Genomic DNA, 60,948 nt, shown 5'->3' with positions numbered 1-60,948 from the left:
TTAAAAGGAGAATAGGGGTGTCAGGGGCTTTATTTTTTCGGGACTACAACATCAAATGAGCCCTTGATAAAGTTACTAATAGGTCCCCAAAAGGAGGAATTTTTATTTTTAGTAGATACAGGGGATGAAAAATCAACAGTTCAAAAACTTCCAAAAGGGGTAGAAAAAGGGATAAATCATATGACAGTAATTGGCGTGAAGGGGGAGCCTTTTAAAGTACCTATTTTAGGAGACGTAGAAATAGAATCAGAAAAAGAAATTTGTCTGAATGGTTTGCTTTTGCTCCCCGAGGCAGAATATAATTTATTAGGAACGGATTTGATTCTTAAACAAAATTTAAATATTCATAGTCAAGGGAACAAATTACAAATCAAATTATACACCTTGACGCAAGCAGATGAAGAAATTATTAATCCATCAGTATGGTATAAGGAAGGTAAAATGTTCCTCAGAGCTGAGCAGTGTCCTTGGCTCCGCATACCAGTCTCTGGCTGTAACTATAAACATCGAGTGTTATCAGTCCTAGAAGCAGACACTGTCTTGAGAAACTTGCTGTTAATTTTACCTTTTTTTTCCTTATAAGTATGCTTAAACATACACCCCAAAACAACGGGATACAACATGCTACCTTAACAAACAGCCCAAGGAAACATTATTAAATTGAACGATACACTCAACAAAACAATAAATTACAATTTTAAACCCTTATTTTTCACAATTGTTATTGCTATTAATTCCAGTGTATAATCAACATTTCCTCCTTCTGAATTAATTGTTAAAATTCTGTTAATGTCAATGCTTTTCCTTTCTTTCAGTACATGTTATAAATGTCTCCACGTGGGAGAAATGCTTTGAAAAGCCTGTATTCTATTCACATTAAGTTGTTAATATGTAACCCTGCAAATAGGTTTTCTCTGCTACTTCTAAACTTTACATTTCTGTAACCCCCAATAAAAGGATAGATACATTGTTTGGAGAGAACTTAAACCAAGACAGATGCTTGTGAAATGGACACAAAAATATACCGAAAACACACTCCCCTGGCCTCAAAACACACGGGGTGAGATGTGGAATGTGTGGTAAAACAGATTGGTTTTGGTTTTCTCCCCCCCTTAAATTTATTGACTTTTGAGACAGGAAAGAACCTGCCGGTTCCGCTGGCATAGTTTGCTCTGTTTAAAATGTATCAAACTTAATTCCATCGGCAAAATATCATTAACAGACCCCCCTCCTTTTTCAGGACTAAGAAGATAAAATGCTAATAATACTGGCTGCCAGACATCTAACGCAAATTGGTAGCAAATGCAAGAATTCAGGGAAAACCTGAATGCAAAGGGAAGAGCCACAGCTACCAATTTGCAACCTCTGGCAATAATTAATGAAAAGAAGGAACTTTTTACAGTATAAAAAGTCAGAGGAAAAAGGGGAAAATCAGAAACGAGAAAAGAAGCAAAGAGGAGTAAAGTGACAGGCCCCCAGGGAGGAAAAGAGGCACTGGCAGCTCCCATGGACTTTTCTTTGGAGGTTGAAAAAGCTTAATCGTTCTCTTTCTTTCCTTAATAGCCCTTTTTGCCCAGGGTGATTAATATGTTTAAAAACCTTCTCTCCCTGTTTCTCTCCCACTATTAACTCCTTCTTAAGACTCCTTTCAAAAGTGGTGTCATTTTTTTCCCAAAATAAATCATTGTAATTCATTCAAACCATAAACTTGTTACTTTTCAATTTGTAGGACATGCATGTGCAGTGGCTAATATTTCCTCACAAACAAAATATAAAATATTAATAGTTACAGACCATGACATAGGGAAATTGATTACTTTCATCAAATGATCTCTCCAATACCAAACCGGGAAGTAACTGTTCAGGGATCTCCTGGCCAAAGTACCATGGGATAAAGCCCTAGAGGGAAGGGGGGCCCAGGAGATCTGGTTAGTATTCAAGGATACCCTTCTCCGTGTCCAGGAGCAAAGTACACCAACAAAGAGGAAAGAATGCTAGGAGACCTGCCTGGATGAACAAGGAGCTCCTGGACACGCTGTCACACAAAAAAAAACTCTACAAAGAATGGAAGAAAGGACAGCTAGAATGGGGGGCATATAAGGTGTAGAAAATCCGCGGAGGCTTAAGGACAACATGTAGTCACCAATATGGTTAAAGTGAAGTCGTTTGTTAACAATTTGCACTCGCTTTATATTGAACCCTTGTTTATATAATGATATCTTGCAGGTGGCTATATCTTGGCCACAAATTCTGTTCTCACAGAACTTCTGATGGCTACCTCATTACTTTGCTATTCTACTTTTTCTGCTGCCAGCTCCCTTATCTTTCTCCCATAGCTCATCTTTCAGTAACCTTGCAACTGGACCTCAAGGCCCTTAGCTTACTCTAGCTAAAGGTAAATAGTCAGGATTGATCACATGTCTGTTTTCTTCCAGACAGTTTCCCAACAATAAGGAATCTGTCTGAGCAGCAAGAGACCTGGTTAGAAATGACAAAGCTCAGTTAGAACTAAATCTAGCCAGGGAGATCAAGGGGAATAGCAAGAATTTCTCTAGGTATATTAACAGCAAAAGGAAGACTAGGGAGTGTGTGGGCCTCCTCAGAAAGGAAACAGGAGACCTAGTGACAAGTGACATGGAGAAGTCTGAGGTTCTCAATGACTTCTTAAACTCAGTCTTCACTGGAAAGGGCTCCAGCCACACTCCTGAAGTCACAGAAGACAATGGCAAGGGTTGGAAGGAAAAACTGCCTAAGTGAAGATTAGGTTCATGACCATCTGAAGAACCTGAAAGTGTACAAGTCCATGGGACCTGAGGTGGTACGCCCATGGGTACTGAGGGAACTGTTGTATGCAGTTGCTAAACCACTGTCTATTATATTCCAAAAGTCATGGCAGTCCGGTGAAGTCCCCACTGACTAGAAAAGGGGACACATAACCCCCATTTTCAAAAAGGAAAAGAAGGAAGATCCAGGGAACTATAGTCCAGTCAGTCTCACCTCTGTGCCTGGTAAGATCAGGGAGCAGATTCTCCAAGCACTGCTGGAGCAGAAGAATAATGAAGAGGTGACTGGGTATAATCAATATGGCTTCACCAAGGGCAAATCATGCCTGATAAACTTTGTGGCCTTCTATGAAAAGGTCACAACATCAATAGACAAGGGAAGAGCAACCATCATTTACCTGGACCAGGGCAAAGCCTTTGAAACAGTCCTGTACAACATCCTGGTCTCCAAGCTGGTAAAAAATGGGTTTGATGGATGGACCACTCAGTGGATTAAGAACTGGCTTGATGGCCGCACACCAAGAGTGACTGTCAATGGGTCTGTGTCCAAGTGGAGGCCAGTGAGGAGTCCATCATGGATCAGTATTGGGACGGGTCTTGTTTAACATCTTTGTCAGCAACATGGACGGTGGCATTGAATGCACCCTCAGCAAGTTTGCTGATGACACCAAGTTGTGTGGTGCAGCTGACACACTGGAGGGAAAGGATGCCATCCAGAGGGACCTTGACAGGCTGGAGAGGTGGGCCCATGCCAACTGCATGAAGTTCAACAAGACCAAGTGCAAGGTCCTGCATCTGGGTTGAGGCAATCCCAAGCACCAATATAGTCTAGGCAGTGACTGGCTTGAGAGCAGTCCTGAGGAAAAGTGGTGGATGACAAGTTCAACATGAGCCATCAGTGTACACTTGCAGCCCAGAAAGCTAACCATAGCCTTGGCTGCATCAAGAGAAGCGTGGCTAGCAGGTTGAGGGAGGTGATTCTCCCCCTTTACCCTGCTCTCATGAGACCCCACCTGGAGTACTGCATCCAGTTCTGGAGCCCCTATTACAAGAAAGACATGCATGTGCTGGAGCGTTTCCAGAGAAGGGCCTCAAGTATGATCAGAAGTCTGGAGCACCTCTCCTGTGAAGACAGACTGAGAGAGCTGGGTTATTAAGTTTGGAGAGTAGAAGGCTCCAAGGAGACCTTATTGTAGCATTCCAGTATCTTAAAGGGGGACTACCAGAAAGCTGGCGAGGGACTTTTTAGGATGTCAGGTTGTGACAGAACTAGGAGGAATGGATTCAAACTAGAGGAGGGTGGATTTAGATGAGATGTTATGATGTTCTTCACCATGAGGGTGGTGAGACATTGGAGCAGGTTTCCCAGAGAAGTGGTGGAAGCCCCATCCCTGGAAGTTTTTAAGGCCAGGCTGGACGGGGCTCTGAGCAACCTGATCTAGTGGGAGGTGTCCCTGCCCATGGCAGGGGAGTTGGAACTAGATGATCTTAAAGGTCCCTTCCAACCCTGAAAATTCTATGATTCTATAATTCTGTGATTCTATAAGATTATTGTCTCTAGGCATATCAAGAATAAAGGTGTCATTAGGAGCACTCAACATGGTTTTACTAAAGGAAAGTCATGTTTAACTAACCTCATAGCCTTTTATGAGGACATAACCAGGTGGATAGGTGATGGTAGTGAAGTGGATGTGTTCTATCTAGATTTCAGTAAAGCATTTGACATCACCTCCCACAGCATCCTCGCAGCTAAACTGAGGAAATATGGTCTGGATGATCAGGTAGTGAGGTGGATTTTAAAGTGGTTAAAGGAAAGAAGTCAGAGAGTTGTGGGCAGTGAGAAAGAGGCTAGTTGGAAGCCTGTATCTAGTGGAGTCCCTCGGGGGTTGGTATTGGAACCAGTACTATTCAATGTATTCATCAGTGACTTGGATGAGGGATTGGAGTGTACTCTCAGCAAGTTTGCTGATGACACAAAAGTGGGAGGAGTGGTTGACACTGTGCTGCCTTTCATCAAGACTTAGACAGGCTAGAGAGTTGGGCAGGGAGAAATTTTGTGAAAAATAACAAGGGCAAGTGTAGAGTTTTGCATCTGGGAAAGAATAGCCCCAGGTACCAGCATAGGTTGGAGACTGACCTGTTAGAGAACAGTGTAAAGCAAAGGAACCTGGGGGGTCCTAGTGGATGGAAGAATGACCATGATCCAGAAATGTGCCCTTGTGGCCAAGAAGGCCAATGGCATCCTGGGGTGTATTAGAAGGGGTGTGGTTAGTAGGTTGAGAGGTACTCCTCCCCCCTACTCTGCCCTGGTGAGACCATATCTGGAACAGTGTCCATTTCTGGGCCCCTTGGTTCCAGAATGACTGGGAACTGTTTGAAAGAATCTAGCACAGACCCACCAAGATGATTAAGGGAATGAAACAGTTCCCTTATGAGGAAAGGGTGAGGGAGATGGGTCTCTTTAGCTTTGAAGAAACTGATGGGCAACCTCATTAATGTTGTTAAATATATATGTAAAGGGTGAGTGTCAGGAGGATGGAGCTAGGCTCTTCTCAGTGATGTCCAATGATAGGACAAGGGGCAATGGATGCAAGCTGAAACACAGGAGGTTCTGCGTAAGTATAAGGAAAAGCTTTTTTACTGTCAGGACACCAGAACACTGGCACAGGATGCCCAGTGAGGTTGTGGAGTCTCTTTCTCTGGAGACATTCAAAACCCACCTGGATGCGTTTCTGTGTGACCTACACTAGGTGATCCTGCCCTGGCAGGGGGGTTGGACTCAGTCCAGGTCCCTTCTAACCCCTAACATTCTGTGATTCTGTGATTTTTATCTCAGCTTAACCAGTGGATATACACCTATTCCTGGGGAGGACGTGTCAAACAGTTAAAAAAAATAATTAGGAATATACAAATACACCTTGAGAAACTTCTTTTAAAAGAAGTGTAAATACCTGTTCTTTGTATTTGGTTTTGGTGGTGGTGGGGAGGGTTTGTGTGTGGGTTTTTTGTTGGATTTTTTTTTTTTTTTTGATAGGAGTGCATTCTAACAATTTTGAGAAAGTTTAGTAATTTAAGGAAATAAAGTGTCTGACTGATAATTGTTACTAGTTTCAAAATGTTTTATTTCTACATGAACAAATTGACAAAACAGTTCAAGACACTGTTTTTTCCTACTTCGGATTACAGATTATATTTAACAGTTAAGCACTTTGTAGGTCACAAGTTAATTAAGGACTATCTATTAGATAAAGATTTCTATAAAACTAATACGATTCAAGAAAATTGTCTCCAAGTCTAAGACCTAAGTTTTACATTCAAACAAAATTAAAATTGAGAGTTCATGGAAAGTGACGAGTCTCGCCATCACTTTAAAAACAAAACCAAAAATAAACACATACTTGGCTAACCAGAAAATAAAGATGGCAAGGACCAGTAAATGCAAGCCAAGTTTAGACTAACTTTTTCTTTTTTCCTTCTTTTAAACATATAAAGCATGTTACATCACTTTTCACCTTGGTAGTTACCAGGAGCTTGATAGTCAAAATAATTTCAACCTGTAAAAACATAAGATGGACTCTTCAGAGTATGATGCACAAGAGTAATAATTCCAAAGTCATGTTCAAGACATCTGACTGTACTTCTTTCATTGAGTCATCTCTAATCACTGAAGAAGGTCAAAGACATAAGCACTCTCACACAAGTCCAGTGATCTCTCATTTTATCTTCAACAGGTATTATTTAGTTGAAGGTGATTTTTATTTTAAAATTCACAGATTCTTTCTCTTCCCCCCCATGCACCTGGTCAGTTGCAAGAACAATTCTTAATTTCAAAGCTGCTTTAGTATTCAAGCTGACTTCTTAGTGCAGGTTCCTCTAAGATCTTTTAGTTTTATTTTTGATTTAAGAAAAAAAGTAAGATAACTACATTAAATATTAAAATTATAAAGTTATTATATGCTACAATTATTTGTGTCATTGTTATTGAATATTGTAGTTGGAAGAAGGGAAGAACTACAGAGACGGTATGATTTTTTCAGTTTCTTACCTGTTATGAATCATGTGGCTTTTAACTAGGTACCCAGCTGCAAGAGCTGCCACTAGTGATAATTATCCTGCCATCACTGTAGCACATACAACTTTAGCCAGCTGACGGGCAGCTGACGCCACTAGGGCTCATCGCCTCTAGGGTGAGGCTCTCTGTGGAGTCTCGAACCCGGGGCCTTCGGTATTGCAGTACTGGGTCTTAACCAGCTGCACCACGAGAGCCTCACCTTAGAGGCGATGAGCCCTAGTGGCACAATGAAGGTAATACAGTGCTCGGAGAGCTACCAGTCTCTCTCTTGTCTAACCCAAGAGTGGGCTAGTCTGTGGGCGTGAGTTTCACCTTTTATTGGCCCCCTGGTCTTGCACATGCTCAATAGGGGGCCTGCCCTGATTGGGCACAGGTGGATTTGATACTGGCTCACACCCACTTCTCGGTAATCAGAGGTGTCTGATTGCTTTGTTCCACTACAGAAACCAAATAAATGGTAGTGACTTATGTGTTGTCCCTCCTTCTACATCAGTTTTGACTAATCTCATTGTTAATTTGTATACATCATTTCAATCAGATATTTCATAGATTTGGAAAATAGTTTTACAGTGAGTTTTGATTGTATGCCTTTTACTTACCGATGAATAATTGTAATTCCTATAAGGAAGATTTTGCAAAGATGAAGGTTCAAGGAGTTTCTTAGATAACATCTGTCTGTGAATGGATGCACCTCATTCCTGAGTTTCCATCATGATTTTCAGCTCGTGTACAGGAATATGCTTAGTATTAACTAAGCTGATGACCTCACCATCAGTAAGGAAACTTGCTCCATTCTGGAAATGTAAAGGGTGGGGAGAAAAAGTATAGATTGTCTTGGTGTAAATCCTTTTAAATATTTCCAAATAAAAGAGAGTTATAGCTTTAATTTGACAGTATTAGAGAATATCTCAAGTTATCGATTGCCAGGTTTTATAGTAGGATATGATATAATAAAAAAAATTTTACTAAGACACCAACTTTTAATAAAGTTTTTAATAAAGTTTTTTTTTTTTTTAAAAAAGATTATTTCTTTACAACTTAAAAAACATACACCTACACCTATCTGATATTCTCATCTGTACTGAAAAAAAAAATAAATCAAAGGAAACTGTCTGGAACAGAACTGGCTTAGGAAAGGGTGCCATTTTATTTGTTATCATCCCCCCCCCCTTGTTTTGGTCTCTCCCTACCCTCCCAAGTTAAAGCCATATAATTTTCTGAAAACTTAGTTTGATTATCATCAATAGGATCATTTAAAAGATGGAAAATTAATTGTAAGAACTGTTAAATCAGATGTTGCAGTAGAAGTTAAAAAAAAAGGTTTTTTCCATACTTCTGCATTTCCAAGTATGCAAACACATTCTGCAACAGAACATAGTTCTTTAGGTAACTCAAATTCTTCCTCTTCTCCATTAAGAAATGGTGCTTCCATAGGGTTGCAACTGCCAACTATAAATGTAGCCTTGGTTGATGACTCTACTAATACAGGTTTTACGACTGCAGCTGCATAAAAACAATTTAAAATGAACTTGGGTTTACAAAAATCTTAAAATTTTATTCCAAATACAACATGCTAAAACAGATTGCACTATTTGTTCAAAACATTCAGGAATAGGTTCAGACTTTAAAATGCCAAAAAATGCCGTTTCCATCTTTGGGAATTAAAGCTTCTTCTACTGTGTTAAATATCTACTTCCTGCAAAAGTTCTCTGGGACCTTTTCCTGGACTGTTGCTGGAGATGTTATGGGATTCTTCAGTGAGAGTGTAGATTCAGTCTCTGCTTGTTCAAAGAAAATATATTTCAAAGCAAGGAGAAGAGCTAATCCAAGAGTGATTACTTGATCAGTATCCATACTGGCCATTCTAAAAAAAACAAATCAAGAAGTAAACATCTGGTATACACATTTTGTTTGTTTATAAAAATATTCTGACATCTCTTTGATTTAAAAAGGATAATAGTTTGGTCATTTATACAGTTACTGAAATTCTTATCAAAAGACATTTCTAGCAGGACATTCAAGTATTCTAGGTTAGAGTAGGGCAGAAAAATCACTTTGTATTAAGATTTTTTATTTCCTTAACTATTTTATAAATCTTAATTAAAAAACAGTCCCAGTAAGATAAATGACTGGAAAATATTCACTATTGAACAGCTAACAGCAAACTGATTTAACATCTATCTCCCAAAAATAAAGTAGAAAGTTTCAATTATCATCTTCTTCCAATAATGGCTACTATGATGGAAGCTGAACTGCTGGGAGGGGGAATCTAGGAGACAGTTTTCAGTTTTCAGAACTAACGTGGAAGCACAGCTGCCGCTAACTTCAATTAAGTAGAAGGAAAAGCAATACTGAAATGACTTCTGTGCTTGTATGTGTTTGGTCAGAAGCTCTGCATAAATAATTACTCTAGTGAAGTAAAAAAAAATATTTTCCAGTGTGCTCTGAAAGGTGTCAGTGCTAGTGGGAAAAGATAGCATTATGATGCAAACAATACAGCTTGCTCCTGATCACATTCTTATTAGTTCAAGGAGACTGAACAAACAGCATAATATTGAAATGTTTCTTGTGAAATGTCATCTCTGGATCCAAGAAAATCCTACTGCAAGTTTACAGATGCTATACCTTGTTGGGAGAGGTTTTGGAAGAAAACGGGCATGTGAGCAACCCTGACTATTTAGCTTTAACCAGAGTGAGCTAAGGGCCTTGAGGCCCAGCTGCAAGGTTATTAAAAGATCAGCTGTGGGCAAAAGATAAGGGAGTTGGCAGCAGAAAAGAAGAATAATAGGATGGGAAAGCATCACATAGACAGCACATAAACAATGGTATTTAACCAGTTAGATAGCACCCTGTGGCATATGAAGAATGTGTTGTACCAATCAGCAATATGTTATATATATCATGTTATCAGCCTGACTGTGTATAAAAGGGCTACTGCTACTCTCAATAAACGGCAATACTTTGATTATATTAATCTTCATGTTGTCCACTGCACTCTTCCGGGCAATACCCTAAGAACATAGCTTGGCAGCACTGGAAAAGAGATCCTAATAAAGGATATACACTTCTCTTTTCTGAAGTAGCCTACCGATAAACGTACAACTGCCACAATTAAGAATTAACTTCAATTCTTTTTGGTGCGTCATCCATTTCCACTGCATTTTCTACAGTCCTGTTTTGTGCAGCTGGTTCTGCTATCCATTGACTGTGGGCATGAACAAGAACCTGACCCAGCGACTATATTAAAACCAGAAAAAAACCACTAATTTTTCAACTCTAACTAGGTATCTAACCTACCAAGATTAAACTCTTAGGGTTTTGTTTGTTTGTTTGCTTCCCATACATCAAAAATCTAAAGCCAGAGGCTGATTTTCTACATGTCTCATCAACATAATTTTTGACCTATTTTTGACACTATTTTTGACCTATTTTTGACACTAAGCTTTGAATCTGTCCCACCACATGCTTCCTCTTGGATCAAGTAATAGGCAGAAGAAGCTGAGGGTACTGTAGGGGTAAGAGGGAAAAATTAGTACACATGAAAAAGCCGTGAGAGTTCTGCACAGAAATGGCATATGCAGGAAGACTTTTGTCCTGGTTTGGGCCAGGATAAAGGTGATTTTCTGTCTTGCACTTTTGCTTTTAGCTAAGTCTCTTGTAAGAAGTTGCACTTGCTGAAAGTAACAGCAAGTTTCTCAGGCAGTGTGTGCTTCTAGGATGTTTATAGTTACTGCTAGAGACTGGTATGCAGAGCCAAGGACACTGCTCAGCTCTGAGGAGAACATTTTACCGTCCAGGAGGATAAAGAGGTCCCACCTGAAGCCCTCCTTTGGGGAGGAACGGACAAGATAGATGCCAGAATTGACCAAACAGAGTATTCCATCCCATACACGTCATACTCAGTATAAATTTGAGGCATCACGAGGGCCAAGCCAGATTTCCTGCTTCCAGCTTCCGGCTGCCTGCCCTTCCTGCTTTTCCTGCTTCCCTTTCTTCACCCGGCATCCTGGAAGGATTCCGTCCGTTCATCTGCCTGTGGTCCTGATCCATGCCAGCCCATATCTGTGTGTTCCTGCCTCCAGTTCCCAACTGCTCCCAACTCTAGGAGTCCAGCCTGGACTTTCCCAGGGCTGCCCTGCAGCCTCGGTGGTGACGTGAGAGTTATTGGGGGAAAAGGGGGGGAGGAATGTGGTTTACATTTTCCTGTAAATTGGTAGATATTTGGTAATTTTTCCTATTTATCATTACTGTTTCATTAAAGTTGTGTAGTTTAGTTTCCAACCCATAAGTCTCTCTCCCTTATTCTCTCTCCTTTCTTTATCAAGGAGGAGAGAGAGTTTAAAAGAGAGCATCTGTTACTCAGTTTAATTGCCTGGCCAGTGTTAAACCATGACAGATTTATTGGCGCCCAACATGGGGCCCAAGCTAATTGATTCGAGTCCAGTTTAAATTTTGACTAATTTGCCTGAATGGTTTGGATTCCAACTCCAGTGAAAGAATGGCTTTTCTGAGCTGGAATCAGACCTTGTTCTTTGGAAATTTCACAGGGTTGGAGATTAAACCAATCATGCCGTACCTTTGGTATTTAGGGTATGTGATGTGTATTTTTGCAGCTAGAATGAGTGTTACTATGTGGGTCTTTTTTCGTAAGAGCTGCTTAAGAACCATCGTTGCAATATGGTCCTCAATACTGATGTATATCATGGTGCATGGTGCAGTAGTGTTTCATACATAGATAAAAAACTTGGTTGGTAATTACACTCCCAGTTTTAATTTGGGAAATTATACCATTCCATCGTATTTTGGGCTGACTCCACCAGACTTTAGTAGCAATAGCATTTCATTTCTCAATCTTCTGGTGGGTGTTGTTAATTTCTCTCATGTATTGGTGAGGAGTAACACAAAAACCACAGTAATGAGATTGAGCATGCCTTTTCAGAGGCCGAGAGTTGCTGTTCAGAGAGTGAGAGCTGCTCCTCGTACACAGAGCACCCCCACTCCTGCCTCCACAGCCGCTTCTCGCCCCCCCTCACGCAAGGGCACAACTCAGATAAGGCTGGCCAGCATTGCCAGTGTTTCTGCTACAGCTGCAGCTGCTGTCTCCACCCCCACAGACACTGCTGCTGCTCAGAAAGCAAGCCCTGCTGCTGCTACTGCTGCAGAAACCTCAGCCTCTCCCCCTCAGCCCACACAGTTACTTGTTGACCCTGTAACTAGGAGAAAAGCAAAACAATGGAAATCAGAAATGAGCCTTAACCCTTCAAAGTCTGAACAAGATGACCAGGTGATAGAGGAAATAGAGGATACTACCTCTCCTCGTAGAGCAGCTAGAGAAGACTCTAAAGCAGAGTCAGCTGAGGACTCAGACTCAGAATCTGCTCAGTCCTATTCCATGAGGGACTTGCGTACTCTTGAGAAAAGACTACAGCCGTTTTTCAGGTGAACCACTCCTCTCTTGGTTACTCCGATGCTGGAATGATGGAGCTGCTACCATAACATTAACTCAGATGGAAGCCAGGCAGTTGGGATCCCTGGCCAAAGATGCAGGTATTGATTGGGCATTTGGGGAAAAGGCTGGAAATACCAGCCTATTGAAATGACTCTTGTCAGCTGTAAGGGAGAGATATCCCTGTAAAGAGGAAATAGATTGCCCACAGGTCAAAGCAGCCAGACTTGAAAAAGCTATCAGGTATCTGGAATAATTGGCTGTATGAGACGTGATCTATAATGATAATGACATGGAAGATCCTTATCACGTACCGTGTCGTAGACCTATGATGCAAAGGTTTGTGCATGCTGCACCACCACCTTTTAACCATACACTATCAGTAATGCTATGGGTTCCTGCAGATGTGGATGCAACTGTGGGTGATGTGACTAAAAGAGTATGATAGTGTGAAGATGCTGTCACAGCCCCTCGTCGGGCCTGGGTCTCAGCTATAAAGAGAACATATGAGAAACTGCATTCAGCCCTTTTTCCTCAGACAGAAGGAGGACGCCGCATTGCAGCCATGAAGAGGAAACACCCTCCAATGAGACATAATCGAGAGAAACAGAATTTAATAAGAGGAATCCTATGGACACTCCTGAGTGAGTGTGGAGAGGACATGAAAAAGTGGGACCAGAAGCCTACTGCTGTTCTACAGGACTGAGTATGTAAGTTGCTGATTAAGGCAAATGCAAAAGGAGGTCCTTCTACAGAATCACAGAATCACAGAATTAGCCGGGTTGGAAGGGACCTCAGAGATCATCTAGTCCAACCCTTGACCCACCGGAGCAGTTGCTAGACCATGGCACTGAGTGCCACATCCAGTCTTTTTTTAAATGTCTCCAGGGACGGAGAATCTACCACCTCACCGGACAGTCCATTCCATAGCCTAATCACCCTCTCCGTGAAGAAATTCTTTCTAATATCTAACCTAAACCTCCCCTGGCACAACTTAAGACTGTGTCCTCTTGTCTTGTTGAAGGTCGTCTGTGAAAAGAGTCCAGTTCCCACCTCGCTACAGCCTCCTTTCAGGTAGTTGTAGACAGCAATGAGGTCTCCCCTGAGCCTCCTCTTCTTCAGGCTGAACAGCCCCAGCTCTCTCAGCCTCTCCTCATAGGGCCTGTGCTCGAGTCCCTTCACCAGCCTGGTTGCCCTCCTTTGGACCTGTTCCAGGACCTCTACATCCTTCCTGAACTGAGGGGCCCAGAACTGGACACACTACTCAAGGTGTGGCCTAACCAGCGCTGAGTACAGGGGAAGAATCACCTCCCTGGACCTGCTGGTGACGCTGTTTTTGATACAGGCCAGGATGCCATTGGCCTTCTTGGCCACCTGGGCACACTGCTGGCTCATGTTCAGTTTCTTGTCAATGCAGACTCCCAGGTCCCTTTCTGCCTGGCTGCTCTCCAGCCACTCTGTCCCCAGCCTGTAGCGCTGCATGGGGTTGTTGTGGCCAAAGTGCAGGACCCGGCACTTGGCCTTGTTGAACCTCATCCCGTTGGAATCAGCCCAACTCTCTAGTCTGTCCAGGTCCCTCTGCAGAGCCCTCCTGCCTTCGAGTTGGTCCACACTTCCTCCCAGCTTGGTGTCATCTGCGAATTTGCTGATGATGGACTCAATCCCTTCGTCTAAGTCGTCGATAAAGATATTAAACAGAACTGGGCCCAACACTGATCCCTGGGGGACACCACTAGTGACCGGCCGCCAACTGGATGCAGCCCCGTTCACCACCACTCTCTGGGCCCGGCCCTCCAGCCAGTTCCTAACCCAGCACAGGGTGCTCCTGTCCAAGCTGTGGGCTGACAGCTTTTTCAGGAGAATGCTATGGGGGACGGTGTCAAAGGCTTTGCTGAAATCCAGGTAGACCACATCCACTGCCTTCCCCTCATCCACCAGACGGGTCACCTGATCATAAAAGGAGATCAGGTTGGTCAGGCAGGACCTGCCCTTCCTAAACCCATGCTGGCTGGGTCTGATCCCTTGCCCATCCTGCAGGTGCTGTGTGATTGCCCCCAGGATGATCTGCTCCATAACCCTGCCAGGCACTGAGGTCAGGCTGACAGGCCTGTAGTTTCCCGGGTCTTCCTTCCGGCCCTTCTTGTGGATTGGCGTGACATTCGCCAACTTCCAGTCATCTGGGATGTCCCCCGTGAGCCAGGACTGTTGGTAGATGATAGAGAGAGGCTTGGCGAGCTCTTCTGCCAGCTCCCTCATCACTCTTGGGTGGATCCCATCCGGTCCCATAGACTTGTGGGGGTCCAAGCAGCTCAAGAGGTCACTGACTGTGTCCTTCAATATTACAGGGGGGCTGTTTAGATTTTTATCACCTTCTATAGGCTCCAGAAGCCTGCTGTCAACAGGATAACCTGTCTTTCTGTTGAAAACTGAGGTAAAGAAGGTGTTAAATACCTCAGCCTTTTCCTCATCTTTGATAACTATATTCCCACCCATGTCCAGTACAGAATGAATGTTTTCCTTGCCTCTTCTTTTGCTATTGATATATCTGTAGAAGCATTTCTTATTGTCCTTCACAGAAGTAGCAAGATTCAGTTCATGTTGTGCTTTTGTCTGTCTGATTTTCTTTCTACATGATCTGACTATATTCCTAAATTCCTCTTGAGAAGTTAGCCCTTTTTTCCATAATTGATAGGCCCTCTTCTTAATCCTAATTTCTTTCAGAGTCTCCCAGTTCAGCCAGACTGGTTGCCTTCCCCGCCGGCTCGCCTTCCGGGACTCTGGGACAGCCTGTTCCTGTGCTTTCAGAATATGCTCTTTGAAGTATGTCCATCCCTCCTGGACCCCTCTGTTTTCAAGGGCTGTTTCCCAGGGTATACTCTGAACTAGTCTTTTGAATAGTCCAAAATCTGCTCTCCGGAAGTCCAACACAGAGGTTTTACTGACAACCCTCCTTGTATCCCTGAGTATTGAAAACTCTATTATTTCATGGTCACTAAGTCCCAGTCGTCCATCAACCACCACATCTCCCACCAGCCCCTCTCTGTTTGTGAAAAGAAGGTCAAGTGGGGCTCCGTCCCTGGTGGGCTCATTTACTAGTTGGAGCAGGAAATTGTCTTCAATACACTCTAGGAATCTCCTAGACTGCCTCCTCTCTGCGGTGTGGAGTTCCCAGCAGATGTCTGGCAAGTTGAAGTCACCTACGAGAATAAGGGATGATGATTTTGAAACATCCTCCAGTTGCTTGTAGAATATTTCGTCGACCTCATCATCCTGACTGGGCGGTCTGTAACAGACTCCCATCACGATATCGGCCTTGATGACCTTCCCACTGATTCTAACCCACAGGCATTCTGCCCTATTATTGGTGGTCTCAACTTCTACAGTGTTGAGAGATTCTCTAACATATAGGGCTACCCCTCCACCTCTCCTACCCTGCCTGTCCCTTCTGAAGAGCCTGTATCCACCCATGGCAGCACTCCAGTCATGGGAGTCATCCCACCACATTTCCGTGATAGCGACTACATCATAGCTTTCCTGCCGCACGATGGCTTCCAGCTCCTCTTGTTTGTTGCCCATGCTGCGTGCATTGGTATACATGCACTTCAGCTGGGCTGCTGATTTGTCATTTATCTCGGGTAGTCCACCTTTAGGTTCCTCTCTGGAGAGCTCAGTTTCAACCCTCTCCCCCTTCAAACCTAGTTTAAAGCCCTCCTTATCAGCCCCTTCAACCTATGACCTAGAGTCCTTTTCCCCCTGTTAGTTAGATGAAGTCCATCAGATCTAATGACACAAGGCAGTTTGGGATTTGCCCCATGGTCGAAGAACCCGAAGTTCCGCCGGTGGCACCAGTCCCTTAGCCACCTATTAATGAGATGGGTTTTCCTAGTCCTCTCCTCATTCAAGCCTTCTACTGCAGGAACTGAGGCGAAGACTACCTGTGCTCCTGACCCATCGACTAACAGACCCAGGGCCTTGAAGTCCTTTTTAATCCCTCTTGTACTTCTTCCAATAATGTCATCACTGCCAGCCTGAACTACCAACAGTGGGTAATAGTCCGAGGACTGAATTAGCTGAGGGAGTCTCTTACTAATATCCCTCACCCGGGCGCCAGGAAGGCAGCAGACCTCTCTATGGGATGGGTCAGGTCGACATATAGGGCCCTCAGTTCCCCTCAGAAGAGAGTCACCAACTACGACTACCCTTCTTCATTTCTTTGTAGGTGAAGTTTTAATCCGTCTGCTAGACAGGGGGTGAACGGGAGGCCTTATGGACAGATCGTCCTCTTGTCTGTACTCTTCTTGATTCTCTGAGTCCAGGGCCTCATATCTGTTCTCTATGGGCACCTGGGGGAGTGGTGGGGGTTGGGAGAGAATTCTTTTGCCTTTTCGGTGGGGGACCTGTTTCCATTCTCCCCTAAATTCTCCTCCATTCTAAAAAGATGGCTGCTCAAGTCTCCAGTGTGGATTTACCTGATCCAAATATTCTGGTGACTCAAGATCCCTGTACATCAGGTGTGAGTAATTCGGATGCAAACGCCAGTAATGCACGTACTGACAGTGTTGTATGTGCTCAAGCTTAGAGGTGCCCTGCCTCCAGCAGGTGGAGGAGAGGGACAACTGAATCTATTGGATTGAGTGGATTTGATGGCCTGGCACATTAGAGCCACAAAAGTATAAAGCCTTGGTGGACACTGGTACACAGTGCACCCTAATGCCATCGAATCAGAAAGGGACAGACTCTGTCACTATTTCTGGAGTGATGGGGGGATCTAAAGAACTGACTATTGAGAAGGCTGATGTGAGCCTCACTGGAATAAAGTGGCATAAACACCCAATAGTGACTGGTCCAGATGCTCCTTGCATCCTTGGCGTAGATTACCTCAAGGGAGGTGATTTCAAGGACCCGAAAGAGTACCAGTGGTCTTTTGGTACTGCAGCTATTAAGACTGAGAATGCAGAATGGCTGCATGCTTTGTTTGGCCTTTCAGATAAATCCTTTGTAGTGGGGTTGATGAAAACCCTAAAGAAGAGGGTGCCAACTGCTACTTCAGTAGTGCATCAACGACAATAATTGCACCAAAAGAGATGCTGTGATCCCCATTCACAAGCTGATCCGGCAACTAGAGAGCCAAGGAGTAATCAGCAAGACTCACTCACCCTTCAACAGTCCTGTATGGCCAGTGAAAAAGCCTAATGGAGAGTGGAGGCTGACAGTGGACTATCGTGCCCTGAATGAGGTTACACCACCACTAAGTGCTGCTGTGCCGGACATACTAGAACTTCAGTATGAGCTGGAGTCAAAGGCAGCCAGGTAGTATGCTACTACTGACATTGCTAATGCCTTTTTTGCTATTCCTATATCACCAGAATGCAGAGCACAGTTTGCTTTCGCCTGGAAAGGTGTCCGGTACACTTGGAATCGACTGCCCCAAGGGTGAAAACACAGTCCTACCATCTGCCATGGACTAATCCATTATACCTTGGAAAAGGGTGGAGCTCCAGAACATCTACAGTACATCGATGACAACATTGTGTGGGGTGACATAGCAAAAGAAGTCTATGAGAAAGGTAAGAAGATGATTGAAATCCTCCTAGAGGCTGGTTTTGCTATTAAAAGGAGCAAGGTCAAGGGACCTGCGCAAGAGATACAGTTTCTGGGAGTTACGTGGCAAAATGGACGTCGCCACATCCCAATGGACGTGATTAACAAAATAACAGCTATGGCCCCACCAACTACCAAAAAGGGAACTCAGTCCTTCTTAGGACCTGTTTGTTTCTGGAGAATGCATATTCCTTTTTATAATCAGATTGTGAAACCTCTCTATGAGGTTACCCGGAAGAAGAAAGACTTTAAATGGGGCTCAGAACAACAAGCTGCTTTTGAGAGTATTAAACAGGAGATTGACCAATTCAAACAGGGCCACACATCAAAAATTTTCTTTACACCGGAGATGGCGGTGATGGTCCTACATGGAGCCTCTGGCAGAAAGCTCCAGGAGAGACTCGAGGCCGACCTCTAGGATTTTGGGGTCGAAACTACAAAGGCTCCGAAGCCAACTACACAGCCACTGAAAAAGAGATACTGGCTGCATACAAAGGCCTTAGAGCTGCTTCAGAAATGATTGGTACTGAAGCACAGCTCCTCCTAGTGCCACGATTACCTGTACTGGGTTTTATGTACACAGGTAGAGAATCTTCCCATCATGCTACCGATGCTACCTGGAGTAAATGGATTGCTTTACTCTCACAGAGAGCTAGGATAGGAAGACTCAATCGTCCAGGAATTGTAGAAGCAATAACACATTGGCCAGAAGGCAAACACTTTGGAATGCCACCAGAAAAAGTGGTGAAACCGGCTGAAGAAGCCCCACCATGCGACCAACTACCAGAGAATGAGAAAAAATATGCTCTTTTCACTGATGGATCCTGTCTTGTAGGAGGCCATTGAAGGTGGAAAGCTGCCGTATGGAATCCTACACGACTAGTTGCAAAAACAGATGAAGGAGATGGTGAATCAAGTCAATTTGCAGTGGTCAAAGCCATCCAATTGGCTTTGGACATTGCTGAACAAGAAAAGTGGCCTAGACTTTATCTCTATACTGACTCATGGATGGTAGCAAATGCCTTATGGGGTTGGTTAAAGCAGTGGAAGCAAAACAACTGGCAACGTAGAGATAAACCTATCTGGGCTGCTGAACTCTGGAAAGACATTGCTGCTAGGTTAGAGAAACTTGATGTAATAGTGCGTCATGTAGATGCCCATGTACCTTCATATCGAGCTACCGAGGAACATCGAAACAACCAACGAGCAGATGAGGCTGCTCAAGTGTTCCAAATAGATCTGGACAGGGACCATAAAGGTGAACTGTTTTTAGCTAAATGGGCCCACACAGCTTTAGGTCATCAAGGCAGGGATGGAACATATTGATGGGCTCGTGACCGACCGACCGAGGGGTGGATTTATCTTTGGACTCTATTGCGCAGGTTATCCATGATTGTGACATATGTGCTGCAATTAAGCAAGATAAAAGGTGGAAACCTTTGTGGTATGAAGGGAGATGGTTAAAATATAGGTATGGGGAGGCCTGGCAAGTCGACTACATCACACTGCCTCAAACCCGCCAGGGTAAGCGCTATGTGCTTACAATAGTGGAGGCAAGTACAGGATGGCTGTGCCTCATGCCACAGCCCGGAATAGTATCTTGGGCCTAGAGAAACAAGTCTTGAGGAGACATGGAACACCAGAGAGAATTGAGTCAGATAATGTAACTCATTTCAAAAATAGTCTCATAAATAACTGGGCCAAAGAACATGGTATTGAGTGGATATACCATATCCCCTATCATGCACCAGCCTCAGGTAAAATTGAAAGGTACAATGGACTGTTAAAAACAGGCTTGAGTGGCGCAGCTGGCTAACATGCTGTTATACAGACAACCTGAGCAATGCTGTAGGCCGCGGGTTCGAGACTCCTCAGAAGCCTTACCCTGACAGCGATGAGCTCTAGTGGAGCCATGAAGGTAGTGCAGTGCTGAAAGAAGCAGTTAAAGCCAAGCATGCCAAGATTGTGAATTCCAGTGGGAGCTGAGTTTGTGTATCAGGCCTTACCTTTTATTGGCCCCCTAATCTTGCTCATGCGCAGTGGGGGCCCACCCTAATTAGGCATAGGTGGGCTTAACACAAGCTCATGGCACTCCCTGGGAATTAGTGGCACCTGGTTGCCTCATTTCACTACAACAGTGTTCTCTGAGTTTTTTTCAGGATGATTTTGTGATGATGAAATCAGAACTAGGTTCATCGGCTAGCATCCAGTAACTTCCTTGAAGTTACCATCTGCAACCTGCAACTTCTGGACCATGGACATGAAATGTGAAAATTGCTCCTTCTTTTGAGAATCTGCTACAATAGATGAACATCTGCAATCATAGACTGAATTACTTCGTGAATTTTAGCACAGAGAGATAGTAATTTGTGTATAGATACGTTTAGGGATAAGAGATAGTAATCACTGGAGCATGACGCAAATGGTATGGAATAAGGGGTGGAAAGAGGGGGAAAAAGGTGTCACGGTTTAACACTGGCCCGGCAATTAAACCGAGTAACAGACGCTCTCTATTAATCTCTCTCTCCTCCCTGATAAAGAAAGGAGAGAGAATAAGGGAGGGAGACTTATGGGTTGGCAACTAAACTACACAACTTTAATGAAACAGTAATGATAAATAGGAAAAATTACCAAATATATACCAATTTACAGGAAAATGGAAACCACATTCCTCCCCCCCTTTCCCCCAATAACTCTCACATAACCACCGAGGCTGCAGGGCAGCCCTGAGAAAGTCCAGGCTGGACTCCTGGAGTCGGCAGCAGTCGGGAACTGGAGGCAGGAACACACAGATATGGGCTGGCACGGATCAGGACCACAGGCAGACGAACGGATGGAATCCTTCCAGGATGCCGGGTGAAGGAAGTGAAGCAGGAAAAGCAGGAAGGACAGGCAGCCAGAAGCTGGAAGCAGGAAATCTGGCTTGGCCCTCGTGATTCCTCAAATTTATACTGAGTATGACGTATATGGGATGGAATACTCTGTTTGGTCAATTCTGGCATCTATCTTGTCTGTTCCTCCCCAAAGGAGGGCTGCAGGTGGGACCTCTTTCTTCTTTCTGGAGGGTAAAAGTTCTCCTCAGAGCTGAGCAGTGTCCTTGGCTCTGCATACCAGTCTCTAGCAGTAACTATAAACATCAAGTTTTATCAATCCTAGAAGCACACACTGCCTGAGAAACTTGCTGTTAATTTCAGCAAGTGCAACTTCTTACAAGAGACTTAGCTAAAAGCAAAAGTACAAGACAGAAAATCACTTTTATCCTGGCCCAAGCCTGGACAACTTTAGGCTTAGATACAGGGGACATTATTAAAATTTATCTCAGTAAACTAGACTAATGGGATGCAGAACAGAAGTCTAAAGAAAACAAAAGCATTTTTCATTGCACCAGGACATCTTACTGGTTGAATAACTGCAGGTGAAAAAAGCCACAAATTATAATAATTTTGACCCTCTATGTTACAGGATTTGGTTTGTTTTCTTCTTCCAGAACACGTACAAAATAACTAAGCAGCCATATAGGACACCCTTCACAACTCTCTCTTGAAAGCTGAAGAAATAACAAAATTTAAAAATAGATCCTATTTAGTATGTTATGTAAACACCTTGAATTGAAAATACAAAATATGTCTCTCGAATCACTTTTTTTTCTTCTCTGGTTGCAACATGCTGTCAAATAACATATGTTTACCTCACTGTATGCCTGACAGACACCTAAAAGATAAGATTGCTTATCAAGTCGCCTCCTGATGCATGGTGAAGACAAAAGACAATAGCAGTAGCAGGAATCTCCAAAAGACTGAAAGATAAGGGTGACTCATCTCCGGGAAGTCGGTATATCTGTGTCATGCCAAAAAACAGACCCCTCTGCTTTTTGTTATAAAAACCCTAGGAGAAAGGAAAAGGTAGCAGCTTTCTTCTAGACCCCCCCCTTCTCTCGGCACTTCGGTTTCCAGCCACAAGGCAGACAGCGGAGGATCGAAAAGCGGAGAACCCAGAAGCAACTCCAGCCTGAGGCCATGGCCAGCTCAGACAGTGATAAAACCTCTTTGTTCTTTTCTTTTACCTTAATGCCTCTCTCTCCAAGGTGACTAATTTGTGCAAAGACTTTCTGCGGGCACACCTGTTTTCCCTGTTTGAAGGTGGTGTTATCATTTCCTCCCCTAAATAAATCCTTGTAACTTGTTTAAATCATAAAGCCTTGTTATTTTTGTAAATTCACGTGTCGTCTATAAGTAGTGGCTGAATTTTCCTCGCAATCAAAATATAAATAATAACTCGGATTGTAACAGTATGTATTAGAAGAACAAACAAGTGAGCTTCAAAATTGTATTCAAAGAGTTAGCCTACAGTCTACTGTTTAGCCTATTGTTACGATCCAAGCTATTATTTTATATTTTGATTGTGAGGAAAAATCAGCCACTACTTGTAGAGAAATAAGATAAACCAGGTGCCTCGAATTGCCAGTGAGTGGGTGTGAGTCCACCTGTGTCTGATTAGGACAGGCCCCTATTGGGCATGAGCAAGATCAGAGGACGAATAAAGGTGGGACACACACCCACAGAGGAAAGCTCAGCTCACTCTGGTGTGAGGTATGGAGAGGCCAGCAGCTCGTCGAGCCTCTGGAGCAAGAAGGGCTCTTCCTGCTACACTTCTACCCTGGGAGCGCTGTGTGGTGGCTGGAGTCCTGGAAGAGACCAGCAGCTCTTCGAGCTTCAGGAGCAAGAATGGCTCCTCCCACTACATTTGGTGGAGAATGCAGGTGACATACAGACATCTAAAGAAGCAGCAGTGTGAGGAGCTGGCAACAGGAACATTACCCCTGATTTGAAAAAATGCCTGGGCTAACACTCTCCCTGAAAGGTATGACCAGCAAGCTTTTTGGACTGGAAACCCCTGAACAGAGGGAAGCCAAGATAAGGATTCTCTTTTTGGAAACCCCTGAGCAGAGGGAAGCCAGGAGGATGGAATCCCACGGAGGAAAAAAAAAAAATAAAAAAGAGTAAAAATAAAAGTATGGAGTCCCACAGAGGAACCAGAAACCCATGAGGAACCAGAAATCTCTTTGGAAACCCCTGAGCAAAGGGAAGCCAAGATAAGGATTCTCTCTTTGGAAGCCCCTGAGCAGAGAGAAGCCAAGAGAAGAGCAGATACAGGAGGGAGAAGAACAACTAAAGTGCCTGGGCTGACATTGAACGGTTGCCTGAGAAGCTAGGGCTAACTCCCGTAAGTTATAAGTATGTTTCTAAATCCTGTAAAAAATCTTGTGTGTAAAAATCCCGTACTCGGCGCCCCCTCGATGCTCTTAGCTGAGTGTCCCGCGGGGCCCGAAGAAAAATCCTGTATGTCTGTATTCTGTAATCAGTGTTAAAATATTTGTAAGCTAGGGCAAACCGGGAAAGCTTTGCTGTAAGAAAAAAAAAAAAATAAGGGGGGGGAAATGTAGAGAAATAAGATAAACCAGGTGCCTCGAATTGCCAGTGAGTGGGTGTGAGTCCACCTGTGTCTGATTAGGACAGGCCCCTATTGGGCATGAGCAAGATCAGAGGATGAATAAAGGTGGGACACACACCCACAGAGGAAAGCTCAGCTCACTCTGGTGCGAGGCATGGAGAGGCCAGCAGCTTGTCGAGCCTCTGGAGCAAGAAAGGCTCTTCCCACTACACTTCTACCCTGGAAGCGCTGTGTGGTGGCTGGAGTCCTGGAAGAGACCAGCAGCTCGTCGAGCTTCAGGAGCAAGAATGGTTCCTCCCGCTACAACTACTCATAGACGTCACATGAATTTACAAAAATAATGGGCTTTATGATTTAAGCAAATTACAAAGATTTATTTCAGTGAAAGGAGACAATAACACCACCTTTAAAAGAAAAAAATGAGATTATAAGAGGAGAGATTTTACATAAATTAGTCACTTTGGGGAGAGAGTTAAGAAATGGAAAGAAAAAACAAGAGAGCAATCAAGTTTTATCACCATCCACCGGACCTGGTCTCTGGCTGGAGGGGAGGTGGTGTAGGACCCGCCGTTCCTGCCTGGCTGCTCTTCTCCACTTTTTTTCTCCGCTTTTTTTTCCTCTGCTGATGCTGTACCGTAGCTGAAGCCGAAGTGACGAGAGAAGAAGGGGGGGCGAAGAGAGAGCCAGCATCTTCGCTTTTTCTCTTTGAGTTTTTATACAGCAAAAAGGGGTTCTCTCTTTTCATAAATCACTGACACAGACTGGCAAAGATTTGCCATCCTGACAACTTCTCTTTAAATTACTGTAATCCTTCAGTCCTTGTTACCTTGCTAAATTTATTATCTTTGTCTTGACAGTGTACCAGGAGACCTTCTGATTAGTGGTCTTATCTTTAGGTCCCTGTGAGGCATGATACAAAACAGAAGCTGGTTAAGTTTGGGGTAAAAATCTGTTAATTGAGAATATGTTTGATATATTTTTAAGAGTAGAAAAAATGCTTATTCGAGAGACATATTTCATATTTTCGAAGTGTTTACATCACCTATGATAGACTTTAATTAGTGAAAACCATGGACAGCCCTTAATTTAAATTAGAAGTTGTTTACTTGCTTTAGATCAGAACTCATAATATTGAGCGTGACACATTTACAGTGGCATTAACAAGTTGTTGTCCATCAGCTAAGACACTATAACTCTTTTTGTACATTCCTTCTGTTGACCTTGAAAGGAAAACAAACATGCTGGTATATACCTGTCCTGGTTTGGACCAGGATAAAGGTGGTTTTCTGTTTCTGTACTTTTGCTTTTAGCTAAGTCCCTTGTAAGTAGCTGCACTTGCTGAAACTAACAGCAAGTTTCTCAGTGTCTGTGTCTAGGATTGATAACACTTGATGTTTATAGTTACTGCTAGAGACTGGTATGCAGAGCCAAGGACACTCAGCTCTGAGGAAAACATTTTACCATCCAGGAGGACACAGAGGCCCCACCTGAGCCCTCCTTTAGGGAGGAACGGACAAGATAGATGCCAGAATTGACCAAACAGAGTATTCCATCCCATATATGTCACACTCAGTATAAATTTGAGGCATCACGTGGGCCGAGCCAGATCTTTTCCTGATTTCCTGCTTCCCTTCCTTCACCCGGCATCCTGGAAGGATCCTGTCTGTTCATCTGCCTGTGGTCCTGATCCGTGCCAGCCCATATCTGTGTGTTCCTGCCTCCAGTTCCCGATTGCTGCCGACTCCAGGAGTCCAGCCTGGACTTTCCCAGGGCTGCCCTACAGCCTCGGTGGTGACGTGAGAGTTATTGGGGGAGAGGGGGGAGGAATGTGGTTTCCATTTTCCTGTATATTTGTATATATTTAGTAATTTTACCTATTTATCATTACTGTTTCATTAAAGTTGTGTAGTTTAGTTTCCAACCCATAAGTCTCTCTCCCTTATTCTCTCTCCTTTCTCTATCAAGGATAGAGAGACATTAATAGAGAGCGTCTGTTACTCGGTTTAATTGCCGGGCCAGTGTTAAACCGTGACAGATTTATTTGGTGCCCGACGTGGGGCTTGAGCTAATTGGCTCGAGTCCAGTTTAAATCTTGACCAATTTGCCTGAATAGTCTGAATTCCAACTCCAGTGGGAGAATGGCTTTGCTGAGTGGGAATCAGACTTTTTCCTTTGGAAATCTCACAGGGTTGGAAATTAAACCAATCATGCCGTACCTTTGGAATTTAGGGAATGTGATGTGTATTTTTGCAGCTGGAATGAGTGCTAATATGTGGCTTTCCTATCGTAAGAGACGCTTAAGGACCATCGTTGCAATATGGTCCTCAATATTGATGTATATCATGGTGTATGGTGCAGTGATGTTTCATAGAAGGATTAAGAACTTTGTTCGTAATTATGTTTTCAGAGTTCTTTTGAGGAAACATACCACCCTTGGGCTGAGTTCAGTGGATTCTTGTCCAAATGGCATTTTGATTGTTATAGTTTTGTGCCTCCTGATTTTTGGTGTTCAGGTGTTCATGTGCTACCATATGTTGGTGAGGAATAAGACAATTACAACTAGGGGAACGAGCACACCTCGTAAAGAGAGCACCCCCACTCCTGCCTCTGCAGCCGCTTCTCGCCCCCCCTCACGCAAGGGCACAACTCAGATAAGGCCGGCGAGCATTGCCAGCTTATCGGCTACAGCTCCAGTTGCTGTCTCTACTCCCACAGACAGTGCTGCTGCTCAGAAAGCAAGCCCTGCTGCTGCTACTGCTGCAGATACTACAGCCTCTCCCCCTCAGCCCACACAGTTACTTGTTGACCCTGTAACTAGGAGAAAAGGAAAACAATGGAAATCAGAAGTGAGCCTTAACCCTTCCAAGTCTGAACAAGATGACCAGGTGATAGAGGAAATAGAGGATAATGGCTCTCCTCCTAGACCAGCTAGAGCAGAGTCAGATGAGGACTCAGACTCAGAATCTGCTCAGCCCTATTCCATGAGAGACTTGCGTACTCTGAGAAAAGACTACAGCCGTTTTACAGGTGAACCACTCCTCTCTTGGTTATTCCGATGCTGGAATGATGGGGCTGCTACCATAACATTAACTCAGAAGGAAGCTAGGCAGTTGGGCCCTGTAGCCAAAGATGCAGCTATTGATCGGGCATTTGGGGAAAAGGCTGGAACTACTAGCCTGTGGAAACAACTCTTGTCAGCTGTCAGGGAGAGATATCCCTATAAAGAGGCAATAGATTGCCCACAGGTCAAAGCAGCCACACTTGGAAAAGCTATCAGGTATCTGGAAGAATTGGCTGTACGAGAAGTGATCTATAATGATGATGGCATTGAAGACCCTTATCACGTACCATGTCCTAAACCTATGTTGCAAAGGTTTGTGCATGCTGCACCATCACCTTTTAACCATACTCTATCAGTACTGCTATGGGTTCCTGTAGAAGTGGATACAGCTGTGGGTGATGTGATTAAAACTGCACGAGAGTGTGAAGAGGCTGTCACAGCCCCTCATCGGGCCTGGGTCTCAGCTATCAAGAGAGCATCTGAGAAACTGCATTCAGCCCTTTTTCCTCAGACAGACGGAGGATGCCCCATTGCCACCATTAAGAGGAGATGCCCTCCTATGAGACAGAATCGAGGGAAACAGAATTTCGCAAGAGGAATTCTATGGGCACTCCTGTGTGAGTGTGGAGAGGACATGACAAAGTGGGACAAGAAACCTACTGCTGACCTACAGGACCGAGTGATTAAGTTGATGAGTAAGCCGAAGGCAAAAGGAGGTCCTTCTAAAAAGATGGCTGCTCAAATCTCCAGTGTGGAGCTACCCAATCCAAATATGCTGGTGACTCAAGATCCCTGCACATCAGGTGTGAGTACTGGGGATGCAAGCTCCAGTAATGCACATACTGACAATGCTGTATGTGCTCAAGCTTAGAGGTGCCCTGCCTCCAGCCAGGTGGAGGAGAGGGACAACCGAATCTATTGGATTGTGTGGATTCGATGGCCTGGCACATTAGAGCCACAAAAGTATAAAGCCTTGGTGGACACTGGTGCGCAGTGCACCCTAATGCCATTGAATCAGTGACGGAGTCTGTGCCTTTCTATTTCTGGAGTGACGGGGGGATCTAAAGAACTGACTATTGTGAAGGCTGATGTGAGCCTCACTGGAATAAAGTGGCATAAACACCCAATAGTGACTAGTCCAGATGCTCCGTGCATCCTTGGCATAGACTACCTCAAGGGAGGTGACTTCGAGGACCCGAAAGGGTACCGCTGGTCCTTTGGTACTGCAGCTATTAAGACTGAGTATGGAGAATGGCTGCATGCTTTGTTTGGCCTTTCAGATAAGTCCTTTGTAGTGGGATTGCTAAGAACTATAAACCAGCGGTTGCCAAATGCTACTTCAGTAGTGCATCGTAGACAGTATTGTGTCAACAGAGATGCTGTGATCCCCATTCACAAGCTGATCCGGCAACTAGAGAGCCAAGGAGTGATCAGCAAGACTCACTCACCCTTCAACAGTCCTATATGGCCAGTGAAAAAGCCTAATGGAGAGTGGAGGCTGACAGTGGACTATCGTGCCCTGAATGAGGTTACACCACCACTAAGTGCTGCTGTGCCGGACATACTAGAACTTCAGTATGAGCTGGAGTCAAAGGCAGCCAAGTGGTATGCTACCATTGACATTGCTAATGCATTTTTTTCTATCCCTATAGCACCAGAATGCAGAGCACAATTTGCCTTCACCTGGAGAGGTGTCCAGTACACTTGGAATCGACTGCCCCAGGGGTGGAAACACAGTCCTACCATCTGCCATGGACTGATCCATGACACCTTGGAAAAGGGGGGAGCTCCAGAACATTTACAGTACATCGATGACGTTATTGTGTGGGGTGACACAGCAAAGGAAGTCTATGAGAAAGGCAAGAAGATAATTGAAATCCTTCTAGAGGCTGGTTTTGCTATTAAAAGAAGCAAGGTCAAGGGACCTGCACAAGAGATACAGTTTCTGGGAGTTAAGTGGCAAGATGGACGTCGCCACATCCCAATGGACGTGATTAACAAAATAACAGCTATGGCCCCACCAACTACCAAAAAGGAAACACAGTCCTTTTTAGGAACTGTTGGTTTCTGGAGAATGCATATTCCTCTTTATAATCAGATTGTGAAACCTCTCTATGAGGTTACCCGGAAGAAGAAAGACTTTAAATGGGGCTCAGAACAACAAGCTGCTTTTGAGAATATTAAACAGGAGATTGTACAGGCAATGGCCCTTGGACCAATTCGAACAGGGCCAGACATCAAAAATATTCTTTACACCGGAGATGGAGGTGATGGTCCTACATGGAGCCTCTGGCAGAAAGCTCCAGGAGAGACTCGAGGCCGACCTCTAGGATTTTGGGGTCGAAACTACACAGGCTCCGAAGCCAACTACACAGCCACTGAGAAAGAGATACTGGCCGCATACGAAGGAGTCAGAGCTGCTTCAGAAGTGATTGGTACTGAAGCACAGCTCCTCCTAGTACCACGATTACCTGTACTGGGTTTTATGTACACAGGTAGAGAATCTTCCCATCATGCTACCGATGCTACCTGGAGTAAATGGATTGCTTTACTCTCACAGAGAGCTAGGATAGGAAGACTTAATCGTCCAGGAATTGTAGAAGCAATAACACATTGGCCAGAGGGCAAGCACTTTGGAATGCCACCAGGAAAAGTGGTAAAACGGGCTGAAGAAGCCCCACCATACGACCAACTACCAGAGAGTGAGAAACAATATGCTCTTTTCACTGATGGATCCTATCGTCTGGTAGGAGGCCATCGAAGGTGGAAAGCCGCCGTATGGAATCCTACACGACTAGTTGCAAAAACAGATGAAGGAGATGGTGAATCAAGTCAATTTGCAGAGGTAAAAGCTATCCAATTGGCTTTGGACATTGCTGAACAAGAAAAGTGGCCGAGACTTTATCTCTATACTGACTCATGGATGGTAGCAAATGCCTTATGGGGTTGGTTAAAGCAGTGGAAGCAAAACAACTGGCAACGTAGAGATAAACCTATCTGGGCTGCTGAACTCTGGAAAGACATTGCTACTAGGTTAGAGAAACTTGATGTAAAAGTGCGTCACGTAGATGCCCACGTACCTTCATATCGAGCTACTGAGGAACATCGAAACAACCAACGAGCAGATGAGGCTGCTCAAGTGTTCCAAATAGATCTGGACTGGGACCATAAAGGTGAACTATTTTTGGCCAAATGGGCCCACAATGCTTCAGGTCATCAAGGCAGGGATGGAACATATCGATGGGCTCGTGACCGAGGGGTGGATTTATCTTTGGACTCTATTGCGCAGGTTATCCACGACTGTGACATATGTGCTGCAATTAAGCAAGCTAAAAGGTTGAAACCTCTGTGGTATGAAGGGAGATGGTCAAAATATAGGTATGGGGAGGCCTGGCAAGTCGACTACATCACACTGCCTCAAACCCGCCAGGGTAAGCGCTATGTGCTTACAATGGTGGAGGCAAGTACAGGATGGCTGGAAACATATCCTGTGCCTCTTGCCACAGCCCGGAACACTATTCTGGGCTTAGAGAAACAAGTCTTGTGGAGACATGGTACACCAGAAAGAATTGAGTCAGATAATGGAACTCATTTCAAAAATAGTCTCATAAATAACTGGGCCAAAGAACATGGTATTGAGTGGATATACCATATCCCCTATCATGCACCAGCCTCAGGTAAAATTGAAAGGTACAATGGACTGTTAAAAACTACCTTAAAAGCAATGGGTGGTGGAACTTTCAAAAACTGGGACAAGCACTTGGCAAAAGCTACCTGGTTAGTTAATACCAGGGGTTCCATCAATCGAGCTGGTCCTGCTCAGTCAGATCTTCTACACACAGTAGATGGGGACAAAGTGCCTGTGGTGCATGAGAAGAATCTGCTAGGGAAAACAGTTTGGGTTTATCCTGCCTCGGGCAAAGGCAAACCCATTCGTGGGGTTGCTTTCGCTCAAGGGCCTGGACACACTTGGTGGGTGATGATGAAAGATGGAGAAGTACAATGTGTACCACAAGGGAATCTAACACTAGGTGAGAATTCCTAATTTCTTCTTGTCTAGCTTAATCAGTAATGCATGGACTCTTTGGGAGTCATGAACTTGTATCCCACCATAACTACTGTTATGTGAACTGTTGCATAAACTAACAGTGTTCTATGAGTGTTTTTCAGGATGATTTTGTGGTGATGAAGCCGAACTAGGTTCATCGGCTGGCATCCAGTAACTTCCTTGGAGTTACCATCTGCAACCTGCAACTTGTGGACCATGGACATGAACTATGAAGACTGGTCCTTCTTTTGAGAATCTGCTACAATAGATGAACATCTGCAATTATAGACTGAATTACTTAGTGAATTTTAGCACAGAGAGATAGTAGTAATTTGTGTATAATATGTTTAAGAATAAGAGATAGTAATGATTGGAGTATGACGCAAATGGTATGGAATAAGGGGTGGAATGTCCTGGTTTGGACCAGGATAAAGGTGGTTTTCTGTTTCTGTACTTTTGCTTTTAGCTAAGTCCCTTGTAAGTAGCTGCACTTGCTGAAACTAACAGCAAGTTTCTCAGTGTCTGTGTCTAGGATTGATAACACTTGATGTTTATAGTTACTGCTAGAGACTGGTATGCAGAGCCAAGGACACTCAGCTCTGAGGAAAACATTTTACCATCCAGGAGGACACAGAGGCCCCACCTGAGCCCTCCTTTAGGGAGGAACGGACAAGATAGGTGCCAGAATTGACCAAACAGAGTATTCCATCCCATATACGTCACACTCATTATAAATTTGAGGCATCACGTGGGCCGAGCCAGATCTTTTCCTGATTTCCTGCTTCCCTTCCTTCACCCGGCATCCTGGAAGGATCCTGTCTGTTCATCTGCCTGTGGTCCTGATCCGTGCCAGCCCATATCTGTGTGTTCCTGCCTCCAGTTCCCGATTGCTGCCGACTCCAGGAGTCCAGCCTGGACTTTTCCAGGGCTGCCCTACAGCCTCGGTGGTGACGTGAGAATTATTGGGGGAGAGGGGGGAGGAATGTGGTTTCCATTTTCCTGTATATTTGTATATATTTAGTAATTTTACCTATTTATCATTACTGTTTCATTAAAGTTGTGTAGTTTAGTTTCCAACCCATAAGTCTCTCTCCCTTATTCTCTCTCCTTTCTCTATCAAGGATAGAGAGACATTAATAGAGAGCGTCTGTTATTCGGTTTAATCGCCGGGCCAGTGTTAAACCGTGACAATACCCCAGTGAAGAAATGCATAACCTACAAGAAGCACAGGGTCTGAATACTAAGCTTAATGTTGTCTTGAAGTTGTTCATACCTCTAATACCAAGGACACATAAGCTGGAAAGAACGTCATAAAGACAAAGTAGTTGGCAAGAACAGACATACAGCCAAAGCAGCACACAATTTCAAGTTTTCGTACACCTACATAAAACAAAAAGTTTTTAACATTGGAATATGCATCAGGTGCTGTGGAAGTAAGAAAGAAACCATTTAACTGACACTAAAGACTACAGAGAGAACTTTTTAGAGAAAAAAACAAAACAAAAAAACCCAGGCATGTTATGCACTAGTAATTTTGTATTAACTTGTTCCAAGCACAAAATGTATTTATGGTATGGTATTTACAGAAAAATTTTCAAGTGTAAATACAAAAATATAATTTAAAAATATAACATATATAAAAATAAGTACTCCTTTTCTCTTTCTGGAGCCTTATAAAGCAGACATTAAAAATTAACTATAAGATTACATTATTTAATTGCTTCATTTCCCATAAGCTATTACACTTGGGCAATCTTTATTTATACAGCAAGATTATACAAGATTATATATTATAGTCCTACAACACTGATGGGCACAGACTTTAATTAAAGTACATTCAAAAAATAGAACTTCTACACTTTAAGACATAAAATAGAGGACACTTTTTTCATGGAATCTCAAAAGCTCTTTCAACCTCTTATCTGTACCCTAACTTTTTTTGCTTATTTTAATTTTTTATTGCTTTTCTTAATAATTTAACTCTCTAGACTCAGCTGTCAAAAAAGAAGACATAAAGGACACTAAAACCTTCCCCTGAGGAGAGGGTGATCTCCTCCAGAAGTCAGACATGGAAAACTATAGAGGTCTGATGCTGCTGTTTTGGTGGTGGTGGTTTGGGGAAGAGAAGTTGAGGTGAAAACCTGTTTGTGAGAGAATTTCTTGAAAATGAATAAAAATTTCTGTACTTTTAATTACTGCATAATAATATACAACACACTAGAATATCACATATGGAGAATGTACAATATACTCATATATATAATATATTACTGTATGTTACATTGTATGTTTGTCACAATTATTATGCTCAATTACCATACAGTATTTTGTAGGTATAAATGAATTTCCCTAAAAATACTCCTATTTCAGAACTTAGAATATTAGGAAATGACCATTCCAATATACGATGGGCAACATATAATGTTGATACTTCATGTTGTGCTGTGTTCATTGCATGAGAGCATGAATATGTATCTATTACACATATGCCATGTTTGTTCTACCAAGACTTTTTTCTTAAAAATGTTTTTTTCTGTATTGGCATTGTAACTTTAAATGTCTATTTATATACTGCTTCTGATCCCTACAAATTAACTTTTTTCTAACAATAAATGGAAGACAGGTCTAGGAATTCTAGCCTCCTTAATAGAGCTATAAGCATTGCTGTTTAAAGTTCTGAACCTATAAAGTACCCATACATACAATTACCTTGGCTCACATGATTATATGCACAGTAATTTTACAGTGTTGTTAGTCACTTGAACAATGATCTGAATAAAAACCAATACAGAATATGGATTAAATCTGATCCTTTTTATATATCACAAATACAGTATTCACCTGTATGTCTCTCCATCTTGATTATTCATCTTTGACTAAATTCAAAAGCTCCATTGCAAAAAACAACCCCATAAAACAACCAAACAACCCCTCCCCCAAAAAAGCCAAAATAAAACAAACCACACACACACACACATAAAAAAACAACCAGTAAATAAATAAATACGTAAACCACACAAAAACCACTCACTCCCTGACCTGTGAGTTGGAACTGAGTGCAAATTTGGCTAATGCACTTGCTCTTGAAAGATCAGTGAGAAGCAGGAAGAAAAGTAAAGCTTCACTGTAAAAGAAAGGCATATGTTAAGAGTAAAATTCAAGGTTTGTGGTACAGGAAAAAAAAATCAACAAAAAATCCAGAATAACTATTCATTACTTACTTTAAACCTGTCAGTTCTTTATCCAAGAAGTGAATTACCACTGTACTAAAAACAAAACTTGAGAAGATTGTGAAGAGGCCAGCAATACCTTAAAAAAAAAAAAAAAAAAAAAACCCAAAAAACAAAAAACCCCCAAAACAACAACAAAAATACTGGGAAATTCTTTTTTATCTATATTGGGAGAGAAAGGGGAGAAAAAAAAAAAAAAAGAAAACACTATGCCTTTAGATCAGTTCTGAAGCAAACAAATGACAGTTCTCACAGTGAATAGCTGCTAAAAGCTTCCTTAGCTTTATTTTTTTTTGGTGTGCCAGAGCAGAGATTGCCCTGCAGCCTTCTGTGAGACAGCAGACTGTCCCTCTGCAGACCATGGAGGACCACGGTGGAACAGATGTGGACTTGCAGCCCATGGAGAATTCCACGCCAGAGTAGGTGGCTGCACCCAAATAATGCTGAGACTCTGTGGGAAGCCTCTGTTATAGCAGTCTGTTCCTGAAGGACTGCACCCTATGGAAGGGACCCATGCTGGAGTAGTTGGTGAACTGCAGCCCATAGGAAGGATTTATGTCAAAGAAGGTTGTGGAGGGCTGTCTCTTGTGGGAAGGACTCCATCCACACTGGAGTGAGGGAAGAGAATGCGGAGGAAAAAGCAGTATAAACTATGTGTGACAAACTGACTGCAAGCTCTATTCCCAATTGCCCTGTGCCACTGGAGAGGAAGAGTTAGAGAATTCGGTAGCAAAGTAATTTGAGCCCAGGGAAGAAGGGAGGGGGAAGGTGTTTTTAAGATTTGGTTTTACATCTCATTGTCCTACTCTGTTATGATTGGTAACAAATTTAACTGGGTTTTTCCCCCAAGTCAAAGTCTGTTTTGCCTATGACCATAACTGGCAAGTGAACCTTCACTATCCTTGTCTCAGCCCAGGAGCTTTTTGTGGTGCTTAGTTGCCAGTTGGGCTTAAACCACAACACACATCAGCAAAAATTAATACTGGCTTAAACAGCTCTATTTTTACAGTTTCACACAATAAACAATTATTTCAATAATTACCTTTCAATGTTTAGATAATCCTACACAGTATCTCTTAAAAAAAAACTGCACGCGATCTAAGCAGAACATATATTCTACTATCTAGCAAAGAATTAAAATAACCATGCTCTGTACATAACTATTAAAACTTGTTTTTACTACCAATTTATATTTAAAAACAAATAAAAAGCATACAGAAAATAAAGAAAACCAAACAGATACAGTACCTAAAATGTATTTTGATCCAAGATACCTTAGGTTCAGAAATTGGATATATATATAAAGGATTGCTATACAGCGTGTGGTTGCCAGGATGATGATGTCACTGCTCAGAACATCCTATTTGAAATACAAAGTAATTTAGTTAGCTTTTCAGAGAATTTCAGAATTACCTTGGTTGGAAAGGACCTTCAAGGTCATTAAGTCCAACCATTAGCCTAACACTGCCAAGACCTTAACTAAGCCATATCCTTAGGTACTATGTCTATGTGACTCTTAAATCCTTCCAGGGATGGTGACTCTGCCACTGCCCTGGGCAGCCTGTTCCAACGTCTGACAACCCTTTCAGTGAAGAAATTCTTCCCAACATCCAGTCTAAACCTCCCCTGGTGCAACTTGATGCCATTACCTCTTTTCTAACACTTTAACTTCATTAAACAGACCAATCCCCACCTCTTTACAATCTCCTTTGAGGTAGTTGCAGAGAGCAATAAGGTTTCCCCTCAGCCTCCTCTTCTCCAGGCTAAATAACCCCAGTTCCCTCAGCCGCTCCTCACAAGACTTGTGTTCCAAGCCCTTCATCAGCTTTTTTGCCCTTCTTTGGGCATGCTCTAGTAGCTCAATGTCCTTCCTGTAGTAAAGGGCCCAAAACTGAACACAGTACTTGAGGTGCAGCCTCACCAGTGCCAAGTACAGGGGTAAGATAATCTCCCTGGTCCTACTGGCCACACTATTCCTTATACAGGCCAGGATGCCATTGACTGTCTTGGCCACCTGGGCACACTGCTGGCTCATGTTCAGCCAGCTGTCAATCAACACCCCCAGGTCCCTCTCTGCTGGGCAGCTCTCCAGACACTCCTCCCCAAGCCTGTAGTGCTGCTGGGAGTTGTGGCTGAAGTTCAGTACCTGATATTTGGCCTTATTGAAACTCATGCAGTTGGACTTTGCCCATCGATCAAGCCTGTCCAGGTCCCTTTATAGAGTTCCCCTACCCTCAGGCAGATTGACACTTCCACCCAGCTTAGTGTTGTTAAAAATGACGGAGACTCATTAATGGTTTAATTTAATTAATAAATTGAAATTGCAGTAAGCAAAGCAGCGCTCGGTGCATGGGGAGTCTCCGCTCCACTCACACGCACACTTCTAAAACTCTAGAATTACCTTATATTGATTACAATTCTATGAATATTAAAAAGGGGTGGGTTTACATATATATTCATAGGGATTACATCATGTTATTACAATATTCATGATAGACGGGGTCTGGGTGGAGTCTAGGTGGAGTCTGGGTGGAGTCCTCTCTTGAGGAGATATCGGGGGGTCGTTAGGGGGTCTTTGGATGAAGTAAGTCTTCCTCAAACTTGAACCCTTTACCTTTCTTGTTTTCGCCAACTTCATTATCTTGTTACAGAGCAAAATTAGACCCTAGCCATAATTTTTCCCTTATCTGTTGGTTGTGGCATTTTTATGTTGTCTCTGTGCAGATGTTTGCATTCTTTTGGTGCCTAGTTAGTCTTGGCAGTGCCTTGTTTTAAGAACAAGGCCCACGCTTCAATTATTGCTGAGACAGAAGTTAGTCTTGTCAAGGCCTTGTGTTGCTTACACTGTTTTTGTGGAAAATTATAGGTCTCAATTGCTTTGTCTAGCCCCATATTCACTTTCTTCTTAGTTTAATTCACAATTTACTGGTTAGGAATACAAATTCATTAACATCATATATCACAGTGTCATCTGCAAATTTACTAAGGGTGCACTCTATCCCCTCGTCCATATCATTGATACAGATGTTAAACAACAGTTGTCCCAGTACTGAGCCCTGGGGGATGCCACTAACTAGATTTAACTCCGCTGACCATAACTCTCTGGGCCCAGACATCCAACCAATTTTTAACCCAGCAAAGCATATGCCCATCCAAGCCATGAGTAGCCAATTTCTCTTGGAGAATGCTGTGGGAAATGGTGTCAAATGCCTTACAGAAGTTAAGATAGAAAACATCCAAAGCCTTTCCTTCATCCAATAAGTGTGTCATCTTGTCATAAAAGTAGTTCAGGTTTGTCAAAAAGGATCTGCCCTTTGTAAAAACATGCTGACTGGGCCTGATGACCTGGTTGTCCTGCATGTGCTGCATAATAGTACTCAGGATGATCTGCTCCATCAGCTTTCCCAGGACTGTAGTCAAACTGACAGGCCTGTAATTTCCTGGATCATCTTTCCAACCCTTCTTGTATATGGGTGTCACATTGGTTGACTCCCAATCTGTTGGCACCTCCCTGGTCAGCCAAGACTGCTGATCAAATATGCAAAGTGTCTTGGTGAGCACCCCTCAAGAGCTCTCTCAGCACTCTTGGGTGTATCCCATCTGGCCCCGTAGACTTGTGAATGTCCAGGTGGCGTAGCACAATAACTACCATCTCCTCCTGGATTTGAGGGGTGGTGGTGTGTTGGGAAGAGCGCAGTGGACAACACACAGATTAATATAGTCAAAGTATTGCAGTTTATTGAGAGTAGCGGTAGTCCTTTTATACACAGTCAAGCTGATAACATAATTTAAGCATATTGCTGCTTGGTACAACACATTCTTCATATGCCACAGAGTACTATCTAACTGGTTAAATACAATTGTTTATGTGCTGTCTATGTGATGCTTTCCCATCGTGTTATTCTTCTTTTCTGCTGCCAACTCCCTTATCTTTTGCCCATAGCTGATCTTTTAATAACCTTGCAGCTGTGCCTCAAGGCCCTTAGCTCACTCTGGCTAAAGCTAAATAGTCAGGATTGCTCACATGTCCCTTTTCTTCCAAAACCTCTCCCAACAGTGGTGGTGATTTAGCTCCCTTTTACATTAACTAGTAACTCGTTATGTTTCATTTAAAAAAAAAATCATTGTGAAGCTGCACTAAAAATTAAGCTTTAGAATCAAGTTAGTATCACTGCTAGTCTGTCTTAAAAAGATTCAAATATTGCAAACAATATGAATATCAATAGCTTGTTCTCTAGATACCATGCCACTGAAAGTTACGCTTAATGAAAACCTTCTGTAGCTGCATCATTACTTGCATCTAGCTTTAACATCCAGAATGGGGAAAGACAGCAATACAGAAGTTTCTGTATAGCTACTTTACTCCTAATATATCACAACCTGATCTTATTCTAAAGAAAGATGCATCTGCAAATTAACAGTAAGAACTATAATATTAATTTAAATCCTTACAACTTCAAGTTTGGGGAATTTGTAATTCCAGCCACATGCCTTATCATTCCCAGTGAACATAATAATGGACATCATACAGATGGTTAGAGTCACTGTTCCCACAATGACTTCCTATGGATGAGAGGCTACAAAAAGGCCATGCATTTGAAAGAGTCTGGACAACATTTTCAAGACTGTTTTTCTATCTTTGATTCACCATCTCCTTCATCTGTTTTTGCAATTAGTTGTGCAGGATTCCATACAGCAGCTTTCCACCTCTGATGGCTTCCTACCAGACAACAGGATCCATCAGTGAAAAGACCATATTTTTTCTCATTCTCTGTTTGATGGTCATCTGGTGGGGCTTCTTCAGCCCATTTTATACCTTTTTCTGGCGGCATTCCAAAGTTTGTGCCTTCTGGCCAGTCTGTGATCACTTCTACAATTCTTTGATGATTGAAGTTTCCTGTTCAAGCCCTCTGTGTGAGTAATGCAATCCATTTATTCCATGTAGCATTGGTGACATGATGAAGAGAAGCAGCTCTATTTGTGAACATCCAACACAGTACTGGTAATTGGGGTGCCAGGAAGAGCTGCGCTTCAGTACCAATCACTTCCGAAGCACCTCTAACTCCTTCATATGCAGACAATGTCTCTTTTTCAGTGGCAGTGTAGTTGGCCTTGGAGCCTTTGTAGTTTCAACCCCAGAATCCTAGAGGTCGACCTTGAGTCTCTCCTGGAGCTTTCTGCCAGAGGCTCCAGGTAGAACCATCATTCCTGCCTGCAGTATAGAGTACATTTTTTATGTCTAGCCTTTTTCAGACGTACCTGAGGGCTACTGCCTGCATTTTCATTTCCTTTTTCATTTCTTCAAAAACTGTTCTTTGTTTGGAGCCCCATTAAAATTATTCTTCTTTCTGTTCACCTCATAGAGAGGTTTCACAATCTGGTTGTAACCAGGAATATGTATTCTTCAGAGATTTACATTTCCTGAGAAGGATTGTGTTTCCTTTTTGTTAGTTAATGGTGTCCTGGTTTGGGCCAGGATAAAGGTGATTTTCTGTCTTGTACTTTTGCTTTTAGCTAAGTCTCTTGTAAGTAGTTGCACTTGCTGAAATTAACAGCAAGTTTCTCAGGCAGTGTGTGCTTCTAGGATTGATAACACTTGATGTTTATAGTTACTGCTAGAGACTGGTATGCAGAGGCAAGGACACTGCTCAGCTCTGATGAGAACATTTTACCGTCCAGGAGGATAAAGAGGTCCCACCTGAGCCCTCCTTTGGGGAGGAACAGACAAGATAGATGCCAGAATTGACCAAACAGAGTATTCCATCCCATACACGTCATACTCAGTATAAATTTGAGGCATCATGAGGGCCGAGCCAGACTTCTGGATTTCCGGATTTCCTGATTTCCTGCTTCCCTTCACCCGGCATCCTGGAAGGATTCCATCCGTTCGTCTGCCTGTGGTCCTGATCCGTGCCAGCCCATATCTGTGTGTTCCTGCCTCCAGTTCCCGACTGCTGCTGACTCCAGGAGTCCAGCCTGGACTTTCCCAGGGCTGCCCTGCAGCCTCGGTGGTGACGTGAGAGTTATTGGGGGAAAAGGGGGGGAGGAATGTGGTTTCCATTTTCCTGTAAATTGGTATATATTTAGTAATTTTTCCTATTTATCATTACTGTTTCATTAAAGTTGTGTAGTTTAGTTTCCAGCCCATAAATCTCTCTCCCTTATTCTCTCTCCTTTCTTTATCAAGGAGGAGAGAGAGACTAATAGAGAGCGTCTGTTATTCGGTTTAATCGCCGGGCCAGTGTTAAACCGTGACAAATGGGGACATAGTTATTTTTTTAATCATGTCCATTGATATGTGGCAACGTCCATCTTGCCACTTAATTCCCAGGAACTGTATCTCTTGTACTGGTCTCTTGACCTTGCTCCTTTTTACTGGGCTTCCAAAAAAATTGGATTATCTTCTTATCTTTCTCAAGGACTTCTTTCGCTGTTTTACCCCACTATGGTGATGTCATCAATGTACTGCAGATGTTCCAGAGTTCCACTCTTCTCCAGTTCATTGTGGAACAGTCCATGACAGATGGTAGGGCTGTGCTTCCACCCCTGGGGCAATTGATTCCAGGTGTACTGGACACCCGTCCTTGTAAAAGCAAACTTTGGCCTGCACGCTGGTGATACAGGAATATAGAAAAATGCATTAGCAATGTGAATAGTGGCATACCTCTTGGCTGCCTTTGATTCCAGTTCATACTGAAGCTCTAGCATGTCCAGCACAGCAGCACTTAGTGGTGGCATAAGCTCATTCAGGCCTTGGTAGGCCACTGTTAGCCTTCATTCTCCATCAGGCTTTCACACTGTCCATATGAGACTGTTGAAGGGTGAGTCCTGCTGATTACTCCTCAGTTGTCTAGTTGATGGATCAGCTAATAGATGGGAATCTCAGCATTTTGGTTAGTGTGATAATACCCTTTCAAGGACCTTTTGGGTCCTTGAAATCTCCTCCCTTGAGGTACTATATGCCAGGGATGCACAGAGCATCTGGACCAGTCTCTATTAGGAGAGTTTGCCACCTTATCCCAGTGAAGCTCAATTTGGCCTTCAAAACACTCAGTTGGATCTTGAGATCCACCTGTCACTCCAGAAATCCACATAGTGCAATAAATTTAGTTGTCTCTCTCCTCCTCCTTGCTGTAAGTGGGGCACCTGCAGTGGCAGAGGGGAGCTGCAGAAACACACAGATCAGGATCAAAGGCAGAAAAATGTGTGGAGTTGTTTCAGGAAGAGAGCTTAACCCTCGTGATCCCTCAGATTTATACCAAGTATGACATGTATGGATGTAATACTTCATTTGGTCAACTTTGAGTCACCTGTCTAGTCTGCTCCTCCCTAAAGGAGGGATGCAGGTGTCATCCCTTTCTTCCCTTTTCTTTCTGGAGTATAAGATGTTGAGCAGAACCAAGCATTGGCCTCGGTTCTGTATACCATTCTCCATCACTAACTAGAAACATTGAATATTATCAGTCCGAGAAGCAGACACTGACTGAAAAACATGCCATTAATTTCAGCAAGTGCAACTACTTATAAGAGATTTAGCTGAAAGTAAAGTTGCTTGAAATAAGGATTGGTTCTTTCATGGTTTGAGCCAGGACACAAATGATGTACTTAGAAACATAGAATCATAGAAAGGTTTGGGTTGGAAGGGACCTTAAAGATAGTCTAGTTCAAAGCCCCTCTGCATGGGCATGGACATCTTCCACTAAACCAGGTTGCTTCAAGCAAAAGCTAATTTGACCTTCAACCATTCCAGAGAGAGGGCATCCACAACTTCCCTGGACAACCTGTTCCAGTGTCTCAACACTCACAGGAAAGAATTTCTTCCTAATGTACAATGTAGAACTACCCTTTTCCAGATTGAAACCATTACCCCTCATATTATCAGTCTACAGCTTTCTTGTAGGCCCCTTTAATGTACTGGAAGGCTGCTATAAGGTTTCCTCAGAGCCTTCTCTTCTGCACTCTGAACAACACCAACTCTCTCAGTCTGTCATCACAGGAGAGGTGATCCAGCCCTCTGATCATATTTTTGGTCCTTTTCTGGACTCACTCCAAGAGCTCCGTGTCCGTACTGTGTTGGGGGCTCCAGAACAGGACACAGTACTCCAGGTGGGGTCTCACAAGAGCAGAGTAGAGTGGGAGAATCACCTCCCTTGACCTGATGGCCATACTTCTTTTGATGCAGCCCAGGATATAGATGACTTTCTGGGCTGCAAGTGCACATTTCCAGCTCATGTTGAGCTTCTCATGAACCAACACCCCCAAGTCCTTCTCCTTAGGGCTATTCTCAATCCATTCTCTGCCCAGCCTGTATTTGTGCTTGGGATTGTCCCAACCCAGGTGCAGGACCTTGTACTTGGCCTTGTTGAACTTCATGAGTATGGCATATGGCATGGGCCCACTTCTCAAGCCTGTCAAGGTCACTCTGAATGGCCTCTCTTAACTCCAGTGTCAACCACACCACACAGCCTGATGTCATCAGCAAACTTGATGAGAGTGTACTCGATCATACCATCCATGTCACCAATGAAGATGTTAAACAGCACTAGTCCCAACACTGACCCCTGAGGAATGTCATTCATCACTGGTGTCCACTTGGACATTGATCCGTTGACCACTACTCTGAGTGAGACCATCCAGCCAATTCCTTACCCAGCAAGTGGTCCATCCATCTAGTCTGTGGCTCTCCAATTTAGAGAACAGATTATCCTGTGGGACTTTCCCCTGCGGGATAAGATAGCAGATGAGAGATACCCACGAAACCAAGATTTATTGTAAATAGCAAAGGATCTTAAAATGTACACATAAAGGCATAAATCAGATCATCTCTGTGTTAGGATATTAGGGTAACAAAGCAGTAAGGCACCTTAACACAATACACACATAACCAAATAACCATAACTTACACAAAGACTAATTTTTTGAGTGCCCACAAATTACTTTTAATAAGTCTTATGCTAGATATAGAACAATGATTTACCTTAAGGCGATGTAGTAAAACACTTATTGCCATCTCTCATTTTAAAAAGTGTTCTAATGTCTTAAAATTTCAAAGCTTAAAAGTTAAAGCTTTTTTCAAGATTTAAATCTAACTAATGAAGATATGAATAAGAATTCATATATGGGACAGGGAACTACTAGAGTGTCCTGGTTTGGGCCAGGATAAAGGTGATTTTCTGTCTTGTGCTTTTGCTTTTAGCTAAGTCTCTTGTAAGTAGTTGCACTTGCTGAAATTAACAGCAAGTTTCTCAGACAGTGTGTGCTTCTAGGATTGATAACACTTGATGTTTATAGTTACTGCTAGAGACTGGTATGCAGAGGCAAGGACACTGCTCAGCTCTGATGAGAACATTTTACCGTCCAGGAGGATAAAGAGGTCCCACCTGAGCCCTCCTTTGGGGAGGAACAGACAAGATAGATGCCAGAATTGACCAAACAGAGTATTCCATCCCATACACGTCATACTCAGTATAAATTTGAGGCATCACAGGGGCCAAGCCAGATTTCCTGCTTCCAGCTTCCGGCTGCCTGCCCTTCCTGCTTTTCCTGCTTCACTTCCTTCACCCGGCATCCTGGAAGGATTCCATCCGTTCGTCTGCCTGTGGTCCTGATTCGTGCCAGCCCATATCTGTGTGTTCCTGCCTCCAGTTCCCGACTGCTGCCGACTCCAGGAGTCTAGCCTGGACTTTCCCAGGGCTGCCCTGCAGCCTCAGTGGTGACGTGAGAGTTATTGGGGGAAAGGGGAGGAGGAATGCGGTTTCCATTTTCCTGTAAATCGGTATATATTTGGTAATTTTTCCTATTTATCATTACTGTTTCATTAAAGTTGTGTAGTTTAGTTGCCAACCCATAAGTCTCTCTCCCTTATTCTCTCTCCTTTCTTTATCAGGGAGGAGAGAGAGATTAATAGAGAGTGTCTGTTACTCGGTTTAATTGCCGGGCCAGTGTCAAACCGTGACATAGGGTCCAATAGAGGATGACAAAGATGATTGGGTGATTGGAGCATGTGTCAGTAGTTCCCAGTGATAGGACGAGGGGAAATGGGCACAAGCTGGCACATAGGAAGTTCTATTTAAATATTATAAAAAATTTCTTTACTATGAGGGTGAAAAAGCACTGGAACAGGCTGCTCAGGGAGGTTGTAGAGTCCCCTTCTCTAGAGAAATTCAAAACCTGCCTGGATGCAGTCCTGTCTAATGTGTCTACGTGATCCTGCTTTAGTGGAAGAGTTGGACTAGATGATCTCTGAAGGTCTCTTCCAACTCTGAGAATTCTGTGATTCTGTGAAGAAAAGGAGTAAAGGGGTCACACATGTAACCCTCCTTTAGGGAGGAGTGGAGCAAGCAGGTGACCAAAATTGACCAAATGAAGTATTCCATCCCATATGTGTCATACTCATAATAAATTTGAGGCTTCATGAGGGTCAAGCCGTCTTTGTCCATGGCTGGTGATCTGTGAGGATTTCATCCGTTCATCTGCCTTTGATCATAATCTGTGCATCCCTGAATCTGTGTGTTCCTGCACCCAGCTCCTGTTTGCACTGACTGCAGGAGTTCAGTCTGGGACAGTAAAAATTTTGGGAAAAATTCACATCTCCGGCTAGTATTAGGATGTGATTTGTTGTGCAAGTTAAATGCTCAAGTAACCCTCTACAAGAACTCAGTACATCTTCACATCCCCTCCAAAATGGCCTGCAAAGCATAAATTTGCCTACTGACAGATAAAACTTCAGAGGAGCTTGAAGATAATATCCCAGACATGGCATTGTATGTGGTAATTTCTTTGATGTGGATAGAACCAGTGCATGAATCTAACCCCAATTAAAATACGTACATATCACCATATCAGACCCTTACACCTTGCTGGCCTCGGTACCTGAGACAAATGCTTATTTTACTCTGCTGGACTTGAAAGATGCTTTCTTTGTATTCCAGAGCATGAGCAGAGCTAGACAATTTAAGCCTTTGAATAAGAAAGCCCTACTACAGTAAGAAAGACACAGTTGTGTTGAACTGTTCTTCCTTGAGGATTTAAAATAGAAATTGGGTTTTTATTTATTATTTAAAATAGCTCCACTCTATTTGGTGAGTCATTGCCTAAGTAATCAGAACACTGGTAAGGAAACAGAAAGGCCGACTTGGCTGCAAAAGAAGTTGTCTTGCACGAACAGGCAATTAGAGCCCTGATATCTGGAAGAAAAACCAACATGAAACCTCCCCAGTATTTGAAGAAGTATGATCAATTGGCAGAGAGGCTGAAATGGAGGTTTACGATCAGTTCACCAAATGTTGTTTCTGCAGCTCTTTCCTCCTCAGAGGGAGGACTCCTCACATTCTTCCCCTGCTCTAACATGGGGTCCCTCTCATGAGAGAGTCCTTCATGAACCCCTCTGACATGAGTCCCTCCCACCAGGTGCAGTCCCTTAAAAATGGACTGCTTCAGTGTGGGCTACCCACAGAGTCATGGCCTGATTCATGAACAGTCACTTCCCCTGTCACGGAGTCCTCCATGACTGAAGATCCACATCTCCACTTTTCCATGATCCTGCACAGGCTGCAGCTCCATGTCTACCCACCTGTGACACTTCAGGGGCTACAAATCCACATTTACCCCACTGTGGTCCTTCAGGGACTGTTCCACCCTACTCCTCTATGGGTTGTAGGGGGACAGCCTGCCATCTCATCATGGGCTGAAGAGAAATCTCTGCTCAGTCACCTTCTCCTGCTCCTTCCTCACGGACCTTGGTGTCTTTTATCTGGTATTGCTCTCACCTCCTCCTGTCCTCTGCTTGTCTTTTTATTATTATTATTATTATTTCAAGTTTAATTATCCATTTCTTGAACATGTTACTCGCAGAGGTGCATCCAGCTTTCCATATCTGCTTGGCCTTGGACAGAGGTGGGGCCAGCATTGGAATCAGGGGGGCTTCCAGCAGCTTCTCACAGGAGCCACCCCTGTGGCCCCTCTGCTTCCAAAACACTACTGCACTACACCAAGACAAAGTTACATGAAGAAAATTACATGGGAGCTGATTCCATGATATGAAGCATTAAGAGACACGCTATAGGGGCAAAAATGCAATCAAGTGCAAACATAATAGTGAGGAGATATCAAACCTGCTGTGTAAATAATTCTAAGATCCAAAGGAAGCCACTAGCAGGTGAAGTAGAAAGGGGAATAACCTCAGGGGAATACTAACTAATAGATTTTTCTGAATTACCAAAATGCAGTCAGCAAAAGTATTTACTTCTTCACGTAGACATCTTTTCAGGATGGCCAGAAGCATTTCCTTGCCACACCAATCGGGCTAGATAAATTATTAAAATTCTATTGACAGCCTAGATTTGAACCTATTGTCTCACTGGTAGTTAGAATCACTCCAAGGGTCAGGGAAGGGGTGAGTCCATTTGAAATCTTTCATGGTAAACCTTATCCAGTTAATAGTACCATACCAGGAAGTAATCAAAAGAAAGGAAATGTTAAAAACATTTGCTGTCTCTTTCACAGGTTTGATCATTCCTACGCAGATAGCTTAACCAGCGAGCTCCTTTACCTTTTGGCTCACTAATGTATCACTTCCAGCCATGAAACTCATTTTACATCTAGACGTGGAAGGATGACCCACTGAAGGAGAAGTTGAAGGGACCCCATACTGTTTTGCTAATCATTTACATGGCAGTGGAGGTAAATGGGTTTAACTCCTGGATTCATTATACCCGAGTGAAGGAAGCTCCTCCAAAAGAACAGTGAAACTCTACCCCTACTGATTACTTAAAACCAAAGATCGCAGATAAAGTTTGAACTGTACCTTGAGTTCAGAAAGTGCTACGTTGTCCTCAGGGGTTGCTGACGTATTATTTTATGTATTCGCATTATTAACCCCTCTAATCTTGCAGAAATTAAAATTTTTTTGAGAAAAATGGTCATCCTGGTAAGAGGGGAAGTTGTGATTTTGTTAAGTTTGACAATATCGATGATTGTTGTAAAGTTTGGTAGCATTATGCTGTGAGCTACACCTTGGGAAGAAAATATGCACATCAGGCTGTCTCTGGAGCCTATAGGAGACAAGAATCTAAACACCCCCCCTGCAATCCAGAAGGAAACTGTCAGTGATCTACTGAGCTGCTTGGATCCCCACAAGTCTATGGGACCAGATGAACTCCATCCAAGGGTGATGAGAGAGTTGACAGAAGAGCTCGCCAAGCCTCTCTCTATCATCTACCAGAAGTCCTGGCTCACTGGGGACATCCCTGATGACTGGAAGTTGGCCAATGTCACGCCAATCCACAAGAAGGGCCGGAAGGAAGACCCAGGAAACTACAGGCCCGTCAGCCTGACCTCAGTGCCTGGCAGGGTTATGGAACAGATCATCCTGGGGGCAATCACACAGCACCTGCAAGATGGACAGGGGATCAGACCCAGCCAGCACGGGTTTAGGAAGGGCAGGTCCTGTCTGACCAACCTGATCTCCTTTTATGATCAGGTGACCCGACTGGTGGATGAGGGGAAGGCTGTGGATGTGGTCTATCTGGACTTCAGCAAGGCCTTCGACACCGTCTCCCACAGCATCCTCCTGAGAAAGCTGGCTGCCCACAGCTTGGACAAGCATACTCTGCACTGGGTTAAGAATTGGCTGGAAGGCCGGGCCCAGAGAGTGGTACTGAATGGGGCTGCTTCCAGTTGGCGGCCGGTCACCAGCGGTGTCCCCCAGGGATCAGTGCTGGGCCCAGTCCTGTTCAATATCTTCATCGATGACTTGGATGAGGGGATTGAGTCCATCATCAGCAAGTTTGCTGATGACACCAAGCTGGGGAGAAGTGTTGATCAGCTGGAAGGCAGGAGGGCTCTGCAGAGGGACCTGGACAGACTGGAGAGATGGGCTGACTCCAATGGGATGAGCTTCAACACGGCCAAGTGCTGGGTCCTGCACTTTGGCCACAACAACCCCATGCAGCGCTACAGGCTGGGGACAGAGTGGCTGGAGAGCAGCCAGGCAGAAAGGGACCTGGGAGTCTGGATTGACAGGAAGCTGAACATGAGCCAGCAGTGTGCCCAGGTGGACAAGAAGGCCAATGGCATCCTGGCATGTATCAGAAACAGCGTCACCAGCAGGTCCAAGGAGGTGATTCTGCCCCTGTACTCAGAGCTGGTAAGGCCACACCTTGAGTACTGTGTTCAGTTCTGGGCCCCTCAGTTCAAGAAGGATATTGAGGTCCTCGAACAGGTCCAAAGGAGGGCAACCAAGCTGGTGAAGGGACTCGAACACAGATCCTATGAGGAGAGGCTGAGGGAGCTGGGGCTGTTCAGCCTGAAGAAGAGGAGGCTCAGGGGAGACCTCATTGCTGTCTACAACTACCTGAAAGGAAGATGGAGCCAGGCAGGGGTTGGTCTCTTTTCCCAGGCAACTCTCAGTAAGACAAGAGGGCATGGTCTTAAATTGTGCCGGGGGAAGTTCAGATTGGATATTAGAAAGAATTTTTTCACTGAAAGGGTGATCAGACATTGGAACGGGCTGCCTGGGGAGGTGGTGGACTCTTCGTCCCTGGAGACATTAAAAAAGCGACTCGATATGGCGCTCAGTGCCATAGTCTAGTGACTGTGGCGGTAGTTGATCAAGGGTTGGACTCGATGATCTCTGAGGTCCCTTCCAACCCAGCCTATTCTATGATTCTATGATTCTATGAAAAGATATTTAGAACAACCAATAACACCAATTTCTGGGTTTGTACTAATTTTCCAGAATAGAGAAAGAATTACCTCTCATTGGCATTTCCATTCCTTCTAATATCTCCTGGACAAACTTATGAGTAAATACAACGTTTAATATAGATAAAGAATCAGAAATCCAGCAGTGGGAAATAAGTTACCTCTCCCCCTCAATCCACACAGCTACTAGTTGACCCTGTGACTAGAAGAAAAGCAAAGCTAAAGAAAGCAGATCCTAGCCCTGGTCCTTCAAAGTCTGCAGGAGATCAGGGGATATAGGGGATAAAGTATTTATTCTCTTTTCCTCATAAAGCAGCTAAGGCATTGTTATATGAAGAGGAGGAGGACTCAGAATCAAAAGAATACATTCAGTCCTATTCCATGAGGGACTTGTGTATTCTGAGAAAGGACTTTAGTCATCTTGTAAGACAACCACTCCTCACTTGGTTACTCCGATGCTGGAATGAAGGGGCTGCTACCATAACATTAACTCAGAGAGAAGCCAGGCAGTTGGGATCCCTGTCCAAATACGTAGGTATTGATCATGCATTTGGGAAAAAGGCTGGAACTGCCAGCTCATGGAGATGACTCTTGTCAGCTGTAAAGGAGAGGTATCCCTATAAAGAGGAAATAGACTGCACGTAAGTCAAAGCAGCAATGCTTGAAAAAGCTATCAAGTATTGGAAAGAATTTGCTGAATTGTAATACATTGCTTTGAAAGTATCATCATTTATAATTCTGCTAGTTGTAATCTCACATGCTTTATAATCTTACTCATCTTTAAGTAAAGTTTTGGTTTTATACATACCTCCTGGGTAATAATCTTACTCCTAGAGTACAATGCAGAGAATTCCTGAACTTAACCTCACTGAATGAGTTGTTAAAAGAGATTATTAGAGGAGGAGGATTGGGCCCAGCCGCACCTAGGCTCCTCTCAGAGGGAGTTTAGAAAGCAAGGGGGTCCAGTCCAAATCTCCCTGAGTTGACCCCCACTCTGGGGAAGTCTACCCATGCCCACTCTGTGGGTTGTAATGCTGCACCCACTCTGTGGGGCATGATATTTGGTTTGGCCCCCACATCTGGGGAGCTGTGCTCACTTTGTGAGATGTGACAGTGCCGTACCCACCTTGTGGGTCGTGACAAGCTGCCTGAAAGGAGGTTGTAGGAAGGTGAGTGGTGGCCTCTGCTCCCAATAACAAGTGATAGAACAAGAGGAAATATCCCCAAGTTGTGCCAGGGGAAGTTTAGGTTGGATATTAAAAAAAAATTTCTTCACTGAAAGGGTTGTCATGCACTTGAACAGGCTGACCAGGAAAGTGGTTGAGTCACCATCCCTAGAGGTGTTTCAGAGACATGTATATGTGGTGTTTAGGGACATGGTTTAGTGGTATACTTGGCAGTGCCAGGTTAACGGTTGGCCTTGATGATCTTAAAGGTTTATTCCAACCAAAATAATTTGATGATTCTGTGGTTCTGTATTTCATGTGGCTTAATGAAGGGAAATATATAACTTGCTGAGGGTACACTCTGCCCCATCATCTAGACCACTGAAAATATTAAACAGGACTGGACTTAGTATATACCACAGGGTATACCACTAGTTACTGTACTCCAACTAGATTTTGTCATTTATCACCACTCTCCAGTTTTCCATCCACCTCACTGCCTGCTCATCCGGCCCATATTTCCTCATCTTCTAGAGAAGAATTTCAAAAGCCTTCCTGAATGGTCACCCCAACTACTTGGTGTCTGTGCAAGCCTACATGGAAGTCTGAGGTCTCCAGAAGCAATTAACTCTTTCTCAATTTGCCACCATTTTGCTTGTTCTACTTCTAATTTTGCCTGAAGTTTTGCAACCATTTCCTGAAGACACTCCTTATCGTCTCTCTTTTTTTGTTCAACAATATGTTTGTCTTTCTGAGCTGCAATTAATGCGGCTCCCAAGACACCATAGACCACTGCTTTACCCTTACTGGGTTTAGACTTATTTTCTTTTGCCAAGTCTCTTATCCATTCTGCTACAATTGCCGGGGATTGCCAGTGTTCACCAGCCCAATTATGCCCTTTTGGCTCTGGACAAGCTTTATAATCTTTCAACAAATCTAACAGTGGGGAACAATCAAGATCAGGTTCAACTTGAACTGCCATGACCTTCTGACAGAGAAATTGATTCTCCTTTATGCAGTTATCCCCTTTCAACAGTCTTCCTTACCACTTCTCACAGAGATCCCACTTCTGACAACAATAAAAACCCGCTCAATCTTGGTTCCTTCCTTTTAACAGTGTCTGCTTTTGAATGTTTCTTTTCTTCCTTCTTTTAGGTCGATGGTGTTAACCACCACTTGGACCACCACTTGTGGATCTGGATTATTGTTATTTATTGATTTTGTTCTTTTATTTTACTAGGGAATGGTGCAATAAATGCATGATATAACCCTAACCTTCTGCTAAAATGCCAAGACCATAGCTGATTAGTTGCTTGCATATGTCCTTGTTACTTTTGTATTCTTGACTAGTGATGCTGTGTTAACTTGTCAGGATTCCTGCCATGAAACACCGGGAGCTAGGAATTAAACTGTATTGGAGTTTTCTACAGTGGCACATCTCTGCAAGCAGAACAGTGGGAAGAATGCCTTATAAAACATCCTGCACATGGACTGTACAAGGGTGTTTTATGATAGCCACGTACAGAAACGCATGAGCACCTCCAGGGGTGTGCCTCAGACTGTAGGATGGATGCTTCTGATTCCATTCTTATAATCAATCTTGCTCTGGGCTGGGAATTTATGTATGCCCCAGGACACTCCTCTTATCATTGTTTGTATGATTTTATTAGGTCTGTTTGTTTCTTTACTAGAGAAAGAATTGATCCAATAATTGGTAATCTGACACTATGTCAATTCACTCTGTCTCAGCCAGTGGTGTCACAGTATTTGTAATGATTAGGTTCACTGTCACCTTACACCTGCTGTTACAGAAGTTGAACTGCTAGCTTTGTGGAATTACCACCTAGCACCCAACCTTGCACCATGTTGGTAAAAAAAATTATCTCATCTCTGTGTGTTTGATTGGTTTAGTACACACCAGATGACAAACCCCATATTTTTGACAAAAATGTAGGCAACCCAGATGTGACAGCACTGATAACCTTGCCCAGTTTGTCTTGCCACACGTGACAGGGAGGAGGGACTGGAGTGGACTATAGTGTGCATCAACCTGTTGGGGACTCCCTCAGCTCCTCTCCCTTGTCAGGTGGTACAAGAAACAAAGGTGCAATGCTTGAATTGAGATACTGTTGCAGTTAAGGGAAGAGAAATGGTATACACCTTGTACCTCTTCAGGATGCATCCTAAAACATTGGGACACATTTGAAAGGGGATCCTCTAACAAAAGAAGAGATAGAATGGTACTGTAAACAATGGTGGCCACAGTATCAGCTGGAAAATAGTGAAAAAATAGCCTGAAATGTGTTTTTGTAGTGCAATACTGTATTGCAATTAATATTTTGTAAATGTGAAGGAAAATGAGATTAAGTATAGTATGTGGATGCTTTTGTGATTTTAAGATATGGTACTAGAAGGAAATGTAAGTTGTTAGAAGGAAATGTGTAAATTGCTACATAACTGTCACGGTTTAACACTGGCCGGCGATTAAACCGAATAACAGACGCTCTCTATTAATTTCTCTCTCTCTCCTTGATAGAGAAAGGAGAGAGAATAAGGGAGAGAGACTTATGGGTTGGAAACTAAACTACACAACTTTAATGAAACAGTAGTGATAAATAGGTAAAATTACTAAATATATACAAATATACAGGAAAATGGAAACCACATTCCTCCCTCCTTTCCCCCAATAACTCTCACGTCACCACCGAGGCTGCAGGGCAGCCCTGGGAAAGTCCAGGCTGGACTCCTGGAGTCGGCAGCAGTCGGGAACCGGAGGCAGGAACACACAGATATGGGCTGGCACGGATCAGAACCACAGGCAGACGAATGGACGGGATCCTTCCAGGATGCCGGGTGAAGGAAGGGAAGCAGGAAATCAGGAAAAGATCTGGCTCGGCCCTCGTGATGCCTCAAATTTATACTGGGTGTGACGTATATGGGATGGAATACTCTGTTTGGTTAATTCTGGCATCTATCTTGTCTGTTCCTCCCCAAAGGAGGGCTCAGGTGGGGCCTCTGTGTCCTCCTGGACGGTAAAATGTTTTCCTCAGAGCTGAGCAGTGTCCTTGGCTCTGCATACCAGTCTCTGGCAGTAACTATAAACATCAAGTGTTATCAGTCCTAGAAGCACACACACTGCATGAGAAACTTGCTGTTAATTTCAGCAAATGCAACTACTTACAAGGGACTTAGCTAAAAGCAAAAGTACAGAAACAGAAAACCACCTTTATCCTGGCCCAAACCAGGACATTCCACCCCTTATTCCATACCATTTGTGTCATGCTCCAATCATTACTAACTTTTATCCTTAAACATATCTATCAGTGCTAAAATTCACTAAGTAATTCAGTCTACAATTGCAGATGTTCATCTATTGTAGCAGATTCTCAAAAGAAGGACCAGTCTTCACAGTTCATGTCCATGGTCCACAAGTTGCAAGTTGCAGATGGTAATTTCAAGGAAGTTACTGGATGCCAGCCGATGAACCTAGTTCTGGTTTCATCAACACAAAATCATCCTGAAAAACACTCATAGAACGCTGTTAGTTTATGCAACAGTTCACATAACAGTAGTTATGGTGGGATACAAGTTCATGACTCCCAAAGAGTCCATGCATTACTGATTAAGCTAGACAAGAAGAAATTAGGAATTCTCACCTAGTGTTAGATTCCCTTGTGGTACACATTGTACCTCTCCATCTTTCATCATCACCCACCAAGTGTGTCCAGGCACTTGAGCGAAAGCAACCCCACGAATGGGTTTGCCTTTGCCCGAGGCAGGATAAATCCAAACTGTTTTCCCTAGCAGATTCTTCTCATGCACCACAGGCACTTTGTCCCCATCTACTGTGTGTAGAAGATCTGACTGAGCAGGACCAGCTCGATTGATGGAACCCCTGGTATTAACTAACCAGGTAGCTTTTGCCAAGTGCTTGTCCCAGTTTTTGAAAGTTCCACCACCCATTGCCTTTAAGGTAGTTTTTAACAGACCATTGTACCTTTCAATTTTACCTGAGGCTGGTGCATGATAGGGGATATGGTATATCCACTCAATACCATGTTCTTTGGCCCAGTTATTTATAAGACTATTTTTGAAATGAGTTCCATTATCTGACTCAATTCTCTCTGGTGTACCATGTCTCCACAAGACTTGTTTCTCTAGGCCCAGAATGGTGTTCTGGGCTGTGGCATGAGGCACAGGATATGTTTCCAGCCATCCTGTACTTGCCTCTACCATTGTAAGCACATAGCGCTTACCCTGGCGGGTTTGAGGCAATGTGATGTAGTCGACTTGCCAGGCCTCCCCATACCTATATTTTGACCATCTCCCTTCATACCATAGAGGTTTCAACCTTTTAGCTTGCTTAATTGCAGCACATATGTCACAATCGTGGATAACCTGCGCAATAGAGTCCAAAGATAAATCCACCCCTCGGTCACGAGCCCATCGATATGTTCCATCCCTGCCTTGATGACCTGAAGCATTGTGGGCCCATTTGGCCAAAAACAGTTTACCTTTATGGTCCCAGTCCAGATCCATTTGGAACACTTGAGCAGCCTCATCTGCTCGTTGGTTGTTTCGATGTTCCTCGGTAGCTCGATATGAAGGTACGTGGGCATCTACGTGACGCACTTTTACATCAAGTTTCTCTAACCTAGTAGCAATATCTTTCCAGAGTTCAGCAGCCCAGATAGGTTTATCTCTACGTTGCCAGTTGTTTTGCTTCCACTGCTTTAACCAACCCCATAAGGCATTTGCTACCATCCATGAGTCAGTATAGAGATAAAGTCTCGGCCACTTTTCTTGTTCAGCAATGTCCAAAGCCAATTGGATAGCTTTTACCTCTGCAAATTGACTTGATTCACCATCTCCTTCATCTGTTTTTGCAACTAGTCGTGTAGGATTCCATACGGCGGCTTTCCACCTTCGATGGCCTCCTACCAGACGACAGGATCCATCAGTGAAAAGAGCATATTGTTTCTCACTCTCTGGTAGTTGGTCGTATGGTGGGGCTTCTTCAGCCCGTTTTACCACTTTTCCTGGTGGCATTCCAAAGTGTTTGCCTTCTGGCCAATGTGTTATTGCTTCTACAATTCCTGGACGATTAAGTCTTCCTATCCTAGCTCTCTGTGAGAGTAAAGCAATCCATTTACTCCAGGTAGCATCGGTAGCATGATGGGAAGATTCTCTACCTGTGTACATAAAACCCAGTACAGGTAATCGTGGCACTAGGAGGAGCTGTGCTTCAGTACCAATCACTTCCGAAGCAGCTCTAACTCCTTCGTATGCGGCCAATATCTCTTTTTCAGCAGCTGTGTAGTTGGCTTCGGAGCCTTTGTAGTTTCGACCCCAAAATCCTAGAGGTCGGCCTCGAGTCTCTCCTGGAGCTTTCTGCCAGAGGGTCCATGAAGGATCATCACCTCCATCTCCGGTGTAAAGAATATTTTTGATTTCTGGCCCTGTTCGAATTGGTCCAAGGGCCATTGCCTGCACAATCTCCTGTTTAATATTCTCAAAAGCAGCTTGTTGTTCTGAGCCCCATTTAAAGTCTTTCTTCTTCCGGGTAATCTCGTAGAGAGGTTTCACAATCTGATTATAAAAAGGAATATGCATTCTCCAGAAACCAACAGTTCCTAAAAAGGACTGAGTTTCCTTTTTGGTAGTTGGTGGGGCCATAGCAGTTATTTTGTTAATCACGTCCATTGGGATGTGGCGACGTCCATCTTGCCACTTAACTCCCAAAAACTGTATCTCTTGTGCAGGTCCCTTGACCTTGCTCCTTTTAATAGCAAAACCAGCCTCTAGAAGGATTTCAATTATCTTCTTACCTTTCTCGTAGACTTCCTTTGCTGTGTCACCCCACACAATGATGTCATCGATGTACTGTAGATGTTCTGGAGCTCCACCCTTTTCCAAGGTGTCATGGATCAGTCCATGGCAGATGGTAGGACTGTGTTTCCACCCCTGGGGCAGTCAATTCCAAGTGTACTGGACACCTCTCCAGGTGAAGGCAAACTGTGCTCTGCATTCTGGTGCTATAGGAATAGCAAAAAATGCATTACAATGTCAATAGTAGCATACCACCTGGCTGCCTTTGACTCCAGCTCATACTGAAGTTCTAGTATGTCCGGCACAGCAGCACTTAGTGGTGGTGTAACCTCATTCAGGGCACGATAGTCCACTGTCAGCCTCCACTCTCCCTTAGGCTTTTTCACTGGCTATACAGGACTGTTGAAGGGTGAGTGAGTCTTGCTGATCACTCCTTGGCTCTCTAGTTGCCGGATCAGCTTGTGAATGGGGATCACAGCATCTCTGTTGACACGATATTGTCTACGATGCACTACTGAAGTAGCAGTTGGCAGCCGCTGGTTTGTAGTTCTCAGCAATCCCACTACAAAGGATTTATCTGAAGGGCCAAACAAAGTATGCAGCCATTCTGCATTCTCAGTCGTAATAGCTGCAGTACCAAAGGACCAGCGGTACCCTTTCGGGTCCTCGAAGTCACCTCCCTTGAGGTAGTCTATGCCAAGGATGCATGGAGCATCTGGACCAGTCACTATTGGGTGTTTATGCCACTTTATTCCAGTGAGGCTCACATCAGCCTTCACAATAGTCAGTTCTTTAGATCCCCCCGTCACTCCAGAAATAGTGACGGAGTCTGTGCCTTTTTGATTTGATGGCATTAGGGTGCACTGTGCACCAGTGTCCACCAAGGCTTTATACTTTTGTGGCTCTAATGTGCCAGGCCATCGAATCCACACAATCCAATAGATTCGGTTGTCCCTTTCCTCCACCTGGCTGGAGGCAGGGCACCTCTAAGCTTGAGCACATACAGCATTGTCAGTATGTGCATTACTGGAGCTTGCATCCCCAGTACTCACACCTGATGTGCAGGGATCTTGAGTCACCAGCATTTTTGGGTTGGGTAACTCCACACTGGAGACTTGAGCAGCCATCTTTCTAGAAGGACCTCCTTTTGCCTTTGGCTTACTTATCAACTCAATCACTCGGTCCTGTAGGGTAGCAGTAGGTTTCTTGTCCCACTTTTTCATGTCCTCTCCACACTCACACAGGAGTGCCCATAGGGTCCTTCTTACTGATTTCTGTTTCTCTCGATTCTGTCTCATAGGAGGGCGTCTCCTCTTAATGGCTGCAATGGGGCGTCCTCCGTCTGTCTGAGGAGAAAGGGGTGAATCCATTCCTCAGATGCTCTCTTGATAGCTGAGACCCAGGCCCGACAAGGGGCTATGACAGCATCTTCACACTCTCGTACAGTTTTAATCACATCACCCACAGTTGTATCTATCTCTGCAGGAAACCATAGCATTACTGATAGAGTATGATTAAAAGGTGGTGGTGCAGCATGCACAAACCTTTGCATCATAGGTTTAGGGCATGGTACGTGATAGGGATCTTCAATGTCATCATTATTATAGATCACGTCTCGCACAGCCAATTCTTCGAGATACCTGATAGCTTTTCCAAGTCTGCGTGCTTTGATCTGTGGGCAGTCTATTTCCTCTTTATAGGGATATCTCTCCTTTACAGCTGACAAGAGTCGTTTCCACAGGCTGGTAGTTCCAGCCTTTTCCCCAAATGCCCGATCAATACCTGCATCTTTGGCCAGGGATCCCAACTGCCTGGCTTCCTTCTGAGTTAATGTTATGGTAGCAGCCCCCTCATTCCAGCATCGGAGTAACCAAGAGAGAAGTGGTTCACCTGGAAAACGGCTGAAATCTTTTCTCAGAGTACGCAAGTCTCTCATGGAATAGAGCTGAGCAGATTCTGAGTCTGAGTCCTCATCTGACTCTGCTCTAGCTGCTCTAGCTGGTCTAGGAGGAGAGCCATTATCCTCTGTTTCCTCTATCACCTGGTCATCTTGTTCAGACTTGGAAGGGTTAAGGCTCGCTTCTGATTTCCATTGTTTTCCTTTTCTCCTAGTTACAGGGTCAACAAGTAACTGTGTGGGCTGAGGGGGAGAGGCTGTAGTATCTGCAGCAGTAGCAGCAGCAGGGCTTGCTTTCTGAGCAGCAGCAGTGTCTGTGGGAGTAGAGACAGCAACTGGAGCTGTAGCCGATAAGCTGGCAATGCTCGCCGGCCTTATCTGAGTTGTGCCCTTGCGTGAGGGGGGGCGAGAAGCGGCTGTGGAGGCAGGAGTGGGGGTGCTCTCTTTACGAGGTGTGCTCGTTCCCCTAGTTGTAATTGTCTTACTCCTCACCAACATATGGTAGTACATGAAAATATTCACAGACACCTGAACAACAATGCCTACAAGAATCAGGAGGTTCAAATCTATAACAATCAAAATGCCATTTTGACTAGAATCCATTGAACTCAGCCCAAGAGTGGTGTATTTCCTCAAAAGCAGGCTGAAAATGTAATTACCAACAAAGTTCTTAATCCTTCTATGAAACACCACTACACCATGCACTATGATATACATCAGTATTGAGGACCATATTGCAACGATGGTTCTTAAGCATTTCTTACGGAAGAAAAACCACATATTAACAGCAATTCCAGCTGCAAAAAGACAGATCGCATACCCTAAATACCAGAGGTACGGCATGATTGGTTTAATCTCCAACCCTGTGAAATTTCCAAAGAACAAGGTCTGATTCCTGCTCAGGAAAGCCATTCTTTCACTGGAGTTGGAATTCAAACTGTTCAGGCAATTTGGTCAAAATTTAAACTGGACTCGAGCCAATTAGCTCGGGCCCCACGTTGGGCGCCAATAAATCTGTCACGGTTTAACACTGGCCGGCAATTAAACCGAATAACAGACGCTCTCTATTAATCTGTCTCTCTCTCCTTGATAGAGAAAGGAGAGAGAATAAGGGAGAGAGACTTATGGGTTGGAAACTAAACTACACAACTTTAATGAAACAGTAGTGATAAATAGGTAAAATTACTAAATAGATACCAAATATACAGGAAAATGGAAACCACATTCCTCCCTCCTTTCCCCCAATAACTCTCACGTCACCACCGAGGCTGTAGGGCAGCCCTGGGAAAGTCCAGGCTGGACTCCTGGAGTCGGCAGCAGTCGGGAACCGGAGGCAGGAACACACAGATATGGGCTGGCACGGATCAGGACCACAGGCAGACGAATGGACGGGATCCTTCCAGGATGCCGGGTGAAGGAAGGGAAGCAGGAAATCAGGAAAAGATCTGGCTCGGCCCTCGTGATGCCTCAAATTTATACTGAGTGTGACGTATATGGGATGGAATACTCTGTTTGGTTAATTCTGGCATCTATCTTGTCTGTTCCTCCCCAAAGGAGGGCTCAGGTGGGGCCTCTGTGTCCTCCTGGACGGTAAAATGTTTTCCTCAGAGCTGAGCAGTGTCCTTGGCTCTGCATACCAGTCTCTGGCAGTAACTATAAACATCAAGTGTTATCAGTCCTAGAAGCACACACACTGCATGAGAAACTTGCTGTTAATTTCAGCAAATGCAACTACTTACAAGGGACTTAGCTAAAAGCAAAAGTACAGAAACAGAAAACCACCTTTATCCTGGCCCAAACCAGGACAATAACATTGACTGAACAATGTTATAGAGCAACAACAAAAGATTACAGGGAATTTCAGTTGTTAATTTTGCCTGTCTGTTTTACTGTTTTTTACAGGTCATAAGCAAAGGAAAGGGCTGAGGTCCATTCCAGCTGCTCAGCCGTGATGACTCAATCATGCTTACTTTGTTACAAAACAAAGAAGACATACCTATAAAATGAAGGGCTGCATTGGTGGGCTTTGAGAGTTTCCTTGACACCAACCCTCCCCTGTTGGCTGGCCCAATGCTGGATCCAGGACGGGTGATTTTCTGTTATCTACCTCTCTTAAATTTTCTTCTACTCTCTTGCTTTCTCTTTGCTAAAATCATTATGTTACACAATGCTTACCACATTTTTTTCCCAGATTGCACAGCTTGAACATCCAAATCAGCTTTTATGATTGAGCAGCCTGAGCATATATAATAATTGAAGTATCATCTTTTATGAGTTATTCCTTCTATAGTTCTAAATAAATCTTATGTTCAAGTACGGACCTTGAGTGTTGTTTCACCTTAATCCAATCAAGGGGTATCCGACAGTCGATCATTTCCTCAAACTGTAACATTTAAGTCACTCTCCCTGGGAGGGCCAGGTCTGATACTATAAGGTTGTATCCAGCCGCACCTAGGCTCCTCTCTGGGATGGAGTTCAGAAAGCAAGGGGGTCCGATTTGTGTTTCCCTGGGTGCCCTATATGGGCCATGACACATGCCCATTAGAGCATGTCCTGAAGTGCGTCATCTACACGGTTTTTAAATACCTTCAGGAGAGCTTTAAACTAGATCTAGTAGGGGAAAGGGATGGAGTTTTGCGTAACAAAGAGCCAGGGGCTGCTGATGTATTAGGAACCAACAGGGAAAAACATGTGAAATGCTTCAAAGGAATTTGGGCATGTTGCTCTAAAAATGTGACAAGGTCAATAGCCCAACTGAAGTGCCTCTATACCAATACATGCAGTATGGCTAACAAGCAGAAGGAGCTGGAAGCTGTTGTGAAGCTAGAAAGCTATGATCTGATCACCAACACTGAAACTTGGTGGGATGAATCACACAACTGGAGTGCTGCAATTGATGGCCATAAACTTCTCAGGAGAGACAGGCAAGGAAGGAGGGGTGGGGGCATTGCCCTCTATGTAAAAGAATGGATTGACTGAACAGAGCTGTCTTTGAAAAACAGTGATGACTGAGTTGAGAGCTTACAAGTAAAGATTGGAGGCCAAGCCAACAAAGGAAACCACGTGGATGGTGTTTACTACAGGTCACTCACCCAAGGGGAGCCTGTAGATGAAGCGTTCCTAGTTCAGCAATAGGAAGCATCACACTCACAGGCTCTGATCCTGCCAGGGGGCTTCAATCCCCCTGACATCTGATGGAAAAGTGACACAGCAAGCTGTTAGCAGTCCAGGAGGCTCTTGGAGTGCATTGAGGATAATTTCTTAATCCAGGTGATAGACATCCCAACCAGAGAAGTATTACTGGACTTATTGCTTACCAGCTTGGAAGAACTAATTAGGGATGTCAAGACTGGTGGCATCCTGGGTCAGGTGAAGAGTATCACAATGCCAGGGGTTGGAAGGGACCTCTGAAGATCATCGAGTCCAACCTCCCTGCCAGACCAGGACCAAAACTAGGGTAGGTCACTCAGATATGCATCCAGACGGGCCTCAAAGTCTCCAGAGAAGGGGAGCCTGTTCCAGGCCTCTGTAGCCCTTACAGTAAAGAAATTCTTCCTCTGTGGTAGTTAAGGTTTGCAGTGTGGTAGTTTAGGTTTGAAATGTGACAGTTAAGGTTTGGCGGCCGGAAGATATAGTGCTGTACGGAAAGTTAAGATAAGGC

The 60,948-nt window shown here is 43.8% G+C and overlaps 1 pseudogene; it reads right to left on the bottom strand.

Moving 5' to 3' along the window:
* Window positions 1-2,766: 2,766 nt before the first annotated feature.
* On the bottom strand, window positions 2,767-38,318 carry LOC103534791 (annotated as a pseudogene).
* Between the last annotated feature and the right edge of the window lie 22,630 nt (window positions 38,319-60,948).

Source organism: Calypte anna, chromosome W (assembly GCF_003957555.1).
Source record: "Calypte anna isolate BGI_N300 chromosome W, bCalAnn1_v1.p, whole genome shotgun sequence".
NCBI classification, from domain to species: Eukaryota; Metazoa; Chordata; class Aves; order Apodiformes; family Trochilidae; genus Calypte; species Calypte anna.
This window is presented reverse-complemented; position numbering and strand designations above follow the sequence as displayed.